General features: G+C 42.1%; 2 pseudogenes; both read right to left on the bottom strand.

Annotated features, from left to right (window-relative positions):
• Positions 1-30,683: 30,683 nt before the first annotated feature.
• On the bottom strand, positions 30,684-34,513 carry LOC105941512 (E3 ubiquitin-protein ligase RNF167-like; annotated as a pseudogene).
• Positions 34,514-36,363: 1,850 nt separating this feature from the next.
• LOC101531134 (5-hydroxytryptamine receptor 4-like) lies at positions 36,364-66,268 on the bottom strand (annotated as a pseudogene).
• Between the last annotated feature and the right edge of the window lie 5,821 nt (positions 66,269-72,089).

The following is a 72,089-nucleotide window of genomic DNA, read 5'->3' as shown; positions in this document are numbered from 1 at the left end:
CCCCAACTCTTATGCAAACCAATGGATGCTGTGGCGCAGCCCAAACCTGCTCACCACACATTCAGTACTTATGCACACCAGTGGGAATTGAAGTCTAGTTAGACTGACCCCTAAAAAACACCCACCAGACCTGCCCTCAACCACCGCCAGGGCTTGGTTCCTGGGCATTCTGGTATGAGCTGCAACAGACTTGTCTTGTCTGTCCCACATTCCATTCAATTTTGTACATATCAATGAGTACTATACCCAACCTCAGCCCAACTGTCCCTACTATCCAGCCAATACTTATGCTGGTAGATGTTACTGCCTGTCAGGCCAGGTCCACCACTAGCCCTGGTTCTCATATTCACTGGTGGGAGATGCAGCCCATCAGAGCTGTGCTCACAGTTTCCCTAACAGGCATACCCCCAGCCCTGGATCTTATACTTTTCAGGTGGTTCTGCAGTCTAGCTTGATAGGACTTGTCCCCATTCCTAGCACTTGCCAGCTGATGCTGCAGCAAAGCTCGAGCAGCCTGCACTCTTTTGGGCTTATGCATGCACCAGTGGATACAGTCAGTTCAGTTTAGCCAAGCCAGCTTTCCCCCTAAAACGCAGCTCACATGCAGGACAATGGGTATTTTAGCCCTGCCCAGCCTGGTCTGCTCCCAGTTACAGTTCTCACATTCACCAGAGGGAGCAGTGGTCAAGCAAGGGAGTCCTTGCACATTTCCCTCTCCCCCAATCCCACTGCCCACAGGATTGTCCCACCCTCTGCATCTTATGTATGCTAGTGAGTGCTGCAGTCGAGTCTGGCATGGCCTACCCCATCATGGTATTTGCTGGTAGGTGCTATAGCCTGGCCTGGCCTGGCCTGGACTACCCCTAGTTTCAGCTCTTGCTGCTGGGTACTGAGACCTAGCCCAGCCCTAGAAGCCCCTAGGCCCAGCCCTAAATGAAATGGCTGGTGTTGTGGCCAGCCTGGTCTCATCTGCACCCTTGTACTGGTTCTCAAGTCTGCCAGTGTGTGTTATGAACTGACCCCCAAACCTGATCTATACAAATGCTGGTGTAATCTGGCCTGGCATGGACTGCTCAGAGTCTCGATTCTTGTGCTCACCTGCAGGGACTGTGTCCTGACAGAGGAGATCCCCAGGGTCCTCCATCAGGTCACCTCTCAGTGGCAAGTCTCGTGCACATTGGTGGGTCCTTGTCTGAGCCTGTCCCACTTCATGTCTTGGCAGGAACATCTGCCTTGCCCAACTGGCCCACAGTCATATCGGCTCTCATTGTTGGGTGCTACAGCCCAGCCATGCCTGATCCACCAAGACCCAGCTCTTGTGTGGTTGAACAGGTGTCAAGTTTTAGCCCAGCCTGTCCTTCTCCTACCATGGCTCTTGCAAGCACTGGCAGGTGCTGGAGTCCAGCACAGTCCGGCATATGCCTGACTCAGTCCACACTCATTCTAAGGTATAACACAGTCATGTCCAGCCCAGTTTATCCATTCTCTCTCTTGCACTGACAAGTGGCAACCATAGTCCAGCTGGGGCATCCCCTTAGCTCCCTGACCAGACTTCTTCTCAGCCACGGACCTTGCATGAATCAGTAGTTGCTCTGACCCAGCCTGGCATAACTCAACCCCCTGTTTTGACCTATGCCCATTAGATGTTATAGGCTGATGTGTCCTGTCTGTGCCCCCAACCCCTGATCCTAACTCTCACTGGTGGGTTTTGCAGCTTTGCCCTGCCCAGTCTGCCTCTATCACTGGTTTTATGCAAATTGGTGAGCCCAGCATGGCCCTCACTCCATCCTGGCTCCAGTGCATACCAGTGTGCTAAGGCTTGGCCCCATCTGCCTGGTCCACCCCATCCTCCCCAAAACCAACTCACACATTTGCTAACAAGTAGAACAACCTTGCCCTGCCCGAGCAACAACAAGCCAACTCATGTGCTCACCAGTGGGAGTGATGGCCTGCCAGGGGAATTCCCCAAGTTTCTCCATCAGGCTTACTCCCAGACCCAGTCTCACATCTTCCAGTGGATGCTAGGTCTTTAACCAGCGTAGTTTGCTCTATCTGTCTTGGCCCTTGTTTGAAACTGTGGATGTTGTGGCCAGGCCTGCCCCACACCCTATTCTTGGGCACACCTACAAGTGTTGCAGCCTGGACCAACCTGGCCTGTTCACAACCCCAGTACCCATGAGTGTCTTAGGGTTCCATGCCTGGCTCAGCCTGTCACTAACCTCTGCAACATACTCTGTTAGTGGTCTTCCATCCTTCACACCTCTATACCCCTCTTCCCTGAGCAATTCACAGACTCTGTGCCCTGAGGCAGGTAGGGTGAGGTGGTGGGAAGGGTTCTTTAGCCCAGTCTGCCCAAGCCCAGTCTTCCAGTAGGGTGGTATACTGGTTCCCACCAGGAATCCATGCTCCTGGCACATGTGATGGCCTGGGATCATACTGCTCCACCCATCCAAGATTGCAGCATATTCACAGCAGTTCCCTAAGCCTGGTCCACCAGCAAACCATACCAGCATGCTAACCTAACAACCCCACCCCCACCCTGCCCCATCTCAGGATCAAATTCGTGTGGAAATCCCAAGGCTCACTCTGCCTGGGTGTGAGCCCCTAGGTCCCCACATGCCCCCACTGGCGTCATCTCCCAGGCTCCCATGAGCCTTCCAGCACCAGCAGAAAGCCATTGCCTCTTGAATAATGGCATGTAGCCCCAGGCACCCTGGTGAGTGCCTGTTGGCACTGCCCTGCTTGTCACCCTGGTGGTACTCGCCACAGGCTTGAGGACAACTGCCTTCTACTGAAGGGTGTGGCTGGAATCCAGGCTGGGGAAAATACCAGGCCAGGTCAGTCTGGGCAGAACACCAGGCCAGGACAGTCTGGGCTGCTGCTTGCTGTGATAGATCCAGGCAGAAATCCTGACCCCTGCTGTGCGGATGTGATCTCCAGTCTCCCAGAGTGAAGAACATACTCCTATGGAATTGAGTAGAAGAAATTCCATTTGGGGAGGTCCCTCTAACTGGATGCAAATGCAGTCTTCAAAATCTCTTTGGCATTTGACCTTGGGAATTTCAGTCTTTCTGAATTTCACTTTCCTTGTCTTATTACTGCCTTCTTCAGAGACATGTGAAAGTTAAATGGGACAACACCGAGAAGCATTTAGCATACAACATCGCTTAGGGACTATTCAAAAAAATTGGCAGGTAAAATTATTATTAGAACTGGGATTAGCAGAAGTTGGCCTATTAGAGAAAAACTTTGTTTTATTATTCATTCATCCATCCATCACCTATATTACTCTTTTATTCTCTCATTTCTCAACAGATACTTTCCGAAGACCTAATGTGCACTGTGTTATGTTCAGGATAAACAATGACAAATGAAGTTCTAATTCTGTTTCTAGTTGCTCACAATTAAGTGGAGGAGACAGTCATGCAAAATAAATTAAATCAAACAAACAGCCCCTCTGCAAAGTAGTGCGACACCTACTGCGTTAGGGGTGGACATCTACAAGGTGTTTTAAACTCTGAAGGAGGTTTGGTTCATTAAGCAAGATTTATTAAGTCCTAATTATGTGTTAAACATTGTGATATGCATTCATCAACCTACTTATTAGGTAATCTCATCCTCAGGAAAAGTAGCATCTTGGAAAGGCATTTTGTACTTATCCAAAGTCCCAGAGAACTTTCCGGAATCTGAGCTTTCACTGAAAATTAAATCAAACATTGTTCAGGTGAACTGCAGATTACTGGAGACCATTTAAAGTGGTATGGGTTGTTGGTCATGAAGGTCCAGAAAATGAGCCACAAAGATCCTACAAGGCATCCAGGGATCTTCTGTGAATGCTGTCATCATCAGGCTCTCTTACCTTTGAGGCTCCAGCCTAGAGCTTACCAAAGTATAACATGAAATGGCCAACATCCTCACTGAATGTATATGTACATATTTGCTGTAAAACTGGGGATTCTTTTCTCAATTTTGATTTAAATTTATTTATGATTGGTGATTTCAGTAAGTACATCCACTAGGAATTCTCAAGGAATGAGAAAACTTTAAATAACTTTTTCCCCCAAAGATTTATTTATTTTTATTGGAAAGCAGATTTATGAGAGAAGGAGAAGATCTTCCATTCACTGGCTCACACCCCTAATGGCTGCAATGGCTGGAACTGAGGAGATCCAAAGCCAGCAGCTTCTTTCTGACACACGTTTGCGGGGTCCCAAGGTGTTGGGCTGTTCTCTACTGCTTTCCCAGGCTGTAAGCAGGGAGCTGGACGGGAAGTAGAGCAGCTGGGGTATTAACAGGACCCATATGTGATGCCAGTGCCTGTTGGTAGGGGGTTAGCAATTGAGCTATCATGCTGGCACTACTTAAACAATTTTCTAAAATATACATTTTTTGTAAATACTGAATTGAGTAATTAATGAAGTTGATACAATGTTACATCTTGAAGACATTCAATTAAATATGCAATCATTTCAATTTTGTACTTTGTTTTCATATGAAAAACAAATTTTAATTTTGTTTATTTTTCATAGCTAGGACATTATTTTATTTATTGTTATGTATTTGAAAGATACAGGAAAAGAAAGAAAATAAGAGATCTTCCATTTGTTGGTTTACTCCCCACATGCCTACAATAGTTGGAGTTGGACCAGGCTAAAATCAGGAGCCAAATATTTCATCCAGGTTCCCACATGGATGTCAGAGACCCAAATATTTGAGCCATCATCTGCTGTCTCCCAATATGCACAATAGTAGAAAGCTTGGACCCTGGCATCCAGACGTGCCCCAAGCCTTAGCTTGACCGCTGTGCCAACTGTCTATAGCTAATTAGTGTTTTTTTTGAAGATTTATCAGTTTAAAAGGCAGAGAGAGACGAGAAAGAGAGAGAGAGAGAGAGTGAGTCACTACTTTCCACCTGTTGGGTTGTTTCCAAAATGGTTGCAACTGATGAAGATAGGCTGAGCTGAAGCCAGGAGCCTGGAACTCCAGCCAGATGTCTCATATGAGTGCAGGGGGCCAGGTACTGTTTTTGCAAACGGTAGCTTAACCTGGTGAGTCACAATAGCATCCACTCCCCAATTTGTTTCTATAAGCCTTGAAGATCCTTAGATTCCTTCGAATGGGTGATCTGTGACACAACAGCAAGCTTTTACGTCTCATCTCTTGCTTACCCTATGGAACCCAGAGGAGACTTGATGAGGTAGACCAGGTGGTCCCTTGAGGATCATCAGTAAGGTGCCCATCAGAGAAGATACAGGGGTCAGCGGAGTAACTTGTGAGACAGTTGTTGAGGAGCGCTTTTCCCAGATCTCCAATGAAGCTTGATTCTCTCTTCTTTTGTCCCGTGCCCCTTTCTGTTCATCCTCTTGGTGTCCTACTGATTTTCATTTGCTCTGCTTTATTTTCTTTCATACCTATGATTTCATCATCAGTGGTATCTCAGAGAGGATTCTGGCTCCTCCAGACTTGACTCCTGTTTCTGGGACCACTGGTCTTAGTGGAAGCATTATGAAAGAAGGGTGGCCACAAGTCCAGCACTGGCAAGCACAAAGACAATTCTATAGACTCTGATGAAAAATGGAAACACAAAGCACTCACCATGTGCTTCTTTAAAAACCAATGTCCAAATATCTTTTTAGAGTTGCCAAGGTGAAATGAGCTGCTGAACTTTCATCCTTGGTGAAGCTGTACTGAGCAGTGAGACCGCCAGGATTTTCTTGTTAGACTCCTCTCTCCTGTTGTTGCCTCTGCACCCAGTGCCCCTTCCTGTCTGCCTGGTGGCCACAGCCTTTACAGCTCAGCTGGAAGTCACCCCCTGGGAGTTCCTCTTTGACCTTCCTGGGACAAGCTGAGTGCTCAGACCTTTGTGCCCCACTGACTTTGATAGTTCACATATCCATTAAAGCAATAATCACTCATACTTGCATTGGCTCTTTTTAACAGACATATATCTGTTTCTCCTGTTAGATCTTTGTGGAAAAACTCCTTCCCCACCTCTGTCTCCACGTCTGCAGCTCTGAACACAGTATCTGGCATTAGTAGGGCAGACGCGAATGATATAACCTGTTGGAAACCAAAAACCGTTTCTCACATGCTGACTTTGGGTCCTTCCCATCTATGTCCTACCAAGCCAGGAAAGATACACTCAAATCTATTTCCAAGAAGTCATAGTAAGCATTGGTGACTCACCCTGTGGCATCCACTCCCTCCAAATGTCATCAATTCCAAGATTTACCACTAACGGAAATATTTTAAACACTGAACCGAAGAAGCAAGAGTGCAAATAAGAATAAACGCCTCTGGCGATAAAAATGAAACAAATCAATATTACTTCTCAGTGACCAGAGATGCTTAATGGGCAGAGATCACTGCCAGATTGTAAAAAAAAATCTATTTAGTAGGCAGTGAGGGCAAATTTGAGCTGTAGGAATGAGTAGCCCAACTGTGTTTCTCATCTTAGAATGAAATGATGGCCTTGTCACTTTATGCAAAGTGGAGGGCATGTCCACAGGATTGGATTCGGAACGGCAGTGATGATTCCGCCTTCTGGACTTAGAGAAGACGAGCTGTTTCAGGTTACTGAGCTTGGAGGTGCCTATTCAGTCTCCTCCATCGGCCTGGGAGGCCCTGGGCACCAGAGTCGGCCAAGCTCCTTTTGGCAGTCCTGCCTACCTTTCGAACTCCTTTCTGGGCCATCGCCTCCCAATCTGCTCGGGCTTCACTAGACTGCTTGGAGCTCTTTCTTGGTAGGTTTTGTGTGTTTCTGCCTGTATCCATTCTTTCTTGTGCTCGCCCTCTCTCTCTCTCTCTCTCTCTCTCTCTCTGTATCTGCCAGTTTGCACATGTGGCTTTTTCTTCAAGTTCCAATTTAAAAGTCACTTGAATCCTCACCTTCCTGGAGGAATTGATTTATCCTTAATCTTCTGTCCTAGCTGACCTTGAATGTTCCTTAATTATGCCTTCTTGCTGTGTTCTGTCAGAGTTTGTTTCTACAATCATAATAATTAATCCGTCAGCGACTTCTGTCAGTACTACATTCAAATTGTATCTCAACTTTAACCCTTCCCATCACTTTCACCGAGGCCACTCCAGTGCCAGTCTCTTGTCATTCACCATCATGAGGACTGAGATCCTCGCTGACCCTGTCCCTCTGCCTCCACAATGCACAAGAATGGACTGATTGTTATACAATGGACACTCTGTCCCTGCTCTGCTCAGCACCCTCAGTGTCCCTGTACCTGCATGGGTCAAGCATCTCTGGAGAAGCAGAACCAATAAGTTGTAGAAGATGGATAATAACTGAGGAATCAGTACAGGCCAGCAGCCTGGAGCCCCAGAAGAACTGATGGTGCAGAGGTAGTCCTGTGGCACCTGCCTCTGGCTTGGGAAAACTGGTCTTTTTGTTCAGTATCAGATGAAGCCCACTCACATTTCTCCTAGGCGAGGAGGCCAATTCCTTGGATGGAACTTTAGGGACTCGCTCTTGGTTTGAAGCTTACAGAGATGAAGTGACTTACTCAAGTCACTCTGTAAGGGAGTGAAAGAGCCAGGATTTTAACCTTGACCATCTGGTGCCATTGCACAGCCTGTACGGCTGTCTGTTCCCTGACTCTTCTTTGCCTGTGGTTGCTGGCTTACAATTGGCATTAATTTTCTGCGTAGAATGCATTCCAGCCCTTTAAGAGTGGTTTCCAAGCTGTATCATGGTGACTGCCCCCTAGGGGAGAAGTCAGAGATCTGAACTGAATTCTGAGCTGATGAAATATGTGATTTATATACTGTATTCTAGAAAGGTCACCTGGGCTGGTTTGTGGGATGTTGCCTGTAGGAGCGTAAAGAGAGGGCAGGAAGACCAGCTAGGAAGCTAGAAATCAGTTCAATGAAAGGATGTGGTGACTTGGCAGAGGTAGAGGGGATGAGAATAGTTTATTTTGAAAAAAGGCAAATACTACAGGACTTTAAGGTGAATTTGAAGTGTTTGAAGTCGTCCACAGGATAAAAAGAGAAGGATTTTTTTCCCTCTAGAACAATTGATTGAATGATCCAATTCAATAAAACTGAGAGGATTTGGAGAGAGTAGCCATGGAAATAAATCAAATATTGATACATTTAATTTAGATATCCCAGGGAAATATTGAATAGGAAGTTGAACAGAGAAGCATAAAGTTCAGAGAGGGCAGAATTCAGCTATACAAGAAAAATTTTTTGAAGCACTAGCAATAAGTGGCATGGAAAGCCATGGTAGCGGACCCCAGTCTTGGAGCACCCCAACATGCAGAGGTTATGAAGAGGAGCCAGCAAAGTGGATATTGGAAGAAAACAGAGTGTGGTGTCTCTGAAGTGAGTTCAAGGTTCATTTTAAGGAGGGAGTGTGTGAGTGAAGTGTCTCCCAGAGGCCAGGTAAGGTGAGTATGAAGAATCAACTACTGGTTACACAAAGGAATGCAAGAAAATAGAAAATGCAAAACAGATGCAGAGAAAATATGCAATCAATTTTAATATGTTTGAATACGGAATTTTATTCATTGGGAAAGATGAGTGAGCTCTAGTGAGGTGAAGAAATCCCACAAACATGTAAACGTGGCAATAGCATACCATTTACAAAGTGTGAGAACACACAAAATAAACCTATACTCACTAGGGGAACCAACAGAGCTAAAAAAAAAAAAAACATAAAAAGATGAACTAAAAGCTTTAAATTTAGAAATAATGGGCTCTACAAGTGTACAGGGAAAGGAAACAATTTGGGAGGGACACAGGAGGCACATTTGACAGTATTGGGAATTTCTGTTTCTGTAAGCTTAGTGGTGGGTACACAGATAATCCCTGAGCTATTTGTACATTTCATAGGGTCTAAATATATCCTAAGAAACTTTAAATCAAAAGAAATACAATAACTGAACCATTGAGTTTGTCAATGTGAAAGTCATTTTTTACTCTGATAAAAGCAGTTTCAGTTAAATATTGACTGGCAAAAGGAAAGTGAAGTGGGTTTGGGGGGAAAATAGAGGGAGAATATGAACAGCATGAATAAAGAAAATTTACTGGAGAAATTCTGGTATAAAGGGGGCAGAATGGAGTGCTACCCGGATGGGGATTGTGGGACAAGAGAAGAGCAACTCCCTCAGCCAGTGGGAAACGCTATATGAAAAAAAAATACATTTTGTGGGGGTAAAGGTTTGGCCTAGAGGTTGGGATTCACTTCCTGCCTCTGGCGTCTTGTCACAGCTTCTGTTAATGCAGACTACCGGAGGCACCAGGTGATGGCTAGGCACTTGGGTTCTGGCCACTCATGTGGGGAGAGCTAAGACCCTGGCTCCTGGCTTCAGACACCTACAGTTGTGGGCAATAAGGGGAGACAATCAACACCAGGAGTGTGTGCTCTCTCTCTCTTTTCCTCTTTCCCTCCCAGCCTTTAGAATAAATAAAGGTAAAATTAGAAAATATAGTTTATGTTTAACTAGCTTATTTTGAAATTTTTATTTCTTCAGGAGCTTATTCCGGGTCTTCCACGTGGATGCAGGATCCCAAGGCTTTGGGCCATCTTGGACTGCTTTCCCAGGCCACAAGCAAGGAACTTGATGGGAAGTGTGGTCGCTGGGACACGAACTGATGCCCACATGGGATCCCAGTGTGTGCAAGGGGAGAATGTTAGCCAGACGCATTAACTAGCTTTTATTAGATAATCCACCTCCATCATCCTAGTTTCCATTTGATGGCTGGTATTTGACCATTGGTGTTTTTAGCGTTTTCACCTAGAAAGAAATAATTCAAATCTATTCCATTGGATTTAGGTAAAAATAATTTAGCAAAAAAGCCTCAGGTAGCAGGGTGCAGATTGGAAACAAATCATGTAAATGAGGCTTGGATTACTTCCGGATACATGGAGAACAGCACTCAATGAAAAAAGCACATGGAACATGTATATCAGTTCAGGCACTTTGGAGTATGCAGTTTCTGTAATTAAGGAGGGTGTTGAAAAGAGTGTGCAAAACCTACTGATATTCGTCACTTTCAAGAAAATTTGTGGAAGGAGGTGGATTTGGGGAGGCTTTTCATGTAACTGCCATTCTGCGTGTCAAGATCCATTACAATCCTGAATAGCTGCTGTGGATTTATAAAGATGCTTTCACCCCATTTTCTGTTGCACATTTAAACCAAGGACACTCTTTAATCAGACAATAATTATGCCAATGTATATAAATAAACTCAATAAATTTCTCGGAGAATCTCTTGTGTCGTACACACGTTCTAGGTGTAATTCCAGCAAAACAGACTTGGCTTGTTTTGTGTTGTTTGTCGTCACCGCACATGGGAGAAAGTGAGTAGAGGTAGCATTATGGGAAATAGAACAATAATCAGAAATTTTGAAGCTCTGCAATGAGCTGGGAATAAAACTCTGCACATCTTGTGGTCTTTTACTTTCTAGAACATTCTGTGTTTCTAAAACATCCACTGTGACTGTTGTTTTATATTATTTAAATGAGCAAGTGTCCTAGTTTCAGGAGGAAGAGCTCTTTTTTTTAAATCAAATTTACTGCACATCTGTTTAAAGACTGTGGCAGCAGCACGCATAAATCTACAATCAAAATATAATAAAACAAGCCAATTTTATGATATTAAAAATGTATGGCCAGACACAATGTGCTGAAAATAAGAAATTGCCACGTGGTACCCTTCTTATTATGATTATATTGGACTGTTTAGCCCTAGATTAAATCTTGTACAAACATATCCCAGACCAAAAGGGATTTAAACTTGGGTCTGGACAACTAAACAAACGTTATACAAGGATGTGTATGTAATAGCCAGCATTGCAAATACATTTCTATAGCAATAGAAATTTTGTGGTATCTTAAGTGGGCTTTGAAGCATTCAAATTATCCATACTATTATATGTAATGATGGTTTGTAAGTATTGGACAATGTCCTAGTAAAGAGGAATTTGCAAACTCCTTCAGCAGAACATCTTCAAATGTTGTATAAGCAACAAAGATGGCTTGGAGGATTTCTGGTGCTAACTCAGACTTTATTTCCTTTGGGAAGGATCAGCACATCATCGGGAATCCAGCTGGGCTTTTATATTAGCAGGCGGGTACTTCAGATTTCAAAATGAGACATTATTATCGCCCTTCATGGGTTCTCACTACTGTCAACACCGTGGCGCCAATATTGAGATTTACGATCTCTTTCCCATATCTTGTTGAATTCCCAAAGTGGCAGGAGGAGATGATGCTTATTAGCCCCATTTATAGATTGAGAATTCTGCCCCTGGTCACACGACTAAGCTGCTGGGCATTGAGAAGCTCGCCTGTGTGTGGTGCTTGGGTCTGGATGGATCTCACGGCAGTTCAGATATGGATGAATCAGATGCGCAGCTGGTACTGTCAGGTCACCAGGGATGGAGTGAGGCTTTGGACCAATGGCAGGTGTTTTCTTCCAAACTGCACCAAAAGTTCCATTGTGAAGTGCCTGACATGGAACTTCAAAGTGGGATATGGATGGTGGAAATTGGGAGTGGGGGAATTGAAAGCAATTCAGGGAGAAATATTTTATTTTTCTTAGACATTTTTCTCAGTCAGCCACTGGCCATGGCTCCCATTTCATCCCAGGTAGGGAGAGATGAGAAATTGATGCTTAAAACATGTTCTTCAAACCACCATGAGGTTTTTGTGTGTTGGGAACCCAACTCTTTCAGGGTTATAAAACTGAATACTGGTCCCAGGGGGCAACTTGAGTTCACGGCTCTTGCTCAGAATGGGATTGGTGGAAGGAGACTTGGAATATGGCTATGCACGTTGGCACAGGGAGATGCTAGCACATGATGGGCATGTTGTGACCAACATGACTGACAGGACTGCATCAGAAGAGGAAACAAAGTACTAGCTGCAACATGGGGATGGAAGGTTATGGATTCTTCCAGAAGTAGCCAGAAAGACTTTGGGAAAGTTTGTCATTGGGCTAGAAAAAATGGATGTCACCATTAGGATAATTGAAGGACAAACTTGTAATGTTTTACTAAAGAGAAGCCAAATAGATACATGTCCGTATGATCAGTAGAGTGGAGATTGAGAAGGGTGCAAGAGACAAAGGGAGACAGGGAAGATAGGAATGTGGGCTGTTGCAGACACAGCTGGGTAGTGAAATCAAATGACTAGCAAATAAAAATGAACAGAGTAAGGTAAGACCAGGGCGCCTCTGCGATGTGTAGCATGTTGAGGGAGTTGCTTAGGTTGTCACTGGGCATCACTTGAAGATTGGAGCTCAGGTCCAATGGGTGACTGAGCAGCAGGGGATGGCTGCGTGTGTCGTGGGGAAGGGGCCCTGGTTTGCTCATGGCAGGGGGAGAAGTCATGGTCTAAGAGTTGGTACAGTAGTGTCCTATGCCCTGAGCCTGACTTCTGCTTCTGAATGACGTGTTATGTGCCCACCCACTTGTTCCAGTGCACATAAGTTCTGAGGAGACAATCTCATTGAGATAAGGGACACTTGGCAAAGACATTCAGTTTGAGAGATTTGTTAATCAAGGACTGGGGACTCCAGAATGTCTAGGGCAAGGATTTAGTAGAAATACAAAAAGGTAGAAACTAGAGCAGGGGAGGACAAATGCCAAGCTATTTGGGAAGAAGGAAAAAGATAACAAACCAGTGATGGAATCTCAGTGCAGGAATGCAGTCTTGTGGTTGCCTGCATGCCAGAGTACAGGATTGCCATAGTCTTCTGGGGGTGAGCTGCTGCTTGGTCCCTCAGGAGTGTCAGTGACTTGAAAAGGAGGCAGCTTCTCTTCGTGGCAGCCGTGTGGGGAGGCCGGGACGTGCTGGTGCTCTCTGTGTTTTGGGTGAGCCACGTGCTCTGGACTCTGGAGGCTGCGCAAAGCCTTAGGCAGTGTGGGGTTGGGCTAGGACAGGTCTGTCCCCTCCATACACAAAGCCCTAGACATGAGTCCATTTTCGCTTGATCTTGAAGTGAAAGTGTGTAATCATAGTTTACAAGATGCTCCGACATTGGCCCCTGCCTCACTCTGCTGACTTCTGCCTGGCCACCTGTTTCACAGACCATGTTCCAATAACTCTGAGATGCTTGCAATGTCCTTCACGTTCCCCACAGCTTCTTATAGGGATTCTTCGTTTTTTAACCTGCACATCTTCCTCTCCCCTCTAAACAGCCTTGACTTTGAAGATGGAGCTTAGGAATCTCCTCTGCCTGGAGGCCTCACCTAACCACCATCTGTTGCAACAGAGGGCTCATCTTTCGTGGAACCTCTGTGATTATCAATAACCTTTTCTACCGATGCCCTCTTATTACAACTTTCATTAACCTTGTCACATACTGAACTCTTGAATAGAAAACTCTACTAACAGCGGCACTCAGTCGCTAGAAACTTTTGAGGAAGACTCATATTTTAGTCACCATTGCATTCTCAGCATCTTTACTGCTACCTGGCACCAAGGGGGCCTGGATAAATATTCAGAGAATGATGTGGGTATCAGGAACTGAATGAGGTCAGCTTTCAGGGAAAAGGGGCAATGGAGCAAAGGAATGGATTCCAGGGGCATTGTAATGGCAAGGAATTGACCAGTGCTAGCAAATTTATTGCTGTATGCACACGGGACATGGTTTTTTTGAGTTTAGTAAGAAAAGAAGGGCTTAATACCTTTGTTAAATTTAGGCTGCAGGCGAGATGGTGTTACTATTATTAGAAAACAGCACAAATGACAATCCACCCTGTAAGTAAAATTGGTGAGTTTAGGAATGAGGCTCAGGCAAGACATGGCGATGGTAATGAGGCAGGCTTTCAGCATGGGTGGGAGGTAAGGAGTTCCAAGGAATGACAATCAAGGGAGGAGAAATTAATGAGAGGGAGCCATTGGCCAGGCTGTAGCAGAAGAACTGTCTGGGGGTTTTCCTTTGCCATCACATGCATTTAGTTGAGAATTGTCCTTGCTATTAGAATTGACATGAAACCTGTAGATTTGTTAAGGATTTTTTTTATATGTATAGGGCATAGTGATCCACATCACCTTCTTTCTGTTTTCCATGCTTCTGTAGAGCTAGTTAACTCTACTCCTATTTCACTGAAGGAGAGTGAGGCACAGGGTGTTTCTGCTCTGAAAGCAGCAGAACAGACATCAGAGCAGCTCTTTGGTCTTCCACCTGCTGGTCTTAACCTCAACCTGCATCCCCCTGGAGAGTGAGGGTCACCATCTCAGTATGAATTTAGGCTTCTTAGGTGTGTAAGAGGCTTCCACTCCATTGTGGCTTTTAATGATATACTGAGGTTTGCAAGTTTAAGTGCCCATAAGCTCTCGTCATGGAGAGCAGTCACACTGGCACTCTGCCACTCTGGTGGCATGCAGCCATTTGTAACTGCAAGGTTACGAGTTTGCCGAGAGCTTCACAATTTCATCCTCGAGTTCCTTCAGACCCTTGGGTGGATGCCATCTAGTCCTTATGATTTATTTGTTTCTAAATTTGTCAATTAGGTCTAAACATCTAGTGCGGGTTTCTTCTTCTGCTTTTATTTTTGAAAACCACATTTCTCCCCTAATTCCTATGTTCCTAAAAGTAACTGGAGGCTAAGAAATTCATTTAACATATTTCAGAATAAGCACTTTGTAACGATAGTTGGGGGTTTATGTAGGACCCAAGTACATTAATGTGGGTTAAAGACTGAGAATACTTGCTGCAATTTATGTCTAGATGGTTAGTGGGATGAAATATTCCTGTGCTCAGATCAAGGGCTGTGGTTGAGGTTGGAGACTGAGTAGAAATAATAGCAATCTCTTACTCTTCTGTATTTATTAATCCTGGAAAAAAATGACTGTTATATTCACATTTTTCACTGAAACTCTTGTGAAAAAGTTGACAAATGGCTTTCTGAGTATAAATCTAGATTCTGGCATCTCTCTTGCTCTTCTGCACTTTTCTGTGGCATCTGTCCCATCTTCAGGCCCAAATCCTAGGATTCATTATTGATTTTTTTTTCTTTCTTTCTAGGTTTTTAATGTTGGCAATAAAATAGTTTTTATTTTTTGGACCCAGCGCAGTGGCCTAGCGGCTAAAGTCCTCGCCTTGAATGTGCCAGGATCCCATACGGGCGCTGGTTCTAAACTCAGTGGCCCCACTTCCCATCCAGCTCCCTGTTTGTGGCCTGGGAAAGCAGTTGAGGACGGCCCAAAGCCTTGGGATTCTGCACCCATGTGGGAGACCCAGAGGAGGCTCCTGGCTCCTGGCTTTGGATCAGCACAGCACCAGTCGTTGTGGTTACTTAGGGAGTGAATCAGCAGATGGAAGGTTTTCCTCTCTGTCTCTCCTCCTCTCTGTCTATCTGCCTTTCCAATAAAAATAAATAAATCTTTTAAAAAGTTTTTACTTTTTAGTTTATATGGTAAAGTACATAGTTTGATTTTTTTAAAATCATAAATGGATGCTGCATTGCAGGCACAAATTCTGCTGGATCATGAAGTATTGTCATTTCTAGAGTGTGTTGATTTGTTAATATATTGTTCAGAAATGTGGCCACTGAGTTAATGATGGTTACTGATCTACAGTTTCATTTTGTCTTTGTATTTGATCAAAGGATTGGCTTGAAAGTGTGACTCAGCAGCCTTGTGGTACAGCAGGTTAAGCTAATGGTTGGAAAGGAGGGCCAGTTTGAGTCCTTGCTGGTCTGTATTTCTTATCCAGTTTTCTCTTAACACATCTGGAAAGGCAGAGGATTGTAGTTCACTGGGTCCTTGCCACCTACCTGGGAGGCTAGGAGAGTGCTCCTGCCTCCGGCTTTCAGCTGGTTTAGCCTGTCTAAGGTGTATATATACATTTATATAAGAGAATCAGTGGATGGAAGAGCCCACCCAGAACCCTGTCATTCCACCTTTCAAATAAATAAGTACAGAAAGCTGACAAAGGGCTACCCTGGAAAGTATTTCTCTTCTGTAGCTCTTTGGTGGAATTTATTTAGAATTGGTTTCTTTTTTTTTTTTTAATGAATGCTAGCATTTACCATTGAAGCTATCTGGATCCAGAGTTTTCTTGGTAGCTAGTTTTTAGTTATAAATTTAATTTTAATTTTAATTTTAAAAGATCCATTCAGGTTACACGCTTATTCTTCAGTGATGTTTACAGTTTACTTCTTTAAAGAGATTGATTAATTTTATATAAATTATCTAGCTTTTAGGCAAAAAGTTGTTCATTATATTCCCTTATTCTATTTTAATATCTGTATGATCTATATTGTTGTTGCATCTCGTTCCCACTAAGGGTAATTTATATTTTCTCTTTCCCTCTCCTGATCGGTGTTATTAGAGATCTGTTAATTTTATGGATCTTTTTGAAGCAGCAGTTTTTGGTTCCATGTCATGCATCCACATTTTGATATTCATGATTTTCTTTACTCTGCTTGCTTTGGGCTTCATTGACTGTTTGTAGTTCTTTAAGTTTGGCCCTGAGGTGATGGGTTGGGGTAGAAGTCTGCTGTTACATGCATACTCTTAGTACTGTTTTAGGAGCATCCTACCAGGCCTGCATGCGAGTGTTCATTTTCATTCAGTTTAAGATTCTCCTCTTTATTTCTGATGTGACCTTTGAGCTGTATAGAGCTGTGTTATTTAGTTCCCGTATGCTTGTGGATATTTTCCATGTATCTTTCTATTATTGATTTGTTACTTCATTCCACTGTGGTCGGAGAACATACATGTATTCTGTATGATTTAAGCAGCTGAAAATTAAATGAGATTTTTTGGGGGGCCCAAATCCATAATTACACTCAAGGAGATTCAATTTCTGAGGATTTCCGTCGTTTTGGCCAGGTCGCATGGTCTCTGGCAGGTCCCTGCTCTCCAAAGGTGGTACCCCCCTGAGTCTTATTTTTCATTTGTCCTGTTTGAATGAGGGACGGGGCGGATGGGGAGAGAGTGGACTTAGGCTGAATAAAGTCAAAACATGGAGGGAAAGGAAGTAACCCAAAGAAGGATGAGCTGTGGCTATAAAGAGACACTTTATTTTGCGGCTCATAAACTGACTTTGAAGGCAATTTATAAAATGTTTCAAGAAATGTAAGCATTATTGGATGAAGAGTGTAGCCCTGCAGATTATTTTGAATGGCAACACTCATTTGGCTGTGTGAGTTCCAGCATATCTCAGACAAATTAATCATTATTTTTAGTTGGCTATGTAACTATTCTTGTGAACATTCTAAATTCAGTTCAATGCAAGTGTAAAACAATTTTTCTTTGTCTGATCACTGCATTTGGCAGCCTTTGTTCATCTCTAACTTTCCTGTCTTATTACCATATCACGGATATTTTTATCATAGCCCTTTGGTCACCTTCAGTTATTTGAAGTCCAATACAGTCTTATTTAATTTCCAGTCCCATTTCTGGGATTGACTATGGTGAGGAAAAGATAGGATGTTTAACCACGCCCTCTTCATTTGTATTCCTTTTATCATCTAAGATGTTAGACCAAGGAACAGAGATAATCATCCGAGGGATAATTGTTTCAGATGCAACTCTTGCTAATCTTCCTTCTAAGCTAAATGAAGTCTCTCTCTCTCTCTCTCTCTCTCTCTCTCTCTCTCTCGTGTGTGTGTGTGGTCAGGAAAGGGGGCAATTAATCATTTGTAGAAAGTATGAGAGGCTGCATAAAGGGAACGCAGGTGTTGTCTTTCCCAGGCGACATTCACTTATTCAGTGGTGTGGATGGTTGGCTCCTGGGTAGGATTAGCCAGCAGAACCTTCAAGGTTCTTCTTTTTGACTCTCAAGACTCTCACAATCTCGATGGACCTGAGTGTTCAATCAATTGGATGGCTGTACCTCACTTGGCCTTGCTGTCTGCCTCCCATTCATTTCTCACTTGCCCAAATAGGCGTTGCATCTGTTATCTGAGCAAATATGAACAGAGTATGAGAAAACATTTCCACTTTTGAGTCATAAAAATAATTCTTTTTGAGCCCCCACATCTGCTGTGAAGGATGACAGGGCTCTAAGTTGGAGAGAGGGAAAAAAAGCATTGTATTCCCATGTTTAACAGTAAGTGGAAAGCCTTGTTAGACTAACAAAATCCCTTACATTTGAAGAATTTAAAACAAAAAAAAGGGAAAAAATCTTACTTGCCCGTTACTGATCAGTAGAAAAGTTTTGCACAGTGCTAGTTTGTGACATAGAGAAGGGAAAGCTGTAGAAGTTCTCACATAGCTAAAATGCCATTCTGGCCTAGAGGTAATACTTATTGGCCAACAAGAAGTCACACGATTATAACTTAATAGAAGAATTTGGATACACAACCCTACTGTGTGACCAAAATGGAAAAGAACCAGAAATGCCTGCTGGCCAACACAAAAGATTACTATGCCCAGTGTTCATCCACATGTTACCAGGCTCAGTCTTCTTCTCATATTTCCCCAGGCTCTTTATCTGCACAAATAGTGGGAAGTTGGCAACGGCAGAGAGGCAGGCAGTCAAGGCAATGGCTGATGGCAGCAGAATCTCACTTCACATAGTATTCCATATACATTCATGCCTCATGTGAATGACATCTCTTCACGCAAAGCTGGGCCGGTTGCAGAGGTGAAAAGCTTGGGTTTGTGTATTCTGCAATCCAACCCAACACTGGATGTACTTGCACATAGTCTCTACTATACATTGTAGTGACTAGATTTAAAAAAAATGATTTTATTTTTATCCAAAAAGCAGAATCACAGTGACAAAGAGAGACAGAGAAAATGAGAATTCTTTCATCTACTGGTTCACTCTCCAGGTGATTGGAGTAGGTGGAGCTGAGCTGTTACGAAGCCAGGAGCCAGGAGCCTACTCCGTGTCTCCTCTATGGGAACAAGGGCCCAAGGACTTGAGCCATCTTCACTGCCTTCCCAGTTACTAAGGAGGGAGCAATTTGGAAGTGGAACCACCAGGACGTGATTAGTCACCCATAGGAGATGCGGACAGCTTGCTATGCCATGGCGCTGGCCCCTGAGGATTATTTTATTTTAATCATCATTTTTTTTAGCTAAAATCCTTATGGTAGAGAATAAAGATAACGGTATGTAGAGATTTGGTTTATTTACGCCCTGCCAGGTCTGCTGTACACAGGATAAGGGTCAGTGCTAATCTAAGAGCCGAGGCAAAGCTCGGCAAGTTGATGGGATGACAGGGCTAGTAAGTCTGAATGGCAGATATCATGAGTGTAATGCCTACTCGTGACAGGGAAATTGCTGCTGAGAAAAGTGGATAAAACCAAAATAGAGCAAGTAGCTGCTGAGAAGTGCTCAACCTTTAAAATCCCACCACCGACCAACTCTGCTTTTTCACCTTGTAATTTGTTGTAGTTAAAGCCCTTCACTCCTGGATGGCATCTTGTCTTCCTTGGATGTCTCTGCTCTCAGGCTGCTCCTGCTTCCAGACCACTGGCTGTCTTCAGAGACATTTCTTCCCTTTTTGAACTGCTGTGTTAGGAAGCCATTACCATGGGATTCTTCCTCTAGGAGTCTCCCTGGCTGGGCTGGATGGTGATCTGGCAACAGGGACCTGATGCTGTCTGCAACTCAACAGCACCCAGATCTTGTTGATATTAGAATAAATGGAGGGGAGGAGGGGTCTACTGGGAGCATTTGGGAGAAACAGGGTTGTATGAGGGAACCTTTTTTGGTTCTTCACAACAGCCATTGTTTACATATGAGATGTTTCAGTAATACTTCAGATTTTGGTGGGAGGAATGGAGTGGTAGACTGACTTTGGCCCTGGGTTTCAGATGTAGAATTAAGCTCCTGAGCGATAGAAATACAGCTGATATCTGGGGGAGGAGAGAATGAACAGGCTTAATCCCTTATAATTCCTACATTACAGTGTTTAAGCAAATATTTTGCAAAAGGATTTTCTGGATGAACTTCAAGCTGCAAGAGGTTCAGTCTGGGGGAGGGAAGGACTGTACAAATGATTTTTTTTATAAAGAAAATTGCTTCAGCTGACGTTAAAACCTGGATTCTCTTTCACTAGCCTGTCACACTGCTTTGTATGTTTTGATCAGACACACTTCCCTGGAGAAGAGGAAGATACAGGATTGTAAGACTGTACTGTGGAGTCCTAGAATTTGTCATTTTTTTTCTCTTTTTCTGCTTTCATAAAAATTCTATTAAAGGATTCAGAATCCTGACCAACTCCAGCCTCTCTCAAGGGTTTCATAGATGCCATGGAAGCATCAATTAAAAACTCTCGTGCAGTTTAACTAAAAATGATCCTGCCTAGATGGCGCACCAAACTGAGCCTCTGTCTGCAGCACCAGCATTCCATCTGGGCATTGCTTTGAGTTCTAACTGCTTTACTTCCAACCCAGTTCCCTACAAAGTTTTCTAACTCTCTCCTTAGTTGGCGTCTGGGACACAGTTTACTCAAGGACCCTGAGAGACAGTTTTGAGTCTTGATTCTACTCCACTTTCTTTTAGTGATTCTAAAATCCACTTATTTTTTTGGTCATGTGGTTGTGTTTTGGGCACTACAGATGCATTCTTCAAACTGAAATCTGCTTTGATATCTTTCTTTGGTGGAAACTTTGCAGTGTAAATTGGTGGTCAGTGAACTACATCAATAGCCTGTTATTTGCTAGGACAGTCAGTCTGTTCTGTCTGTAGTTGCTTGTCCATTGTTTTTGTCCAGCTACAACAACAAAGAAGAGGATATTTGATTGTATAAAGAAAAAGGTGGCTATAGTCTGGTCTCAGTGACTGACTTAGCAGTATGGAAGAACACTTCAAATGGCAACTTTTTTTTTTAAGATTTTATTTTTATTACAAAGTCAGATATACAGAGAGGAGGAGAGACAGAGAGGAAGATCTTCCGTCAGATGATTCACTCCCCAAGTGAGCCGCAACAGGCCGGTGCGCGCTGATCCGATGCTGGGAACCAGGAACCTCTTCCAGGTCTCCCACGCGGGTGCAGTGTCCCAATGCATTGGGCCGTCCTCGACTGCTTTCCCAGGCCACAAGCAGGGAGCTGGATGGGAAGTGGAGCTGCTGGGATTAGAACCGGCGCCCATATGGGATCCTGGGGCGTTCAAGGCGAGGACTTTAGCCGCTAGGCCACGCCGCCGGGCCTCAAAAACCTGCTTCTTTCCTTCTGGGTCCTCACCACCCCTGTTCTCTCTGTCCTTCTTCGTCCATCTCTGTCTGTCTTGGTTGGAAATCGTCTTAGTTTGGTTTGTTGCTATGATGAAATACCCGAGGCTGAGTGATTTACAAAGAAAGGAGTTTCATGTTGGCTCACGTTGCTGAAATCCAAGAGCATGGTACAGGCATACGCAGGGCATCGCGGGGAGAGCCACATGCTGAAGCTTAGGAAGGTGGAGAAAGGGAAAGAGGAAGCAGATGCGCTGTGTGCGGAAGGAGAACGCTCGCGCTTCCAATAGAGAAGGTATCAGGCTTGTCAGAGGGGGACCCCCAATCTACGTTGATGACAATCAATCCACTCACGATTCGAGCGTGTCTTAAAGGCTCTGGCCACTTCTCAACATTACCACATTGGAATCAAGCCTCCGCCTAAGTTTTGGCGGCATCAACTATGTTCAGTCACGCCAAGAATCTTCAGAAGATTGAACTAATCATATACGTTTTATTACTGTGAGTTTGAAGAGGGCCCTCTTGTTTGTTTAGTTGTTATTTCCAAATTCTGATTCCACTTTACTGTATGAAATCGTTTATTTAAAATGTTTATCATTTTATTTATATATTTTCTTATGAAATTTATATGCTTGTGTGCATGTAGCTTTAGTTTAAAAAATATTTTTATGTATCTCATTGTATTCTGATCTTTTGTTGAAAGATACACTTTAAGACCTGTCAATGTTTGTGTATATATATCTCCCTTGCTTGAATCTACTGCTACATGATACAATATGGAATGCTTCCTCTATATTTCACTTATTCATTTCCAGTGGTGGAAAGCTAAATTCAGGCCTCATAGGTTTATACCTGTGTAAGTCCAGGAGTTTCCATTAGCATAGATTGTAAATAACCCTTATGGTGATCAACTTGGACCTATTCTGTTTTGTGTGAAAATTTTTTCTGGTATATATATTCTAGGAAGACACTTGCCAGGTCATTGGGTATGCACATTTAGTTTGGATAAGCAGTGCAAGACTCTTCCCCTTGCACAAGACGTTGGTCTATGTTTTCATCCATAATGCACAGTGTACTCTGGAGTACCCACGGTCTGCCACAGCATTTGGCACTATTCAGCTTTCCAGTTCTTGCTACTATGTTTCAATGTGTGCTTTTCTTCCTGTTGATGAGTTTTGAGCGTCTCTTGATATGCTTCTCAGGTTTTGGATTTTCTCTTCTTAGGAATTGCCTGTGCATATTCATTACCCATTTTTTCTAACGGAGTCCTGTCTTCTTCATGCTGATTTTTAGTTCTTCCACATTCTAGATACTAATTTCTTGTAATGCTGAATATGGAAGTATTGGTTTCTAATTAACTTTTCCATAAAATCACACACACACACACATCATTGTTGATTTTGCTGTCCTCTGTTTTGCCTAGAATCTTCACACCTTGTCTCCCATCAACTGTCTGGCTAGTTTGACAATAAGGAAGTCATTGAATTTCTCTTCTCTGTTGGATATGCACTGATTTCCTGATTTAAACAACGAGGGACTGAGTGAAGTACAATCATCCTCTTGGAACTATGCCTGTGGAATGCACAAACTCTGTTTTTCTTATATTAGTAAAAAACTCAAGAGAATAAAATTTTCAGTTTGAGATAAATGTTTTGTTCATTTTATATTTTGAAATATATCCACTTGACAACTGTTTCTTCTCTGTGTCCTGCCTTCATGGGTTGGAAATGCGATTCTTCTTGACTAGTCCTCCCAGAAGTCTTTGTACTGTCTTTGTATTAGGAATGTACAGCATGCCTTTAGAATTAATCTTCAGTTGCTGTTGTGCGTCCTCCACTTCTTTCTTTTCTGCCCTTCCTGTTATTTTCTTACTTATCATTTGTTTTTATTTCCTTAAAGCTCCTCCCCACTTCAATTTATTGAGTTGCATGTTTAGCTAATTTAATTTCTAAGTTTTCTTATTTCCTGATCATGTATTTGGAGCTATGATGTTTTCGATAGGCATGTCATTGCTAAACTGTATGGATTTTCACAGGTGGAGTTTTATTTATCACGTGTTTCTGTATACAATGTCTTCTATTATATCATGTTTGGCTTAAGAACCAATGTGCTTTCATTTCCAACTACATTATTTAAGTTATCTTTTTGTCATGATAGTTTACAGTTGCACTTGATTCTTATGGAGGAACATAGTCTGTTTGAAATTGTTCATTAGAAATTGATTGAAATTACAACTATCCAATATGTGATCTATTTTTGTAACAGGATAGAATTAAAATTGTCTATTTGGGCAGTGGAGTTCTCATGTATATTCTTTATGTTCTTGCTGGAGTGCCCTTTGTGTTATTTAGGTTTTAGTTATTTCCATCATTTTCTTCTATTTGATATATTGGTTTCCAATAAATCTATCCTAGCTACCAGAGCATAGGAAACGGGAAGCATAGAGATCACACTTGGTACACATGCGTGCATGCTGAATGTCCAGCCTTTCTCTGCCCTTTATGAATAGTTGATGCTATTCTTCCTTTTCAAAATTGTAGCTTTAAATTGTCTCAATTCAGAGCATTAGGATGACTGCCGAGCTTTCTTTTGGTTCCTGCTTTACACCATGTCAATGTATTATATCGTTTCTAGACTTTTAATCTCATTTTTCCTGTGCATTTTTGAGTGTGGAGCTTGTAGCCAAGATTGGAATGAACAAATTCAGGTTTTTAAAATTTTTAATAAATTTGGTTAGTTGCTGATTTTCTAATTCTGTTAGAGATTTGTTGCTATTCTACTTCTTTTCCATTTACTGGATTTCCCTTCTCTTCCCATTCGTATTTCAGCTTTTCCTTGATAGTTATTTAATTCTAATTTTGATTTTGTGATAGCTGCCCTTAAAATCCAAACTTGTAACTGTTCACCCCGAGATTTTTAAAATGCTTCTGCTTGTTGTCCCTCCTTCCTTCCTTCCTGTTTTCTTTTCTCTTTCTCCCTCTCCTCTTTCTCTGTCTCTACTCCCTCCTCATTAAGATGTGAGCTCCGCTTAGTTTTTCCCGTTGATTCCGTGGGTTCTTTGGATTACATTAGGCTAATAAATAATTCTGCAAAACTTCTATATTTTTCACATATTTTGTACTTGCTCTTGTCTTATACCACCTTTCATGGCTTCTGTCATCTGTTACCTTTCCCGCAGCATTTTCAGTAAGATTTTTTGGGTTATTTTCTTACATTGTGTCCTTTCTATTATTTACCTTCTCTTTAGAAATAGCACATTAAAATGTCATTTCTAACACTTTCCTGTTTCATTAACAATTTCTTCTTGCCCCTTTCTTTCAGAAACGGCATCTTTATCCTCAGATGTATATTGGTCACACATATCTTCAGTTATTGGCCCATTTGTTCCATGCTAGTGCTTTGTATGTTTCTTGTCAAGCAGTATATTTTTTTTTTTGGAGGTAGATGATTTACTCTTCACATTTCTAGTTATTTCGACTGTGAACTTAGGTTTTTCTGGAGTGTTCACTGTTCAATTTGGTACCATGAATTCATGGGGAGACAAGGTCAGACCCTGGGTTGTTGGTCCTAGCTTGTGCACAAAGGGGAACAGGATAGCTCTCAAGAGAGACAACCTGTGATACCACAGTGTCACGTCAAATACCGTTTGCTGTCTTCATCCCCACCACTGCCAACAGCGTTTTTCAAGTCTTGTTTTGTGTGTGTTCTTATGTGTTATTTCATTAATTCTCCTGTGCCTCTGTGTTCTGAGCTGACATGTGGTGAGGAATCCAGCAGTCTGTACTTGCAGACTTCTGTTGTAACTTACATTGTTACCATGTTCCAGCTAGCAAGCACCTTGGTTTGAACATCACATGTGCGGATTATAAAGATAGATCATGCCTTTTGGTAATGTAAAGGTTATAATATTTTAATTTAAAAGTATAGTTGAAGCATGAAACATAGCTATTTGCAAGAAAAGAGTGTAGCTTGCTTTCCTTCTTGACTCTGGTTTGAGGTAGTAGTGTAGTCTGCTTTGGACTTTGGAAAAACCCCCAAGAGAAATACAAGAATAGTGCATTTGCATGTTAAAAAGAATGATGTATTTATTTTCACTTAATTGCAATTAAGCATTCATATATACTTATATACAACATTAACTATCAAGTAAAATCTACATAATACCTGATTTCCAAGCATTATGTAAGTTTCCAGGTAAATTTGAGTTTCAGATGAGCAACAGTTGTGGTTTTTAGCACCATCATGTGCCAGGCAGTGTTTTTGCTTTCTTGCAGGGCACATAGATCTCCCTTAGTTTTTCCCTGCATGGCATCAATGTCCGTCTGCATCTCCCTTGCGCGATCCCAGTGATTATTCTGAACCTCAGTCTCCTGCTCTGTGAAATGGTAACAATTGTCTGCCTTGTAGGATGTTGTTAGGATCAGCAGCAAGAAAGTGTGTCAAGTCGCTAACACAGTGCAGGACCCGAAAATCGGCACCTGACAACAGTGTTTCTATTTCGTATTTCAAAGGGAAATTTACTATCACCCTGAAAACTAAGGTCAACTGAACGCTTTAATTAAGGCATTTATTGGAGTTCTAGAAAAAACAGCAAGTGGCAAATGACATCAGAATATACTTACTTTGTGCTAGGAGATCTTGTGGATGACATTTTTGGGTAGTACGGATGCTGTGATACATTTAAAGCCTATTTTTGGAGCCATGGAAAGCAAGGAGCTTTTGTTTGTGCTTGCCTTGGCTTTTGGGTCTCACTTTATTCACTCAACAATGCAGAATGATGACCTCTTCATTGAAAATCCCTCATAATGGCATCTAATGATAGTTGAGATTTAAAGTCAAATGACCAAGCTCCTTCATCTAAGTTTGAATAAATTCATAGTCTATGAAAGTTAAGTGTAACAAGTTTCTTAAAACTGCAACCACCATGTAATTGACCGAGGCTTTTTATTTTTTGTACCAGAAATTGATTTTAATAGGACAAACTCATTGGGGTTTTACCACGCAGGTTAGAAATCTTACCTAGCACTCATTACAATAACTCATTGGAGCTTCTTCAGCAAAAAGGTGCTAGTTTAGTAATAGCCATGGCCATTTTTGAATATTCATCCTGTTACAGATATTTCATGAGCATAAATCATTTGATCCTTAACAGCCCTGAAAAGCACACACAAAATACGATCACTCAAATGGAGAAAATGAAGAGCAGGGAGGTTAAGTTGCTCATCTGAAGTCGAGGATACAAGAGGGCTAGGATTTGAAACTGTCTAAGCCGACTTTGGAATGTTCCTGCTTTTCAGTATATCTCAACTGCTCCACGCACCCATCCCCCTGAAAAAACACAAATGAACAGAAAGCCCTGAACATCTTCACAAAGTCTCTTTTAAAATTTCAATACAATTACAAATGCTCTTTTCTATAGGACTTATCAGGCACACATGTATGCTTTAAAAAAATCAGCATTCACTTAACTCATTTCATTTGTGGTCCAAAATAGTGGCGCTCTGATTTCCTGAGAGACGTAAAACTGTCTTGGTTTCTTAGTTAAAAGGAATTAATTTTGCCCATAGCCCCCCAACTGTTTCTCCTGCCCTAGTGCTGAGCTGATGGACTGGGAAGGGACTCAGGAAATGAACTCTCATGCTTGGCAGGTGCAGCTTTGGTCTCCTGTATTGGCTGTGGACAAAGTTAGTTACCCAGGAGAGCGAACTCCCTTGCTGAACTTGCTACCAGATCTGCTACCAGACCTGTCCCCTGAATGGACAGGATGATGTCTGTATCATCCCTTGCATGTGGCTGTAGGATGTTGGAGCAATGATAGCAAAAGCCCCCCTCTCTCTAGAACCAACAGTTTCACAGGGTAAATGTAGGAAAGGGAGATTGTGATGGGGAATACCAGACAAAATGGCCCGGAGGTCACACAGAAAATGCTTTCTGTTTCTACCTTCTGCTTCGGAACAAATGCTCTGTGAGGCTCAGAATCTCCCACGAACTCAGGGGCAGAGTAACATACATTCCTGAAAGCCACAGAGACAGGTGGGAGTGCAGTCAGACACCCACATCCTTCATTGCTCATCTCGAGTGCTGGGATGCTGCTGCGCAAGACTTCTGGGAGTCAGCATGGACCAGCCACCTCCTCAGCAGCTGTGGCTTCCTCCGGGGAGCTCTGACCTTGAAGCTGAGTGCTGGAGCGTTCCAGCACAGTGGATCAATGTCACCAGGAGACTGACCTAGCATTTTACTTTGTCCTGCCTGCACACAGAAAGTTCAACTGTTCAAACATAGGTCTAACTTCCTCTGCTTTATGCAATATGTAATTGAGATTCAGGTAATTAAGTAGATTCCCTAAGAGCCAACCAGTGGTTGGTAGGAGTGGGATGTGAAGTCATGTCGGACTCTTTGTCCTCCTCTGCACCGCTCACCCCAGTGCGGAGGACAGGATCTCCCCGCCCTTTAGAAACATGAACAATTATGAATGTGTGATTAGGGCGATGATCATCTCAGGAAGAATGAATAAACCTTCCACTGGCAGTTCTTGGATTCAGTTTGAATTTCATCTTGTATGATGTGCAGAAATTAATGAGGTACAAGATCTGGACCTGGTATGCCTTGATAAAAAAGGACATATTTTTAGTGACTTAGCATTTGAAAATGACCTGCTATAATAATTTTATGCTAAATAACATCCAATATAGGGCTGTGTTTGTCACGTATAATTGGAAACAGCAAAAAAAGGGGGAAGCAGTTATTTTCAAACAATGGCCTGGACATGTCTTGGAAGAAACTTGAAGATAGGGAAGCTCCCTAAGAAAACTCACACTAAGGCATTTAATTATTCTCCCCGGAGAACATTTCCTACAGGTTGAGGTCTCTGAGGACATAAAAACCCACACCACCAGGCTGGAGGTGGTTGGCTGAAAGTGGGGTGTTGGAATCTAGGAACAAGTGAGGCTGAAATGATGGCTCACCTGGCCAATCCTCTACCCACAAGCACTCGCATCCCTTATGGGTGCTAGTTTGTGTCCTGACTGCTCCACTTCCTATCCAGCTCCCTGCTTGTGGCCAGGGACAGCAATGGAGGATGGCCCAAAGCCTTGGGAGCCTGCAGCCATATGGGAGACCTGGAAGAGGCTCCTGACTCTTGGATTTGTATTAGTTCAGCTCTGGCTGTTGGGGCTAGTTGGGGAGTGAATCAGAGGAAGGAAGATCTTTCTGTCTCCCCTTCTCTCTGTAAATCTGCATTTATATTAAACATTTAAAAAATCTTAAAAAATAAAAAGGGTTGAGGAACAGGATGGCCCCAGTTCAAAATGACAGTTGTGTCCCCAACAACCTGCCCGGGTTGCCTGAGGACCAGGGAGAATGCCGAGAACTGGGTTTCCCTCCTATCCCAGACTCTCTTAAATGATGATTTGTTGAGTTGTTCCTTTACCTCTAATAGCCTAGGATATCCCTTTAAACCACAGCATCCACGGCCATGGGAAAATGCTAGAACCGCTCTCTTGTTGTCTTCCCAGGAGCACGTCTCTGCCGCTCCTGTCCCATGGCCGTCCTCCTCTTCACACGCACGGGATAGGCACCCAGGCCCACTCCTTCCTGCTCCGTCTCCCTCGGTGAAATTTTGCTCTTTGAGCATTTGCATTTCTGCTGACTGCAAGGATCCGTTTAATTTCATGGGTGTCATTTCCTTCAAGAAATCTCTGTCTGAGCAGCAGCCCATCGAATCCCCGATAAAACATGTTTTCCTACGGTAATGATTTTATGGGCCCATAAGTCATGAATTTATTATGATCTCAGCCCCTGCTGCTGATTGCTGTAAAATGCAAAGTAATTAACAGCGAGCGGTAGCAGTTATTCCCACCTGGTAACGTGTTCCTTCGTTCACTGATGGGTTTGATTAAAGTAATGACTGAAGAGTGAAGTCTGGCTGTAAAATATTAGCATGATTAATGCTGTATCCTAAATAAGAAACAAACGTAACTGACACGGTGTGTGAAATTAAAAAAAGTACACAATGCTTCCTCACCCCCCACTCCCACCTCCCTCAAGCAATTGTTCCGGCTCATTTAGGGCATGTCTTCCTTTCCATTAAATAATGTATGGGTTCCAAGGCCGGGGGCTGGCTAGCAGAGCAGGGCACACATAACCACGAAAGGCTGGTGCTCTTTTTCCCTCCCCCGTTTTCTTGATTTGCAGAATGCAGCTTGCGTGGAGGAATCCATGGAGCCACAGCCTGTACAGCTGCAATGTTTCTATCAGCTCTGTGCCAGGCAGGTCTTCATGGCGTCACCTGCTAAAGGTGAAGATGGGCAAGGGGCAGAGATGCTCTAGCAACTTTGTTGCTCCTTGCAGAACTGGAGTTGCTGGGAGGAAACTGGGGTTAAGGGCTAGCACAGATATCCCCCAAATGAAAAACACAATAATGTTACTGACTCTCTGTGCTCCCTTCTCAGGATTAAGAATAATTTGTCCAGTTTGTAGCTCTCGGAGCAGGGGTCTACATAAAAAGTCATTTAATGCCTACTGTGGTGTCGGCTTAATTATGTTTTATCCTAAAGATACAGAGAATTGCCAGAGCTTCATACAGCTTCCCCTTTCCTGGAAGATTAGACAGATGGTACCTGAGTGTGGGCTCCCTGGCAGGTCTACACATGAAATGTCAGTGTGTTGCCCTCTAACTCTGAGAGTCAGACAGGGTAGAGATCCCTCAGACTGCAGACTGGTGCAGCTTTCCCCGAGAAGCTGTGATTAGGCTGAGAGGGACTGGAGTGGGGAGCCTGTTGAGAAGTTAGGGAAAGCACCCATGTGGCGGACCCAAAAGAAGCTCCAGGCTTCAGCTCGGCTCAGCTCTGGCTGTTGCAGCAATGTGGGGAGTGAACCAGCAGATGGAAGCTCTTGCTCTCTGTCTCTCCTTCTCCTTTAAATTTAACTTTCTAATTAAAATACATAAATATTAAAAAAAAACCATGAGTGACTCCTTGAGCATTTGACTATATGTAGGTAGAGGTAGGCTTTTCTGTTTCATTTTTATTCTATTTATTTAATGTGAGCAAATTTCGTGTATTCCATATAAACGGTTTTAGGAACATGACTTTCCACCCTAGCTTTCCTCCTGCCCATGTCCCACATTGTCCGTTTCTTTCATTCACTTTCTTTCTTCTTGTTCTTCTTCTAATTTGTACAATTCCATCCTTTCACTATATTTTATAATCACAGGCTTAACCTTCTACGAGGTATGTAATTCAACAAACAGTTAAGCAAAAAAAAAAAAAAAAAAAAAAAAAAAAGAAAAAAAGGAAAAAAACCCACTGTTTTTAAGAGTATAACTGCAGCCTGTTAAGTGTCGATTTTACTCATATAGATTACATTTTTAGCAACTCACCTGCAAATCAAGGAAAACATATTTGTCATTTTGGGATTGGCTTATTTTACTAAATATAATGGTTTCCAGTTATATGCATTTTTGTTGTAAAATATAGAATTCATTTTTTATGGTTGAGCAGTATTCCATTGTGTGTGTGTATATATATACATATATTTTGATTTTTCCTTCCTTATTAAGTGACTCTTCCAGCTGTCAAGTCATGGCGGAAGGTGACAAGTTAGAGCGGACAGGTGTGTGGAAGGCATAGAGTACTTGCAGGCTGAGGCAGGATGATCCTGTGGCTCTATTACTCATCACCCTCTCTTGTCCCGAGTTTCTTCCTCTTGCTCCTCATTGCCAGGGTCCCAATGGACAGGCTGCTTGCCTGTGGCAGGTGAGCCATGTCTTCTGGGTGTAGGTGAGCCATGGCTGCACACAGAGGCTGTGATAGGCGTGAGCAAAGGGCAGGACCCGCAGCTTGTCGCTGTCCTCATATTCCTCCAGACAGGTGACGCAGACCTCATACTGTTTCCCCTTCTGATGATCATACGTAGCAATCTGCTTCAGTAGCTCTTTTGGTAAGTCACTTTTACTGGAGTCATTTCCAGTGCTCAATACAATGAATTCTCATCACTGCTCTCATGGCCAGAACCAGCAGCCCCACAATCCTGGCTTAAGGAACAAGGTAACAGCCCAAAAGGAAATTGTTGTCTGGGACTAGAAGCATCTAGGGCATGCAGGTACTTGGAGCTCCTCTCTCTGATAAATACCTGTGGGGGCCAATGTGTTGCTGGATTTCCTCACTGTTCCACACCAGGCTTCAAAGTTCATTGGAATACATGTTATGCACCACACAGAAGGTTCGGCTGTGCCTTTGACCTCAAGGTCCTGAATGCTCAAAAGACCAGGCATACAGGGATGTTTTAATATAAGCAAAGTGGTATACCACATCGATTGAAGAATAAAACTTTATGATCATCTCAACAGATGCAGAGAAGACATTTGACAAAATCCAACATCACTTCATGCTAAAAACCCTAAGCAAGACAGGCATACAAGGAACATTCTACAACACAATGTAATATTCAAAAGATCCAATGCCAGCAGTGTACTGCAAGGGGAAAGATTGTGAGCTTTCCTACCAAGATCTGGAACAAGACAAGGATGTCTACTGTCACCACTACCATTCAGCATAGTACTGGAAATCCTCACTAGTACTATTAGACAAGAAAAATAAATTAAAGGAATTCAAATTGGGAGAGACGAAGTCGAATTATTTCACAACGACATGATCCTAAACATAGGAGAACCAAAATACTCAATAAGGAGACTATAAGAACTTATGTGAGGGTGCGGCCAAGTGCAGGGTACAAAATAAATGAATATAAATTGATGGGCCTACTATACACAACACCAGGGCTGCAAAAGTACTAGTCCAAACAGTCCCTTCTAAAGCAGCAGAGGAAAACTTTAAATACTGTAGAATAAAGCTAGCCAAAGACACGGATGACTTCTATGAGGAAACATATAAAACATTAAAAAAATAAATAAATAGGAGAGGACTTTAAAAGATTAACAAATTTAACATGTTCCTGGACTGGTAGAATCAACATTATCAAAATGTCCATATTACCAAAAGAAATACACAGATCCAACGTGATTCCAATCAAAATCCCAAATATAATCTTCATGTAAAAATTCATCTAGAAAACCAAGAGACCCTGAATAGCCAAAGCTACCTTGAAGAATAAAAACAAAGGTGAAGGAATCATAATTCCAGATCTCAAGACATATTACAGAAAAGTGGTAATCAAAAACAGCCTGGTATTGGCGCAGAAACAGAGAAGATAAATGGAACAGAATAGAAACCCCAAAGGAAGAGCTGTTAGAAGCTCCTGATTTCTGCTTTTGGGTTGGCTCAGATCTGGTTGTTGCAGCCACTTGGGTTGTGAATCAGTGGATAGAAGATCTTTCTGTCTCTTCTTCTTTCCGTTAAATCTGATATGCCTTCCCAATAAAATTACATCTTTTTTTTTAAATGGCTCCCACCTTATAAACAATGAACTTTAAATTGATCAAGGATCCAATTCTGCACCCAGAAACCAACAAATTATTAGAAAAAGAAAACATAGGAAGCACTCTACAAGATATAGGCATAGGTGAAGATCTCCTATAAAAGTCACCAAAAGCATGGGCAGTCAAAACCAAAATAAACAAATACATCTAACCAAGAAGCTTCTGTACAGCAAAGGAAATGATCAACAAAGAGGCAACTGAAAGAATGAGAGAAATCATTTGAACACTACACAACAAATAGGGTGCAAATATCCAGGATATACATAAGTCCCAGAAACTCAACAGCAAAACAAACCAAGAAATTGGCAAAGGAAATGAGCAAATAGTTTTCAAAGGAAGAAAAATCAAATAGCTATTAGATATAAGAAAAAATGCTCAGGCTCCATACCAATAAGGAAAGCACAAATTAAAAGCACATTGAGATTCCAGTTAACTGCAGTGAGAACTGCCTTCATACAGAAATCTACTAATTAACACCTGTTGACGAGGCTGTAGGGATAAGGTGCCCTACTCCACTGCTGCTGAGACTGTATACTTGTACAGCCACTATGGAACTCAGTTTTCAGACAACTGAAAAATTCATCTGCCATTTGACCCAGCAATCCCACTCCTAGGGAAATATCCAAAAGAAGTGACACCTACATATGAGAAAGCAAATGTTTATAACATCCTTATATCCATGGTAGCACTACCTGTAATAGCAAAGACATGGAAACAACCTGGATATCCACTGAAAAGGGGTCACATAAAAGACGGTGGTAAATCTGTATGGAATACTACTCTGCCATTAAAAAGAATGAAATTCTACCATGGGCAACAAAGTGGTCCCAACTGGATATCATTACACTCAGTGAAATAAGCCAAGCTCAACAGGACAAATATCATATTTTCTCTCTATTATAAGACAAGTTTCACCCAAAATACTAAATGAAAAGATATAAAGACAAACAGGTATACACGTGTAATTCCACAAATGAATGATGTAATGGAGACCAGAGTGCCAGGAATCAAAGAGCGAGCCGCACATAGTGCGTCTCTACTCTTTATTAGTGTAGGCCCCAATAAAATTGCTAAATATACCTAGACAACAAAATACTAGACTCATAACTACAACGTCATGACACAGGAAAAGCACAGAACACTGGTGTTGAGACTACGCTGAAGGAATACATCATTTTATTGAAAGATTTTATGTATTTTGTTTACATATATATTTGATTTTATATATATTTGTTTATAGTCACAAGCACGTATATAGACACACACAAGGATATTCATCGTAACATTGTTCACATCAGCAAAAAATACAAGCACGTGGGAGACCCATCAGTGGACATCTGTGTGGTGGAATAGTGATAAAGAACTGTTATGTCCTGACATAGAATGTTGCTTGACATATTTTATTATGTGAAAAAAAGCAAGTTGCAACCAGTATGTAAAATATGTTCCTTTATCTAAATGTATACTAAAGCATATTTAGGTAAAAATGGTGAAATATACACAGACTCTTGACAGTAAGAATTTCTGAGGAGTAGAATCATAGGACACATTAAAATGGGCCTTTGTGTGTGTGTTGCACTTGATTGCTTTTTTTTTTTTTGAGTGTTTTAATGTTATGGTACAATTCTATAGAGTCTGGGATTCACCCCCCACAGCTTTCCCTGTGGGCTCTGCTCAGTGCAATTTGCTAGAAACAAGCCCACTCTGGGCCATCCCTTGAAATCCACTCTCTCTGCCCTGCTACACAAGATGGCGTCTGGCAGGGCACTGCTGAAGAATTGGGGCTGATCAACACTGCTCAGCGAGATTGGCAGGTCTCAGACTGCATTCACCTTCTGAGCTCCCCACACGAACCCAAGCTCCCACCTGGTGCCGCAAGAGCTGAACAGAGGCTGCTGCTGGAGCCCAGATCACTGGAGTCTGGGTTGCTGCTTGCTGGTGGGTTTCTGTTCACTGCACACTGCTCTGCCATCACTGCTGCTTCCCTGTGTCCAGGGGGATCTCCACACACCCCCGTGCCACTGCCTGACCCCTATTTTTTTCTGTAATCTGCTTCTTGTGCTTCACCCTGTCTAAAGATTCTCCATTATCCGAAATGTGTCTGCACCCTATGCCACCATCTTGCCTTGTATCAGGACTATATTATTTTATTTTTTAAAATATATATATTTTTAATTAATTACATTGCATTATGTGACACAGTTTCATAGGCTCTGGGAATCCCCCAACCTCTCCCCGTACCCTCCCCCATGGTAGATTCCTCCACCTTGTTGCTGTATTACATGTCAAATTCAGTCAAGATTCTTTCATTGCAAGAGTATACCAAGCAGAGTCCAGCATCTTATTGTCCAGGTAAATTCAACAGTTTCTTGGGGAGACCATCTCTGGTCTGAAGGCAGAGCTGGCAGAATATCATCCCGATCAATTTAAAGCCACAACATAACATCAACGACAATTTACAACATTATGGAATTAATTGGCACGGTATTGAGTCACAAATATGTTAAAAAATGCAAGTTCTTAACCACATCCTGTGACTACTTCATTATTATTTTAAAGTACAGAGGGCCAAGGGGAGGGCGAAGAGGGAAGCAATAAATGGAAAAAAATGAGGGAAGTCCTACACCTACAAAACTGTGTAATTGAAAATAAGAACTTGAAAAAATCATTGCATAGTTCTTAATATTGAAATATCAGGTGTGTTCATGCATGAACAGAGAGCATCTTTGTGTAAATAGTCATAGATGGAAGACCCAGGGGTCACTCTGGTGGGCAGGGGTTCCAGTTCCTGCCCACACTAGGTCCTATCCCCTCACAGCTCAGCTCTTCTGGACAAGGCTTGGCTGCGGGCAGACCGTAGTTTCCAGGTGTATGAATATTTATGTTCACACACATATTTATATTTATAAATTTTTCCTTCCAGTGCCCAAGCAGGTAACATTCACTGTCTCCCTACTCCTACAGCAGGCACCTGTAAGATAGCTGCTCAGACTAGGTCAGTAGTGGAGCTCCGATCAGAGACAAAAACCAACAACAGGTATTCTTGGTCCCTTCAGACCAGGAGCTACACAAACGGTTCCCTCCCTGCACAGGCCATTGTCAATACACACCCACACCAGCTCCTGACCCCCTTGCAGAGACCACTGCAGCCCAGCTCCACTCCCCCCTCTTTTTGGAGCAAGAATCTAGGGTGTTTATCGTCAGGACTTCAGTGCCTGTAGCCAATATCTTAATACTGATGTCAATCTAACTTCATTAAAAGAACCAAGGCTTTTCACCCATCAAAGCATGTCCAGAATTAAAAGGCCTTAATGGACAGAATCGGTGATGTTTTGGTTAGAGAGAAGAATAAAAGGTGGTGATGAGTGGTAGATCATTGTTTTCCAACATCTAAGTGTTCTCAGGAAGAACTGGTTATACAGGCCCAGACGGAAACAGGAGCAGGACAGATTTTTTTTTTTGTGTGTGTATCCTGATAAAGGAATTTCATTATAAATTAACTTTTTCTGAAATGCAGGAGGCTACATTAGGAGGCAATAAAGTCTCATTGCTATAAGCGGTTGACTAAGTTTCAGGGATTGTTGGAAGAAGCCATCCTTGCCTTGGCAGGGGAGGCTGAATTCCAAGTGTCTGCAATCTGTTCATAACATGGAGATTCTCAGTGCTCGGATGTCAGGCTCTTCAATAAATGTCCTTGACCCATGGTCCCCACAGCATCCTGTCTCACTGTGATGTAGTAACGAGGAACATCAGGAGTGTACCAGTGTGTCCTATTCATGGACGCACAAATGGCAATGAATGGCTAAGCGGTCAGCCACATCTTCAATCAGAAGCAGATTCCAGGGATTCTGGGCCATTGTACATAGGCAATTTCCCAAGTTCCTGGCGATGTCTACTGTGATGAACTTTGTATCTTAGTACATGTGTTGATCCATGAATGAATGTGGTTGAATAGGGAACTGTCTAGCCAAGAATGGAAGCTCTTCAATAGTGCTCATCGTCACAGCAAAGTATAACGAGGAAGGCATATCTAAAACATGTATTCAAGAAGACATGGAGAAAGGTGTTCAACCCAGAATTGATATAGCCAAGCCAGAGGAAGGCAGTCTATACCTTCTGTGGGACAGTGTAGTCTATGAAAAGATCTTCAGTGCTGGTAACAGACTGGAGCCTGGCAGAGGCAGAAACAAATGATGATGCACGGAGTCTTGGCTGTTTCGGTCTCTCTCATGTGAGGAGTGCTATGCTGGTCTGCTGGCGAGGGCCTGCTCTCTGAGGATGCTCCTGCTTATTCTAACAGCTGGATCTGGTAGGTATGCTCCTTAGCTGTGACACAGATATGATAACAAGCCAGCACCAGGAGCAGAAATGGGGTGTAGAAGGCCATGACGGAACAGGTACCAGCACAGGATTTGTTGACCATGAAGTCACAGTAAGGAGAGGTGGAGTTCTGGTTGAATTTCCTTTTTTCTTTCCTATCAAATCAATTATGCCAATGCTATGTCAGACTTGTATATTAGGGGAAAAAAGAGATAGACAAAGGGGTGACCCAGTAGCCTCCCAACATTAACATGAATCACAGAGGGGGTCATCTTTATTCTTTTGTCAGTTCATGTATATCCAGGTTGACTGCACATCTTAGCAATTGTGACTTGAGCTGCAATAAACATGGGGGTGCAGATAACTCACGTACAGATTTCATTTTGTTGGGATAAATTCCCAGGAGTTTAGGTGGTTGGGTTATAAGGTAAATATATCTTGAGATTTCTGAAGGATTTCCATACTGGTGGAAATTCACCGGTCTGCATTCATATGGACACTGTTTTAGGGCAGCCTTTTCCCCACATCCTCACCAGCGTTTGTTTCCTGATTTCTACGTAATAGGCATGCCAGGAAAGGTGAGGTGAAACCAATCTGCCCAGCAGGTTTCATTTGCATTTCCCTTGTAACTAGTGATCCTCGGCACTTTTTTTTTTAATTGTGTCAATTGGCCGTTTGATTTTTGTCTTTTGAAAAGTGCCTGTTCATCTTTGCTGCTTTCTTAACAGGATTGTTTGTTATGTTGTTTGTCAAGTTTCTTGAGCTCTGTATAGTTTCTGGATATTAATCCTTTATCAGTTGCACCGTTCGCACGTATTTTCTCCTGTTATGTCAGTTGCCTCTCAACTTTGTTGAGAATTTCCTTTGCAGTACAGAGCTCCTTAGCTTGATGAAACCCCATTTGCTTGCTTTTGTTTTTATTGTCTGTGCTTCTGGGTCTGTTCTGAGTCTTCACTTGTGTAAATGTCTTACAGAGTTTCCCCCAAAGTTTTATATTTACATTCTAGCTTTTTTTCCCTATATCCGAGAGGAATATCATTTTTTTAAAAAAAATTAGGATCACAATGAATTTGGGTAGCATGAGCATTTTAATTGTATCAATTAGTCTAATCCACAAACATGGAAGACATTCCTTTTTGTGTTGTTTATTTCTTTCTTCAATTTTTATAATTTTAATTGTAGAGATATTTCACCTCTTTAAGTTTCTTTTAGTGTATTCACATATTTTGTAGTTATTATGAATGGCACCTATGTTAGAAATTCTTTCTCAGCTATAGTGTTTTCTGTGTATACAAAGGCTATTTAGTTTTTTGCGCATTGAATTTATATTCAACAACTTTACCAAACTCTCTTAGGAGGCAGAGTAATCTTTTAGTGGAGTCTTTTGGTTGCCCTATATATAGGATCATGGTACATGCAAAAAGGGATAATTTGCTTCCTCCTTTAGAAAAAGACTTTTTAGTGAGAAGTTTACTTAGTCAAGCACTCGAAGATTGAGACACCTAGAATACAGAGTCTGTCTCATTAATTCACTATTTGAAACCCATATATAGTCTCTGACATCAAGGCTCTAAGTTCAAAACTTTATCTAAGGTCAAGATGAGAAAGAAAATATCATTGACAAAAGACAGGACTGAAAGGAGAAATGGCCACTTGGGAGGGACTGAGCGCCACCAAGGCCTTGGGGAGGAACATGGATGAAGAGTTAGAGAGGATGCTATAGCACACGCATGACAGGCAGGGGTGGCTCTTCTGCGCACCATGTGAATTTGGAGAGGGAAGGGCCAGCTCGTCTGGACAAAGGAGCATCCTGTTTTTGGGCTCATGGCCATGGAGAAAAGGAGGAGGGGTGTTGTTAGTTTATGTTTCTTTTGTTTCGGTAGAGTTCACAGCATTCCAAATACATAAGAGCTCTATGATTGAAGAGTGCCAGGCATACATGTTCATTGTGAAGATCTGAGGACTCAGTTGTGGGGATGATAATGTTTAGCTCGATGAAAGGATTAGTACGAGGCAGTAGAGAGGTCAGAGCTGTGTCTGCTCCATTCACCAGACAGTGTTCATTTTCTTAACAGGTTGGCTTCACATGACAAGTTTTTGGAAGCTGTACTCTCACACCGACAGGCCATGCAGCTGTTTGTACAACCCACAAACAGTGTCAATGACCATGGCTTTGCTGTCAGTCCCAGGGATGGCTCATGTGCCGCACTAGGAAAGCACCCAGTGTCAAGGTGTTGGCTAGGCTTCCCCCTACTGCAGTGAGATTGTAGCTTCGTAAGTGGCAGGTGTTCCTGCAACTATTCTAATCGAGGTAGGTCAAGGCCAAGTGGGAGGAAATAGAAATTCATCAAAATGCATGTTATTTTCCTTTTCCTCTTCTTTCTTATCCGCTTAAAATATCCCTTGTTGCATGATGTTTCAGAAAAAATACAACGGACATGTGCCTCTTTGCCTTTTTTCTTCTGTCCCTTGCTCCTCACAGTGGCAGAGGAAGGGAACGTTACTGGGATCAAGGTACTGGCTCTGGGAAGATAAATGCAGAGCCCTCCCTTTCTCACCGCAGAGCAGGTCAAAAAATGATTGCATTGGACATGAAGGATTTATGTGCGCCGTGAGTCAGTCAGAGTGTCGGGGTAAATCAAGGCTGACATTTTTAGCATCTGGGAAAAAAAAGCAATTGCATTTTATGTCTACATTTTGCTCGGCTAATCAAGGTGCGGAAGAGACAGTCTGCCTGGGAAACTTTTCCACTTTTTATTATTTAGGTAGGGTTTGGTTTTCCCTATAGATATATGAAGGAAGTCCATAAAGGGTCCCGTTTAGATCAAGGAGCAAAGAAGACAGCCCTTCCTGTCGGATGCAATTTGGACTGAGAAGTCGTCAGCACAATGACCCAGTCAAAGTACTAGAGCTTGGATCATCAGGATGGCTCTGCAACGGCCGGGGAGGCGCTCTCTATCAACAACTTCCTTGCAGAGGCCTCTGTAGGACACGTTGATAACAGAACTATGGTGGAAAAGCAGTGTGATTTTTTTTTGTTTTTGACTGAATTGCCCAGCTAGTAATTGTCAGAGAATCAGTCCTTTAACACCAGCAGCCAGTGAAATAACCAGGTCAGACAGTTAAAACTGTTGAACTAGTAGATACATATTGACATAGTTTAGGATCAAGCCACAGTTAATGTGTACAAGGGGAAAAGACAAATGAACAAATTAACTAACCATCTTTCTTTTTAGTTTTCCTTTTCCAGTGCTAATTATTGGCTTCTCTAAGTACAGTGCCTTAGTAAATGAGAATGTGTTCAGATTTCAAAAGTCTTCTTTTTTTACACAAGGGACTACATTCAGCAAATAATACTGTTATGTGTTAATGGATGGCAATCATGGTAGCCATTCTTTTTTGGAGTGGGGAGGAGATTTACCATGCCAAGCACTCAGACATTTTATATACATCCTCTCAATAAATCCCCAGTGCCCCAGAGGCTGGGTACGATTCCTTTTACTGACATTTATTGAGGATCACTAATAAACCTGGGATTTTATGTACATCTTTCTGGCTGGTAGGAGCTAGAGGAGCTCTTTGAACCAATGACGTCTGTCTCCTGAAATGTGACCCCTTTCTTCTTTACTTACAGCCTCAGTTTGAAGCAGAGATGCAGTTTTTGTAATAACCATGGGAATAAGAGATTCAACAAACAGAGTTGACACAAGCTTCTAGATTTTCCATTTCCTGGCTGTCCAAATAGTCAGGAACCAGCAGTGATTCCTGGGAGCATGCACTTACGATGCTGCGAGTAGTCATACTGATAATGAGCCCAGTTACAATGTGTGGCTGGTCCTGTGCCAGGCAATGTGAGAGGCTCTCTGTAAGGACTCAGGGAAGGCTCCCTGAGCCTCAAAGAGCTTCTGCTTTAACCTGACATTTCAGAAGAAGAAACTGAGTTTAGAAACTTTCCCATGTGTTTGGCAAAGACGTGATGGCATCAGGAGCCAAGCAAGCTGACGTCTGAGTCATTATACTTATATACTTTGCTACTTTGCCACATTGCAAAGCAGTAGTGGATTTTTTAGGTCTGGAAAATGTGTTTGGTAATACAACAATAGTAATGGCTTTCGTGTGTGTGTGTGTGTGTGTGTGTGTGTACCCTTAAATGATTGCTTTGTGATATGTGAAAGTTCCAAGTTTTCTTTTTAAGATTTTTAGATATTCTTTATTAGCATATGTTTAGTTTAAAAAGAATGAAGAAAAAGCATTCTCTCCAAGGTTTTAGGATCCCTAAAAATCCTGAAGGAGGTAGTGGAGACCTTAAAGTTATGCTCCATCTATCTAAAAACTGAACTAAAATTGATTTACGGATAATAAAGCATCAGAGAGTAACTCAAACAGCAAGTTCATAGAATTATATTAGCTCAATGAAGACACGTGCATTATTGCAAGTTGATGGTTCTTTGAGGAACACAGATGTGGAAATGGAACATTCCTTAATAAAAGTTATAAATTAGAGAAAAATACAATAAAAATGAGAATTCTTATAGGGAAAAGAAAGAAAAACAGGAGTCCTGATTGACAAAGCCCTGGGAATCTTTGATATAAAGGGTTTCTGTTTTTGTTCCTCCGGAAACATTAACAAATATTTTTTAAGACCCATTGCTATAATTACTATGTAAAGCAGTATGCAAAATCCTAGTCCTTACTGTTAATATCAGCAGTAATAGCTGTGGTAATGATCTTGGGGTAGAGCATGGGGTTTCAGGCAGCAACTCTATCAAGAACATCAATAATTTTTAAAAAGATTCAGCTATTACTTGAAAGAGGAGAGAGAGAGAGAGAGCGAGAGAGAGAGAAAGAGAGAGAGAGAAAGGGGGTGAGAGTCTTCCTTTACTGGTATACTCCCCTTATGGCCGCAGTAGCTAGGGCTTGCCCAAGCTGACGCCAGCATCCTGGAACTCCATCCAGAACTCCCACGTGGGTTCAGGGGCCCTAGGACTCAGACATCGCCCACTCCTTTTGGTGGCACGTTGCATGGTTGTGGAGCTGGATAAGAAGTCAAGCAGCCGGCAGACAAACCAGTGCCCGTATGGGAAACAGGCAGGACTTAACCGGCTGTACCATGGGCCTCAAGAACCTTCATTTGAATCCTTCATTTTTTGGGATTAGTTTTGTCCTCCCATTTGCCTCATTAGTAGGGAGGTGCCTGTGTGTTCTATGCACGTCCAGGTACCAGTGGATTGTGTGTATCTCACGTGTGTGTCGCATGCCTGTACATTATGTTTTTTTTTTTTTTTGTGGGTGCCACATTGCTCTCGCCTTCTCTGCCAAGTGCAGCTGCACATTACAAAACTGTTCAGAGAACGGATTTGGAAGGGTGATAAAGCATTCGGGTTGAGGTGTGGATTTTTACTCCCACATCATTTTGCCATTAATTAGAAAAGCCTCATCACCAAATCCTTTCCTGTCTCTGAGGAGAGTGGAAGTCTTTCAGGAAGTGACATGAGAGAATCCGGCTGTCAGTGTGCTGGGTCTGTGCCTGCACGAACAAGGTGGTTTGAATGTCACAAAGAGATTGTGACACCCAGCATTCCCAGGTATGTCGCCAGCAAATTCACTGAATAGGAAATCCAGATTTGACCTGGTTCTCAATTATTAGCCAATTGTTTTGGTGTTGTTTGAAGACAGCCCAAGTAACACTATTAATTGGGCAGAGATTAGCACATAATCAAATCACATCTGCTTTCAAAATCAGAGCCTGCTTTATCAAAATAACATAAGGTGTAAAATAATCCACAACAACACAACTTTCTACTCCTGGTTTTAAAAAAATAGGACTGAGTGGAACCATGTTGGTACCTGCTCTGATCTTGGACTGTTATCAGTCTCTTCTTAGTGTGCCTCCACATTTCTTGCTGTTGTTTCAGAGACACCCCCTCCTCTGGTTCCTGAGCCTCCCAGGCTCTCCACAGCTTGCTTTGCTCCTGTCGGCACTTGCTCCAGTTCTGATTCTCAGCCAGCACTTGTCAAAAGCAAGGTAGGAATCCTCCGTGGGACCCTGATTTACCCTCAGGGACGTTTCTTACTCTAGACCTGTCCTCCCCTCCTCCTTTTTCACAGAGCTCTTTCTTGTCTTGCGATGCCTTGGCTGCTGCTGGTCTCACACCAGCCTCTGAAGACGCAGGACAACCCTCCCCACTGTCTACACTCAGGCAGGTTGTGTCCCAACACACTAGGTCTCCATTCTACTGACCAGTGCTTTATTTCTGAAGCACATTACGTAAGACTGGCTTTTACAAAGCCTCGTCTACCACATTAGGCTTCACCACCTGCTCCTGAATTTGCCCATGCCTTAAGTTTCCTCTTCTGTCTCTTCTTTCTTTGACTTCAGTTGAGCAATGGATCACAACTGCAGTACGCAGTGCTTTTTTCAGATAGTAGAAGCGCAATCATATTGCTCCTGGGTGTCATAGCAGTCGTTTACTGGGTTATCCTTGAGTTAGTGGGTAAGATGGACATTTTTCTTAAGGCAGTCTCTGAATACCGGGAAACCTGGAACAAAAGCGTGCATGGACTAAAATGGTAGCCAGAAGGGTGTCCAAAGAGACTCCTGCTGGCCTATTTCAAAACTTAGAGAGTCCAAACAGGGGCTCCCTGATTTGTTAGCTGTTCAACTTCTGAGTCCTGTTTCCTAAAACACAGAATGGAAATCATATTACCTACTGAGCTAGCCCAGTTTTCCTTATGATAATAAACTAGTTGATGCAGGTTACCTTATAGAGAAAAGAGGTCATTTTGGTTCCTGGTTCTGCAGGTGCAAGGTGTAAGGACCTCAGCTGATGACAGGTTTCCTACAGGCAAAAACATGCAGTGCTGTAGAGCAGAGGTGTACGTCTGTGTCTCTCTCACTTTGCCTGTAAGCCACCAAGACCTAATCACAGGAGCACTGGCCACCAGGACTTAATCACTTAATCACAGGAGCTCTACCTTAAATACCATAATCAAATTAAGGTTGCACCCTCTTAATACCTTTATCATACAAATTCAGGGATTAATCTGTCTGAACTCAGAGGGATTGGCAAAACCAAAACCAACCATCACAATTTCTTACAAGGTATCGTGATGAATAAATGTGATGATGTGTTTTAGACTTCCAACAGATCACATGGTAGGTTCATGGGTATTACATGCTGCAGTAGAGCAAGAGAAGCTGACCTCCTTAGGCGATGCAAAACTTAAAATTGTTAGCATAGTCATGTCTCAGAGGAATTCTGAACATTGATGAACACAGATGAGCATAAACTGCCATAAATGAAGTTTCTGAGAAAGCTGAGTCTTATGGTAAGCTGAGTCTTACACTGACTGTGGGCAGTGGGTGCTCAGGGGATTTTACCCATTGGGTGGTGGTGAAGGAGGAGGGACAATTAGCTTGTTATCCCTCCGGCAGTGCCTCTGGTGGAGAACAGACATGACCCAAATCTTCAGAAACTATGAGAGGAAGGGAAGCTAAGTCTCTGGAAAGAGCTGACAATTGGAAAGAGACTTAGCAGGAAACGGGAAGGCAACTTCATGAAACAATGAAGCACAGAGGTCTGAAGATTGAAACATGGGGAAAAGGAAACATGCAAACTTCAGGCTAGAAGCAAGACTCCGTGTCTGCGTGTCTGAGCTTTGGTTAAAACCAGACGCTAATAGGAATACAAGGAAAGTCATTTGTGATATCAGCTACAGAGCTATAGAGGTGTGTGTGTGTGTGTGTGTGTGTGTGTGTGTGTGTGTGAGTGTGAGTGTGGGTGTGCATGTGTGCTCATGGGGCAAATTGTTGCAGTGACCTCTCGTCTTCACAAAGGCTACTACCTGTAAATCTGCCTGGATCTTGTCCTTTCTAAGCACCCCAAGGCCTTTGAGTTTTGCTTCCCTTCAGTGTTTATCCTGTCCTCATTGCATCCTTCCCAACAATGGAGTGCATGTTGAAGTGTTTTCCAAGTTAAAATCAAATCAAAACCGAACCTTCTGTGTACCAGGTGTCTCCCTTCAGTCGGTGCCTCCATTCCGTGTTAGCCATCAACATAAAAGCTCTACAACTGTCAATGGCACTGCTTTTATTTTCTCATCTCTTTGACTGCCCCTCCTTTGCCCTGCAGGTGGCTCCTGGCCACTGAAAATTTCACTGCATCATCTACGGGCAGTCTGCACCCAGGGTCCACTCCCTAAGAATGGCTGTTGTTCTCAGCCTGCTTATCGGCTTCTGCAGTCCTAGGTTGGTGGTGGCTGTCTTTGCTGCTGGCTGTTCCCTTCAGTCTCTGTGGCTGCTTCCTTCCCTTACTGGTGCCCAGGGCTTGGTTCTACATCTTTGATTCTTGCTCTGCACTTACCTTTCAGCTCATCTCCTCTATCGCTGTGGCTTCCAGAACCTTCAATATGTCTCTTGTCTAGAAATCTCATTTGAGAATCAAACTCATATATCCAACAGGTTATTTGATGTCTCTCCCTGGCTATCTCGTAAGTGTCCCAAAAGAAACACATAAAAATAGTGTGTTTAATTTTCTTTCTAAACCTATCTATAGCCATAAATGACATCACCATGGATGTGGTTGTCCAAGCTCAAGGCTCTCAACTGACTCACAAATTCTGTTGTAACTATCACTTTCATTCATTCATTTGTTCCATTAGTAGCTGCAGTCAATTCTCAGTTATTGTGGTAAATATGTTTGGTAAAATTCATGGAACGCTGACTTAGTGAATACTGAACCCTTGATTTTAGAGAAAATGCAAGGTTAGGTTCCTGTTAACCTCTGGCCAGAACATTTACAATTACTAATCAATGTGTTTTGTATTTCATTTTTTAGGGTTTATTTATTTCTGCTTGAAAGGCCAGGAGCCAGGAGCTTCTCTGGGTCTTCCACAAGCTTGCAGGAGCCCAAGGACTAGGTCAGCTTCTGCTACTCTTCCAGTGCATAAGCAGAGAGCTGGATTGGAAGCCGAGCAGCGGAACACGAGCCAGTGCCGCTATGGTGGAGAATTAGTCTGTGTGCCACCACATTGCCCCATTTGTGTTTATCTCTGTTTAGAAGACCTGATTTATTACATAATTGTTAACATTGAACTCACAGACAGTAACATTGTAGCTCCCACTTGAACAAAGCTTACTAAATGTATGTGTTTTTTCCCCATGAAGCACATCACAGTCTGTGCTCTCGGCAACACTAGTCAGCCATTCAATACTCTGCCCAGGGGGCATTCTAAGCAGTGACAGCACCAGGAAACCAAAATCGGAGAAAGGTGGCACTAATGGATCATGCAAAGGCTGTGTGTTCCCGTCATGACACTTGAAACCAGAAGGCAGAAGACGGTGCCGTTTGATCTCAACTAGGATTGCCCATGACTCCACCTTTCCACCTGTTTGTGCATGTATGTGAGTGCAGCAGTTCTGGGCACACAGCACACTTCAGTGAGTAAGTAAATGATCAGATGTGGAGTCTATGAATAACAAGGATCAACCTTGTCAAGAGTTACACACTAGGTGCTGTGCTAGAGACGGAGGTGATAAAAAAACCCACACAGACCTTTTTATTTTGTCAGAGCTTATTCAGCCCACGTGCAGCCATTGCCTGTCTCGTATTCTTCCCCGTACTGCTCTGGTTCCATCCCTAGAGGTGGCGGCGCCACTGGCAGGTGCAGAGGGCGCTGCAGCAGCGGTGATCTCTGAAGCTTGAGGATCCTGATCGAGGCAGTCTCACAGGTGGTAATGTGCCATCTGACTTGCAGCTGGTGGTCTCACCATCATTTATTCAACGCCCATTCAGCAGAGGTTTATTGAACGCTTTCCATGTGTCAGTTCTTGTAGTTGAATTGGAAACTAGGATTCATTTCATGCATACATTTTCCTAAGCTATAGTACGTGGTTGTTTCATGAGATGCTAACTCTGACATTCCTGTGAAGGAATTTTGTAGATAGCTCTACTTTAACTAGAACTTTAAAGCACACTTTAGGGAAAGGAAAGAAGATTCAACAACGTGAGTGGATCCCACTTGATCAGTTAAAGACTTAAGTGCAAAAAGTAGTTTTCTAAGAGGAAATTTTGCTTCCAAACTACAGAATTAACTCCTGCATGAGTTTTTGGCTTCTCATTTATCCTATCATTTTCTGATTTGCCTGTTCTTGCCATTGCATAGCTATTTTCTTAAAATAACTTGTTTACACACACACACACATATGTGAGAGATCTCAAAAAATTTTATGGAACCTGCATATTATGAAAAACTTGTGCATGGTTTTCAACATTTTTTGGTTCCACAATTAACCTGTCTTTATTATTATTAATTTTCCGTTATATGAGTTTTTGGGTATAAGGATTTCCTCCTCCACTTCTTCTTCCCTCCCCATTCTCCACCTCCCCTACGACTCTCCCCCATATTATTACAATAGTACAGTCCATCAGCAAGTTACAAGTCCAACATTCTGGCATTGACGATGTTGCCATGTATTTTCTGAAGTATCTGTGTGTGCCTGTATATGTGTATGTGTTTTGGACAACACTAACCAAGCTGGTGAGGCATCGGAGCAGTAAACAAAGCCATGTGATCTCAATTTCACAGATGGGAACGCTTTTTTGGTCCTTCTGAACTCATTGAAACTTCGATCTTGATGAATGTACCCTGCATCCTTGAAAACAATTTGTAAGTTGGTCGAACGTGGTATTTGAATGATTTCCATATTTATTGACATTTTTGCCTAAGATGTCTTTTAATTGTTGAGATATGAATAGAAATAAGTTCTGATCGTACACTTGTCAGTTTCTCTTGGACTTCTGTAAAAATTTCTTTGTGTTTTGTAACTTTATGTGTGTTGTAGCATTAGGTGCATGTCATATTGAACATTGTCACATCTTCTTTTTAAAAGACTTTATTTAAAAGGAAAAGAGAGAAAGAGAGAGCAAGAGAGAATACTCCTATCCACTCTTAACTGAGCAGAAGCCCACATCAGCTGGAGCTGAATAGGGTGGGAACTCAATCCATGTTTCCTGTGTGAGTAGTGGGGACCCATGTGTTAGGACTACCATCTGCTGTTTCTCAGGGTGTATATGGATAAGTAGTGATAGCTGGGGAGTACAGCTAGAAGTCCAGCCCAGGCAGTCCAGTAGAGGCCATTATGAAAGACAGATCTCAATCAGTGAATTAACTACGGATGAATGCTAACCTGTTGTATCTTCTCCATGCATCGTTTTGAAGTATTCTTTGTCTTTGATGTTACATTTCTTCCACAGGTCTATTTGATCTCATGTTAGAATTGCCATGCTAGCTACTGTATTATTATTATTTTCCTGGGATATGCTTTTTGTAACCTAGCATATTTATATTTATTATTTACCTAGCTTATGTAATTCTGTTCATTTACTTTTAATCAGTTCATATTTCAAATAAATATCTCACAGGTAGCATGCGGTCTTGCTTTTTAATCCACTTGAATAATCTCTGACCTTTATTAGTGCATTATTGTATTAATATTTACTTTAGTCATTGATTTATTCGGATTTCGTTCATTTTGTTATTGTGTTCTCTTTTCACACTTATTTTTTGTTATTTGTTCTTCTTTCCTGCCTTATTTTAGGCCTGATAATTAAAAAAACTTTTACTGTTATCTATTAAATTACATTCTTTTGCATTTTCAGTAATTATCTTAAGGACTACAATGTACATCCTTAACTTTCTATCATCAACTGGAGTTGATATTGTACAACTTCATGTAAAACATAGAAACTTTGGGGTTGATATGGTGACATGGCAGGTTAATTCTTTGCTCTATGTTACTGGTACCCCATAAGAGAGCCAGTTCATGCCCTGGTTATTCCATTTCCAATCCAACTGCCTGGGAAAGCAGGGAAAGCAGTGGAGGATGGCCCAAGGCCTGAGATGTTGCACCCACATGGAAAGCCAGGAAGAAACTCAGGGCTCTCAGCTTCAGACTGGCTCAGCTCTAGCCATTGCACCCATTTGGAGAACCATTAAATGGAAGGCCTTCTCTTTGTAGAATCTGCCTTTCAAATAAAATAAGATAGAACTTTTGTATGTGTATAGTCCAATTTAAGTTTCCCAACCTCCAGGTGGCCCTTTTGAGTTATGGCTCTCATATGTATGGCGTAAGTCCTACACAGGCATGTTATTTTTTCCTTAAGCAGTTGCACAGACTTTGTAGAAGTTAAAAAGAATAATATTACTTAATGCTAACTCATATTTTTGCTATTTCCAGTGTTCTTCATGCCTTCCCTAGATCTGAGTCCTGATCTGGTATCTTTTTTTTTTCTTTCAGTCTGATCTGAGGAGCTTTTATTGTGTATATATATATTAGTGATGACTTTTTAAAAATCTGAAAATGTCTTAATTTTGTCATTTTCTTACAGGTTAATTTTGCTAGGTATAGGATTTTGAGTTAACAAATTTTCTTCTCTTATTTTAAGGATTATTTTATCTTTTGGCTCACAAGATGATCATTCTCCTTTGTGTCTAATGTTTTTCTGTTTCTGCTTACACGATTTTGTCTCGTTATTTGTCAGTTTTGTTATGATCTGCCTAGGCATGGCTGTGCTTGTCATTACCTCACCTGGTTTCTGTGTGATTCTTCAATCTGTGAAGTATATAGGTTGAAGAATCTATATATTTATCAGACTTCAAGAAATTTTGATCGTTGAGTCTTCAAATATTTTTGCTGCTCTGCTTCTTATTCTGAAATTTTATATGTGTGCTAGAGGTGTTAATTTTATACTCCACTCCTAAGGTTTTAATGTTAACCCCAGCTCTAAGGTCTTTTCCCTTTTTAAATCCTGTTTTTCTTCCAATACTAAGATTGGATAGCTTTTCTGGAGCTACCTTCAACTCTCTGACCTTCATCATCTCTGGTCTACTGTTAAGCCCACCTTGTGAATTTTGCATTTCAGGTATTTTATTTTTCAGTTCTAGAATTCACAGTTTAAAAAAATAATTTTTCTTCTGAGACTTCCTATCTTTTATTCATTGTGAGCACATTTCACAGAACATCAAAGAGCATAGTTGCAATAGTTGCTTTGAAATTCCTCTTTGCCAGTTCCAACATCTGTGTCGACATGTTGTTACCCTCTGCTGAGTGTATTTTCTCATGGTTCTTCACATTCTCATGTCTCTTTGATTGTCACATAATTCTGCCTTTACCCTCCACATCGTGGCTGTTTTGTTGTGGTGACTCCAGATCCCATTTTAGAATTCTGAAGCATGCCGACTTCTTGTTTTGCCAGAGGATTGATTTGATTGGCTTTAACTTCAAATCCTGTCTTTTGGCCAATAACTCAAATTTTGATGTAGTCCTTTAATCCTTAACTGTTTTGAGCCTCCATAGAGAAATGGATTTCCAAGAAATAAGAATAGGGTAAAATTGCAGAGCAGCATAGATGTTCAAAGTGAAAATGGGTTAGAATTTGCACATGGAATTTAGGCCTCTGTCTAGTACGCTCTCTCTTTTTTCTGTCTGGGATTCTTGCCTTTCATGTGGTTGTATCAGAGTCTGTCCTCTTGTTTAGACCAAAAATGGCAATTGTTACTTTCCCATCAGTTTGAGTTAAAGTGTCCTATACACTTATGACTCATTTCTAACATTGTAAAAATGGCAATCTTAGAGCCAGTATTGTGACCTAGAGTGTGAGGCCATAGCCTGTGATGTCTGCTGGCATTTCATGTGAGTGCCAATTTGAGCCCCAAGGGCTGCATTTCTGATCCAACTCTCTGCTAATGTGCCTGGGAAAGCAGTGGAAGATGGCCCAAGTATTTGGGGCCCTGAATCTACATAGGAGGTCCAGATGGAGTTTTGGGCTCCTGGTTTCAACCTGTCCAGGCCTGCTGTTATAAGCCTCCAGATCCCACATCACATCCTCAGAGACCCCTGGAATTTTTTGTTTGTTTGTTTCATATTTTTGGTTTTCCCCTAGAGTTTATAGTTGTTCTCTGAGGAACATTGGTATTGGAGCAACATTCCATTTACAGGGCCATGTTACAAGTGACACTCTGAATATCTCCTTTCATGTTGGACAAACCGGGTTTCAGGCTCCCGTGACACTTGTACCTCTTCAAGAAGGGACACAGCCAGGAATCAGGGTTTTGTGAGGCTGAAGGACAGAAGGTATTTCATGGTAACATGTTGTTGACTTTCATGTTAGTAATTTCACAGAAGTTAGTGAGAGAGAAGGGGCTCTGATTGTTATGTGTGGTGATGGTTGAGTTAGGGGAAAGAATGCTTTGGCTTGAAAGTCAGCTACAGTTTATGTCTGGGTTACAGAAATTGTTTCAAGCAAGCTAGCGTTACCATAATCTCCTCGGTGGAAAACTTAATGTAATGGTAGCTACTGCTCATAATGACTATGCAGATTCAGTAAGATAAAAAGCTTAAAGCCCCTGGTATCTAAGGTGTTCCACTGATTTCTCCTCTCTCTGTATTTTCAAACAGCCCATTTTGCTTTGCAGTGGCTTTGAGTTGGGAGAAATAAAGTGAAACTGGAGAAACCAGTTCTTCAACAGGCTATCAGAATTACACTGAGTAAATCTTGATCAACTGATGTTTATTCTTTAACAACTTTCTTGTTTATTGTACTTGTATGAAAAGTACCCACGTATACACAAACCTGCTATCTGCTATGCTCCCATGCAAGTGCCCACCACAGTTAGGTCTGGGCTAGATGAGAGGGCTCATGTGTGATGTGGCTATCCTAAGCATCATCTTCACCACCATGAGGAATACCTGCCACTAGCTTTTTTTTTTTTGGAATGAATGGGTCCCTATGGTATGTTACCTGAACATGGACGTCAGAGAGGCCTGAATTTCGATCGTGGCTTTTCCAATGACATGCAGTGCAGCTTGGGCCAGTTATTTTCTTGAGGCTTCAGTTTACTATCCACAAAATAGAAACAATAAGTCTGACTTATTAGGATTCTGTGATGTTTTGATAGGAACTTGCCTGATACCAGTGCCTAGGCACAGCAGGCATTCAGTCCGCATTACCTGTGGTCAGTGTCATTGGTACTTCTTTAACACACATGGGAACTAACATAAAACCATGATATTCAAAACTCAGAAACAAATATTCACTAGGAAAAAAGTGGAGTCAAGTGAAGTTCTTTTAAAAGATTTTTGTTTATTATTTTTGTTGGAAAGGCAGATTTACAGCAAGAAGGGAAGACAGAGAGAAGGATCTTCTGTCCACTGGTTCAGAAGTGGCTGCTCCCACGAGAGGTGAGCTAGTCCAAAGCCAAGAGCCAGCAGCTTCTTCCTGGGCTGCTACACTGCTACAGAGCCTCAAGGTTTTGGGCCGTCCTCTACTGATAATTCAGCCAATGAGCAGGGAGCTAGAAGGGATGTGAAGCAGCTGGGACAGGAGTCGGGATCCTGGTGCTTGCAAGCTGAGGATTTAGCCACTAGGCCATTGAGCCAGGACCCAGTCTGCTTTCCTAGATAGTAATGCAGCCATTACAGTGTGTTGGTGAAGCTGAACTATCAATAGGAGAGAATTGGTGTGGGAAGTTTTCCAATGGACCAAGTCAGGCACATATCAGGCCTAAACTTCAAGGATTAAAGATGGAATTAAATATTAATTCCATTAACAATTATATCTTTTGGGATCTTATGGAATGTTCTACTGACATGGTCTTTTTTTCTGTTTATGTTCTAGCTTCATGCACAAAAAGCAATGATTCTCTTCTGACGTGCTTGTGTGACACTGAAGTTTCTTTTTCTTTTAAAATTTTTTCCTTTAAATTTTTAAAATTTAATTTTTTTTAATTTGAAAGGCAGATCTACAGAGAGAAAGAGAGAGAGAGAGAGAGAAAGGAAGATATCTTCTATTCACTAGATCACTCCCCTAGATGTCTGCAACAGCCAGAGCTTGACTGATCTGAAGCTAAGAGCCAGGGGCTTCTCCCATGTGGGTGCAAGCTCCCAAGGTTTTGAGCCATCCTCTGCTACTTTTCCAGTTAAGAAGCAGGAAGCTGGATTGGAAGTGGAGCAGCCAAGACAAGAATCAACGCCCGTACGGGATGCCGGTGCTGGCAGACAGAATATTAGCCTGTTGAGCCACTGCACCAGACCAACACAGGAGTTTCTTGACAAAATTAGACTCCTGATAGCAACACCTGTGTGCTCAGACGACAGAAGATGCTTGCATGGGCCTGCCTGCCCTTCTCTAGTAGGACTGGCAGCTTGGAGCAGGCATAGCAACTGCCAGACTGTTGAAGAGCCAGAATGCCACTAATCTGCACGGCACACAGGTGTCAAGAGAGGAGTTGGAAGGGAAGAATCACTTGTAGAGGACAAACTTGCAGTGGTAACAGGAGGATAGCCTGGATGCTGCCATCTTCAGCCTGCGGAGGCTGAGGACAGAAGGACATGGCAGATGGACTCCAGGTAGCCCCAGGGCCTTGAGGGCTCTGCTTGCAGTGGGAACAGGAGGAAGGACTCAAAGACCTGGAAGCTCTCATCTTCAGCCTGCAGAGACTGAGGACAAGAGGGACGTGGCAGATGGACCCCAGGCAAACCCAGAACCCTTAGAAGCAAGGGAACTCATTGGCACATAGCAAGCATCGGTAGCCCCTGGACTTCCACATGCTTGATTGATCTGTTTGACTTCTTTTAAATATGCTTCGGGCTCATGGGCCTCTGGACTTACGCCAAGCGACTACCTGGCATTTAATGAAAATTCAGATACCCTTATTTCTTGAGCTTCTCACAATTCTGAATGTTACTCCTTTATCAGATGCATAACTTGCAAATATTTTCTCCCATTCTGTTTGTTATTTCTTCACTTTGTTTGTTGCTTCCTTTGCTGCAAAGAAACTTTTCAATTTCATATAATTCCAATTTTACTAATTGTATTGCCTGTGTTTTCAAGGTCTTATCCAAAAAGTCATTGTTTATGCCAATGGCTTGGTCTGTTGCCTGTGAGTTTTGCTTCTAAAGTTTAATTATTTCAAGTCTTAAATTGTGATTCTTTGCCCATTTTGAATAGAATTCTATGTAGCATACAAGTAGGGGTTTTGTTACAAACTTGCACAGGTGCAAATATGATTTTTCCAACGTCATTCATTGAAGAGGCTGTTCTTTCCAGAGGATTTTTAAATCATATTTGTCAAAGATAAGTGATTTATTTCCAAACTTTATACTCTGTGCCATTAGTGTACATGAAGTTTCAATCACACTAGCCTCATCTTGTGATGCTCCTGGCTTTGTTTTCAGCTTTGTTCAGTACTGTTTTGGACTTTGAGGGTCTTTTGTGTTTCTCTGTGGATTATAGGATTATTTTTCTTAGTTAAGTGAAGAATGTCATTAGTGTTTTTCAGATTGAACTGAATGTATAGATTGCTCTGGATAGTATGGGCATTTTCATGCTGTTTCCAATCCATGAAGAGGGGAGAGATCGCGATTTTTGTGTCCTCTTGTATTTCTTTCACTAGTGCTTTTTTTTTTTTACTGTCATTGTGTGTAGAGGTCTTGCACATTCTTGGTTGAATTTATCCCAGGGTTTTTTTTTTTTTAATTTACATTGTGAGTAGGATTGTTCTCAGATCAGTAATAAAATCCTACTGATTGACTTTGCATCTTAAAACTTTTCTGAATTCTCTCTTCTAATCGTCTTTTTATATAGTCTTTCGGTTGTCTTATGTTAAAACCAAGTTATTTGCAAAGAGGGATAATTTAACTTCCTTCTTCCCAATGTTTATACTCTACTTCTTTCTCCTAATAAATGGTTATAGCTGAAACTTCTAGAACTATATTGAATAACAGTAATGAGAATGAACCTCCTTTTCTGGTTATAGATCTTACTGGAAATATTTTCATCTTGAAATGGACAAAGAATATGAAAAGACATTTTATTTTTCACAAGAATAAATACAAATGACTAAAAAATACTTGACAAAATATTCAAGATCTGCAGCCACCAGGGAAACACAAATGAAAAACATGATGAAAGATCTTCTCACTCTAGTTAGGATAGCTACTCTTGAGTAAAGAAAGAGAACCAAGAACAAATGCTGGCAAAGATGTGGAGATTCCCTAAAAAACTAAAAATGAATTTACTCTGTGACCTACGTATCCCACTTATGGGAATATATACCAAGGAGGTGAGATCAGCAAGATTGTCGCAGCCCAATTCACAATGACAAAGATATTGGATCAACCTAAATGTCTACCAGCTGATGAAGACAACGCAGTGTGCAAGCAAGATGGAATGTTATTCATCATCATAAAGATGATGAAATCTTGACATTTGGGACAAAATGGATGCAACTGGTGGTCGTCACATTAAGTGATACATGTGGAGCTTAATGTATGTTGAGAGGGTGTTTAAAAGAGAGTCCCTCAGAGAGGATCAATAGATCAGCAATTGAGAACACAGTCATTAGGTTCATGTGTGTTATTTTTTTTTAAGTTGGAAAGGAGAGACAGAGAGAAAGATCTTTTGTCCGCTGGTTCACTCACCAAATGGCCACAATGGCCAGAGTTTAGCTGATCCGAAGCCAGGAGCCTGGAACCTCCCCTGGGTCTTCCATATGGGTGCAGGGTCCCAAGGCTTTGGCCCATCCTCACTTTTGCAAGTGCCTTTTCTTGTCTGAATTCTCATCCAGCATGTGCCCCATGAAGGATGGGCAGGGTCTGTCTTTGTCACTTCACATATATACCTCTTAGCTCTGTGCTTGGCACCATTCAGGGACCTGACACATGTTTGTTAAATATAAAGTATTACTCATATATAATCTTGTTTCATTTATTTTTTTGAATGGAAGGCATTTATCAATTTAAAAGTAGTAACAGGTAATGTTGTTTTAGTACCAGAAGGTCATTGAAATTTCTCCAACACCTGTACAGATTTCCGGGTACAGAACAGAGAGCCAGGGCAGTAGGCAGCATCTCATGTGTGTGTCCTAGTTAGAGTCCTGGCTGCTCCATTTCCAATGCAGCTTCCTGCTTGGGAAAGCAGTGGAGGATGACCCAACCCACGTGGGAGAAATGAGATGGAATCCTGGCTGCTGGCTTCAGATCTACTCAGCTCTGTCTGCTGTAGCCACTAGAAGAGTGAATGAGCAGATGGAAGATCTCTCTCTCTCTGCCTCTTTCTCTCTGTGTGTAAATCTGCATTTAAAATAAATAAATAAATAAATAAATAAATAAATAAATAAATAAATGCATAAAAAAATCAGAAGATGTTGTAAGTGTTTGGGCCTCTGTTATGCATGTGGGAGACCCAGATGAAGCTTCTGGCTCCTAACTTGGACCAAGCACAGCCCTGTGCGTTATGGCCATTTGGGAAGTAAATCAGTGGATGGGAGTGTGGGAGAAATGGGTCACTGTGAGTCTTCTGTGTCTGTTGGCAGTGGATTCAGAAAGCGTCTGACTGCTTCCCCTGACGATACGACACACAGGAGCAGGTGCGGAGCCCCACAACAAGCCGGCGGCACGGTGCCCTGCCTTCCTGGATGCTGAGCTGGGCCCTCGGCTCCTGACGGGCTGCCAGCACTGGCACTATTATCAGGGTCTGAAAGCTGCCCTGCTGCTGGGAGACAGCATGGAGGAGCGGCCCACTGGGATTGGGGTTGATAACTTTTTATTCTGCCACTGATATAGAATCAAGGGGGCACAGTGAAATCACAGGAATAGAAGAAGGGAACTATCTCTGGCCCTATAGAGATGTCTAACGAGGGTGACAAAATTATAGATTTTTACATTACCTCTCTTCCCCAGGACACTGAGATATTTACTGCACATTAACAGGAGGGTCTCAGTGATCTCTGACGTAAGGAGATACAGGTGAGAGTCTGGGGAGGACCTTGTGTCTGGAGTGCAAAGGGCAGTGTGCTCTGAAGAGAGATGTGCACAGAGAACTCGGGAGACCTCTGGAGTGCCCTGTAAGTCTTCACCTGAGTCATGACCTGCACAGAACCCCCTGGGGCTGGGCAAAGACCTGCTGGAAGAATTAGAGAGAACAATCTCCAAAACTCACAAGAAACTAGGAATAATTGCTCTTTCTCCTGGAGTGTAAGACTTTGTAATTGATGAGCCATCAGGAGGATTATTTAGAGGGACTCTGCCTTAGTTGGTTGAAATTAGCCCTACACTAAGCATGACTCTGTTTCTGCCTAATAAAGCTTAAATTCATGACCAGAAAGGAACACAGCATTTCCTGTTATGCTATTGGTGAAGCAGGAAGGATCTTAACAATATTAATAACAAGATAAAACTATTCAGAATCCAATAAGATAAAATCACAGTATCTGGCAGCCAATAATTAATAATAAAAAAACTAGCAAGCAAGTAAGAAAGTGTACAATCCATGCAGAGGATAAAAACCAATAGCAATCTAGAAATGAAGTAGACAACAAAATTATTAGACAAGAACATGGTATATATTTAGAGATCAAGAAAAAGTATTGAACTTATTAGAGATCATACTATGGGAACTAAGGAAAACAGAATGCTTAGAGATGAAGTCTGCAATTTCTAAGAGAGAAATATACTGGATGAAATTAATGGCAGAGTAGATAACCAGTAGGACATGTGATGAGTTTAAAAACACAGTAGAAAGTATTCAAAATGAAACAAAGGAGAAAGAGGCTGGATAGGAGAGTGATCGGCACAGCCTCAGTCAACTGTGGCACACATGTGATTTCCAAAAACGTGCCAAGTATTGGTGAAAAAGCATTTCAAGGCATGAATTGAACTTTGATGGTTGAACTTCGATGGATGCCATAAATCTACAATTCCAAGTCTTAACAAATGCCACAGAGAAATGAATACAACCAAAGCAAGGCACATCGTAATTAGATTGCTTAATGTCCAATGATAGGGGAAAGTTAGAAGAAGCCCAAGCAAGATGGTTCATTGAGTGTAAAATAACAAACAACATCAATGTATTTGTCATTGGAACAAGAGAACAAAGCAACATTTGAAGTATTGATGGAAACTTATTGTCCACTTAGAATTCTGTATCCAGAAAAGATACATTCCAAAAACTAAGACTAAACAATTCGTGATACACAGAAGTTGAAAATCTTGTCACCAGCAGCCTGGTTGTGTAAGAAAAGACATCCTCTGGACAGAAGGATACTGGAGTCTGTATAAGCGATGAGCAACGGTGGCCACAGTCACTCTGTGGATCAACATTACATACAAGAACCAATCATTTTTGCCTGTTAAAAAATAACCACTTAAAGTCAAAAGAAAACAATGTATTTGGGGTTTATAAGGTATCTAGAAACAAACTACAAAGGCCAAGTCAGAGAAATGAAAGAATTATATGCCTGTTAGTTTCCTGTAATATTTATGTAATATCAATTTAAGGTGGTTTGTGATAAGTTAAAGGCGCATTGAAAGAAACCTTAAAACCACCAGTAAGTTAATACTATGAAGATTTCTAGGGCCCGGTGGTGCTGTGGCCTAGTGGCTGAAGTCCTCACCTTGAACGTGCCAGGATCTCATATGGGTGCCGGTTCTAATCCCGGCAGCTCCACTTGCCACTCAGCTCCCTGCTTGTGGCCTGGGAAAGCAGTCAAGCACGGCCCAAGGCTTTGGGACCCTGTACCCATGTGGGAGACCAATATGGGGTGTGAGCATCTCCTATGGCTACATACTCGTTGTGACAAATGCCAATCATCCAAAATATTTTAAAACAGTAAAGTATTTCCTAATTTACATTAATGTGCCAGAATTACATCTCCACAATTTTGGAGAAGTTAGTCATAGAAACATGGTATTTATAAGAGCTAGGAGGTATCATATTAATGTCACCATGCTTCTCCATTTCATTTATATGGAAATGAACATCCAGGTAAATTTAATTTAAGTTACTCATACTTATTATCAGTCAGTGGAGAGTAAACAACAATAACAAAATAAATCACCCCCCTCTTTTTTTTTCTGTGAAATTTGCCTGGTGTGGATATCTGAGGTTTATAGGCAAATCAGGTCCATCATAGACTGTCCCAGGGAAGGAAAGAACAGTGTTCAAGAAAGCTGAGAGATCAAACTAAAGACTGAAACACTATGGAACCTCTAGGAAAAGCAGCATCTGAATGGTACAGTTAATTCCAGGGCAGCTGTCTGGTCCCAGTGAACATGATCTTGAATTCTCTAAGTAAGGACTGGCTTCAAAGACCTAAGGTATTAAACTTCAAAAAAGCACATTTGTGGAATTAATCAATCTAATAAATATGGTGCAGTGGGAAGAAGTATTAAAATCTATAACTAGATGGAAATTTAAACATCTGAATAGACACTGTAATTACAGCATAGTGGATTACAATTGCTCTGGAAAAGAAGATTGGAGATTGCTTGCTCTTTGCGGAGTGGATTTACAAAGGGTGGCCTAAAAACCTGTGGGCAAAAAAATGTCTGGCTTAGAAAAAAAAAAAAAAGGAACAGGAGAAAATCAAATAAGAATATACAGCTCAAGTTAGGGCAGCCAAAGAGCAGGGTGAGTTAGTGAGAGCCAATGAGAGTGGGGCAGGGTTCTGTGAACAGACCGAGAGCAAACGGGGGCAAGGAGAAAAGAAGGTCAGCCTATGAATGAAGAGGATGAGAAGATTGAAGATGCCTTTGAAGTTTGCTGGGGTATCACAGCATCCCCGCTTACCCCGCCAATTATATTTGAATAAGAGAAATGAAGCAAATAAACTCAGACAATGAAAAGGAGTTAGGATTCATCCACAGCAGCATTTGATATAGCACAGGGAAGAAACAACCCTGCTACTCAAAGCTGGAAGATGGTACGGCATGGCGCACGCCTTAGGAGGGTTTTGTAGAACTCAGGGAAATAGATAAAATGTTAACCATTGCAAACGGTAGAAACATTTTAATAATAAACATCTGCCCAAATGGATGTCAGTGTTTAACAGAATAGTGGAATTGATTTGGACAGAGAAAAAATGTGTAGCATATGAAGAATAAAACATTACTGTTGTTGTTAAATAGCCTGGGAGTTCAGGCATTTATACTGAGCTATTCAGCTCATGCTTTAACACTTGTGAGCAAAACTTTCTTAAAGGAACTATATGATATTAGAAGGAGAAGTAAATTGATCTTTAATAACTTCTTTTTTTATAATAGAGATGTGAAAATAGATCCTGCTGTCATCAGCTTTTGGATATTAAGAAGTATAATACAAAGATGGACTCCCAATGAAGCTGTTGGAAATGTGTAGACAATGGGATGTTGGACTGCCCGACATTGTCTGTACCAGCAATGTCAGGGCACACTTAAATAACAAACTGACTGAATCCCGGCTCCTTATGAAGGACTAAACTATTGTAACAACATGGGAAAAATCAATTGGGGGTGGTATTTTCAGGGGGTGGGAATCCCAGTCGCTACGAAATTGTGCCATAAAATTCAAAATAAAAATTTAACCAAAAAATAGAATAAAGAAAATTACTTGTACTGTCAGAATTGCAAAGAGAGAGGGAGAGACAGAGAAATCTGATAGTTCACTGCCCAAATGGCTGTCATGGCTAGAGCTGGGCTGCTCAGAAGCCGAGAGCCAGGAACATCTCCCACATGGATGCAGGGCCCCAAGAACTTGGCCCTTACTCAGCTGCGCTCCCAGGCCATGAACAGGGAGCTGGATTGGAAGTGGAGTGACCTGATGTCAGTGAAGATTTTGTGCTGGCCAGATAATTAGGAGTTTTGAAGCTAATTCCAAGACGACCTGTATATATTAGAGCAACTAGCATCTGCCTGCTTCACGTCACATTGGGACTGTGAATCTTAGCTTCCCCAAAACCATATTTATCTAAATATGGTTTTCTGTTGTGTGGAAATATACCCTTAGTTTAGATGTAATTATATTACCTGGAAGGATAAAATAAGTTGTCCTTTAATAACATTTAATGGAGGGGTTGATTTGGATTGATTTTCTTAAAAAATGAGGTGTAAAGGTTTAAGGAAATAAAAAGTAAAATTAACATAAGATTCCCTTATTAGTCCTCTGTACCATCCTCTGAAAGCAGGTTCTGTTATAATTCCATTTTGCTGATTAGAAAACAGAACCTCAATGAAGTGTAAGTCGTTGCTTATGATCAATTAGCTAGTGAAGAGTAAAACTGATATTTAGAAGGGAACAGGCATTTTGGAGAGGAGATTGGGCCTGTGAAGCAGCAGGGGACTCCAACGACAATGCAAAGAAGTAAGGAGCAGTCCCTGCCCCACCCAAGCCTCCTCTTCAATGAAGCCTCGTCTGTTCTTTTTCCGCAGTAGGGTAGAGAGCTTTAATGGAAAGATTATATAAGCCTACAATTCTGTGATCTGCAATTCCATTGGAAAGTCAGGGCTGGGTAAGTGAATTGGAAGACTGGCATATTTTGATAAGAGGTAGGGAGGGCGTTGAGAAAATGTCAGAATCTGGAGTGGCACAATCTGGTAGCGGCACAAGGGCTCCTCTTGGTATCCTTCCAACATATGTCTCACCAGAATCATAAGAAACTCTGCTATTAACATACACATTTACCTGAAACACAGCCCTGAGTCAGAGTGAACACTCTAAGGTTTTATTCATTTCTTGATTCTTCTGTCTAGCTGTGGCCCAGAGAAGAACCAGCCCACTGATATTCAGGTAATAGCTTAAAATAGGCTTGTGTTGCCAAGGCGGGGGATGGTGGTTTGAGATGCGGTTGTTGGGGGAGCCAGGTGTGCAGAGCGGCTTTGAAGAGAGATACCTCGGCAGAGCTTTGAACCGTATGTGGCCCTACGTACTTCTGGGAGAACTGCAACGTGCCAGCTCAGCTCTCTGAGCTTGCTGGATGTTCAGTCTTTGTGGTTCTAAAGCTCTTGTCACGTAGTGTCTCTTTGCTATAAATATTAACGACATTATGGAGCAGGCTCTTTCTGCTGGAGACCATTCCTGGTGTAATATGTTGTGCTCAAACTGACCCTGGGATGGCAAAATGTTGGGAACTAGTGTATTCTATGGTTCTGTCCATGGATTTCTTCCCATGAAAGCAAATGATCACTGAGTAACCAGATGTCAGAATCAATTCTAGAAAATAGACTCCAGAAACTTGGGCTAAAGCACATAGTCAACAAGACCTTGAAAACAGAGGTAAGCCAGCAGGGATACCTCCACAACCAGTGGGGAATGAGAGAACACTACAGCAGTCAGTACTCAGGTGCAGTGGATGCGAAGTGACCTGTCCAGATGACCCAGCCTTCGCAAGGCCACGTTGACACAGGCAAGCCTGGATTCTCTTTATGTGAATTCACAGAGTGTAGAGCCGAGATTGGAAAAGCACACATCTGTACAAGCAACCAGAGCTAGGCAAATTCAGAATCAGTCAGACCAAAACTTTCTAGGAAGGCCATGGGAGGTTGGTCCTGAAGGGCAGGCTGGGTAGGACCTATACAACCTAGGCAGGACTCACGTATGTTGTGGAAGGATGTGGGTAGAGAGAGTAGGAATATGGTATTATTTGGAGCCAGCCAATGAAAGATGGAAAATTCAGTGGGCTGGTGTGATGGCTCAGTGGCTAAACCCTCGCCTCGTATGCTTTAGAACCCCATACGAGTGCTAGCTCATGTCCCGGCAGCTCCACCTCCCATTCAGCTCCCTGCTAGTGGCCTGGGAAAGCAGTAGAGGATGGCCCAAAGCCTTGGGACCCTACAACTGCATGGGAAACCTGGAAGAGGTTCTTGGCTTCAAATCTGCTCAGCTTAAGTTGTTGCGATCTTTTGGGAGGATCTTTCTGTCTTAGTTTTTCTTTGTGAATCTAATCTGCTTTTCCCACCAAAAAAAATTTTAAAAAATCATAAAAATAATAAAAAAGAGAAATTCAGCAATTTTCCAAGCTAGGAGCTAATATTCAAGCCATGCCAATCATTAGGAAAACCCAGTTAGAAATACTCCCCTATGAAATGAGGCTGATTTTTTCCTGGAAACTCATAAAAACTTGGTTGTCTTTGATTTTGGATTTGGCTCAAGGTGCTAGTATTCTCGGATGATTGTGAAAGCTCTGTGTCTCTTAGGAAAGGGCCAGGGAGGCATTGTCTGCTTCCCCTGACATTCTCAACCAGCACTCTGAGGGATGGCCTGGGTTTTGAATATCAGAGTATGTTTTTCGGCCTTTTTGGGCTGCATGTGGTGCTACTCTAGTGACTTTTCCTCTTGGTTTGAGTCTTCCTCCATGATCTCTGGTTCCAGTTTTTCGACACAAGCAGTGATCCAGTCACATAGGCCCTGAGGAAAGTAATGATGTCGGTTTACTGATTTATGGATTTCTTACTCATTCATTCAATGAATGTTTATTAAAAGCTATTGGGATTGTTGCCCTGAATTTGACAGTAAACTACTGAGATGCAATGCTTGCTCTCCAAGCCCATGATAGGGAGGAAGGTGAGACAGAGAAGTTAAGAGCTGCTGTACCATATTGAGATTAAGAGACCATGACAGAGATACACATGGGTGTTGTGCGACCACAGGCTAGAGATGTCAAACCCTGACCTGGATGATCAGGGACGATCCTACGAGGTAGTTACAATTTACTACTACTTTCTTTTTGATTTTAAAAAAATATTTATTTTTATTTTAATGGCAGATTAATAGAGAGAACAGACTGGTTCATTCTCCAAGTGGCCACAATGGCTGGAGCTGAGCTGATCTGAAGCCAGGAGCTTCTTCCAGGTCTCCCATGTAGGGTCCCAAGGCTTTGGACTGTTCTCTATTGCTTTCCTAGGCCACACGTGGGGAGCTGGATGAGAAGTAAAATATCCAGGATACAAACCAGTGCCCATTTGGGGTCCTGGCATGTGCAAGATGAGGATTAAGCCACTGAGCCATCGCACCAGGCCCAGAATATGCTACTACTTTCTGAACAAACCCTCTCCAGTAAGCATGAGAATGGCTGCGATCGCCACACATTTACCTGGAACATGTCAAGGTATTATCTTCAAGGCTCAATGCATTTGCAAGCCTTTTATCTCTAATTGTGGATTGAAAGAGTATTTCCGGTGGAAAGAAATCTCAGGCTTCAGAAAATGGATAAATTGGGCATTGTTTCATGTTTATAAAATATTGTGAGCAAATGAATATGCTGCTTGAGAAGGATGGATATGGTGTGATTCTAAATGACTGAGTCCGAAGACCTATGCATTCTACTAAGCCGTCACAATGGAAAGCCATTGCCCAAACCAGCGGGATTATTGCAGCACCTACAATAGATGAAAGGATTCTCTTCTCTATGCATAAAGACCATTCAAAAATCATTAGGGAAAAAGATAAACAACCATGTAGATAAATGGGTAAAGTCCTTGAAAAGACAATGGTGTTCAGTTAATTTATAGTCTTTTTATACTTGCACAACATGTACAAGAAGAAAGTTCAGGATTGTTACAGAAAATTTACAAGAAAGCTAATCTGACACATTATAGTGATAGGCATATTATTATTGTGTTGCATGATAATTAGACCTCATTTGCATAAATCCTGCAATTAGTATTACTTTTAGCTAGCCAAAGTTTCTGTTCCTTTTCTCACTTTCAAAGTTTTCTTAGTAAGTATAATTATTGTCAAAGATGTCACTTTCCTCTCCACACATGCTCTCCGTACTTGTAAGCACACAGGCTGGCTCGTGCAGGGGTGTGGAAAACGCCCTTGATCAGCTCCCTACCCATCTGCCCTTCTGCCCCGACTGCATCTCTCCAGGGTGAGCTAGGCTCTCAGCTGGCAGTTGCTTCTTGGCTCTCACCAAGTGTCCCTTTGAGGAAGACTTCTAGGCACAAAGTCTGTTGCTTAGGGGGAGTGGCTAGTCTTTTGAGGGAGACAGGGCTTACTTCATGCAGCAGGTGCAGAGCAGAGAAACGAGCCTGTCAGAGATGGTGACTCAGCAGAAGGTGGTGGGAAGGGCAGAGGAACTGGACTGTGAGTGCCAGGGGTGAGGATGGATGGGAAGAGATCCCAGGAGGACCAGCTGGGTGGAGAGTCCGTACCTCTGGCTGCAGGCCCATGATCACAGTGCAAGGACTCAGTACTCCCAGTACATTCTCCCCTGCACCAACTATAGTAACCACTTTCGAAGGGAGCAGCCCAGACCCCTGAGAACAGTCATGTGACCTGGGGAACAGAACTATCACAGCCCTCTCCTCCGACCTCGACCTCTGACACTTTCACTCCTTAAGCAGCTTCACCATGTTAAAAGCAGTTTGGTTTTTAAGAGCTTTCCCACCTCTGCCCTACACATTGTTTAGTTGATGCATGAAATTCCTTCCATGGGAGATAACATCCTTAATTCCCCAATTAAAGATAAGAGGCTTAACATTGCTTGGGTGAATTAATGTATTATTGCGGAGGTGTGTTTTTAAATCAAATATAAAAGCCTTGCAATTATGAGATCCTCTGGTTTTGTTGGACTTCAGAAAAGCATTGAGAAGGCAGAGGGACCAAGGAATGAAAGCTGGGTACAGCACAGCAGAGTGTTAATGGATCTGGAAGGAGAGGGAAACACCCAGGTCCCAGGATCCCTGTGCCTCATATTGTGAAAATGTTGTGGCTGAGCCAGGCAGTTGGTGAACAAACGTGGGGATGGTGGGAGACAACCGTGTGCCAACGAAGCAGTTATCCCTTGGACCCCTCAGAATCCCTAGGATCTACATCCCTGTGCGAGATAGCAGGATCTGAGAATCTGATTCTGCTTTTTGGTTTTTCTTCTGTTTTCTTCCGATGACAGCTGGGCGGGAGTGAATGAGGAGGTCTTGGGGTGTGGAGCCAGCTGCTAGATTTAGCGACCAAGACCAGCTTTCTGTGACTAATGCTGTCATCTGTAAAGTCCTCTCTTTACTTTACGGCCCCCTCTTGGTCTTTTATCGTCCTGTAATGACATAGGGGCAGGTCCACTCTGTGGGAATGTATGAGAACACATTCTGTTATTTTAGTCTGTGCAGTTGTCTATACCAACATTATTAAATAACAGTGACTGGATCTCAGAAACAGGAACTGGAGGGTTGCAAAGGTTAATGAGAGCATCATTAGGAAGCTGGTGGACTGTTCGCAAACACTGCTTCACACTGAAGTTATTTAGGAATGTGAAGCTTACATGAGTCCCTGGAGGAAAAAGGAGGATATTACAAGCATAGATATTTTATTTATTGTTTTCTCTCCAAGCACTAAGTAATAAACAGATGAAATCACAAGGTTATAGAATTGTATTACCTTTCAGTTTTGGCCAAGTAGAGCTTTAATTTTCTAGCTGGAGAGAGCTGTGATTTGGGGCAGGAGAAGGACAGCCGTGAAATCTCCACATAAGGGGATTTGTTCTGGGCTTTAGAGATTCCTGGGGGAAGAACGCACAGGGGGCTGGATGATCTGGAGGGAACGCACTGGATTAAGGGTAAGCTCCGGCCCAGAGGCAGGCTGGTCAGATCTGCAGGCATGCCTGAACATGAATCGAGCTTTTTGAGGTCCAGTAATGAATCAGGGCTCACTTTCTCTACCAGTCCTTCATGCACTGCTCCTTACTCAGCATCAAAAGATAAGTGCCTGATTTCCTACTAGGTTGCATGTCCTGCAGGAGATCTGGGGTCAGCTGGGCCTGGCCACAGGGGACAGGACTATTGTGTGGTTCTAAGGTTGGACCTGATCATGCTGCCCGGGCAACTCAAAACCCCAGGAGGCTCAGAAACAAAAGTTGATTCCTTGCTCCTGCAGTGTCTACCATGGATCTGGCAATGATCTTGGAAGCCGCCTCCACGTAGCACCTAGTCAATCCAGAGTGCTTTGGTCTTGTGATCTGGTTGTGTCAACATATGGCCTCCAAACTCTTCCCCCAAAGGCAAAGAGGGCAGTGGGAGAACCTCAGGGAACTTTGTGGACTCAGCTTGAAAGAGGCAATTTCATCTCACGTGCTGCTGACTTGGAGGTGATGGGATATCATCATTGTTCTGCCATAGAGAAAACCAACCGTAACTCACTGCACTTGGAAAAGGACTGGTAAGGAGGAAACCAACTGTATCTCCATTGCACCTGGACGAGGACTGGGGTGGTCTTCCACAGCGTTTCTCCTAAGGAATGATAATTTTGAAAGCAATCTGGATGGGTGTTTATGTTATATTCCTAATTTGCAATGAAAGCTTTGAATTCAGAGAAGTTAAGGAACTTGCCAATGAGCCACTGCAGTTAACACTAAAAACAGATCTGTTTAACGCCCACATGTGGAGATGTTTGGTTCTCATGTTAATTGCAAAGGTCTGGGCTAATCTTGTACATTATCATCACCACAAACCAAGCCCATTAAAAAAAATCATTTACTCATTTTTCTCATTTATCTCTATTGCTCAGGCTCGGTCACCCTCCCCTTTCTCCTTAGGCAACTACTCAAATCTGGTTAATGTATGTATTGTTTGTGTTCTTGTAACATTTATGTCTGTTCAAATGGCCTATTCTCTCTCATCCATGACACATCATCTCCCATATTGCACTAATGATCTCTGGTAAAACCTTATAAGGATAGTGAAGAGGAGATAGAAATGATTAGGTACAAGTGATTACTTTATACAGTTCAATTACAAGCCTCCATTTGCCATGTTCCCTGCAGTGGACTGGTATGTGTGTGTGTGTTACCTCCTTTTAAAAATGTGTCCAGTCAATTGAAAGCTCCAACATACCATCAGCAAAAATTTACATCATTATGGAATTAATTGACATAGTAATGAGTAGCCAATATGTTAAAAGTAAATGCGAGTTCCCAGTCACCTTCTGTGACCACCTCACCTATACTTCAATTTTAGTTTATACACAACATATAACATTCAAAACATAACATGTTATACATAACTGGGATGATACTCTGCTGGCTCTGTCTTCAGACCAGAGAGGGTATACCTAAGAAGCCGTTGAACTTGACTGGACAATAAGATGCTGGACTCTATGTTTGGTATAGGCTTGCAATGGGGGAATCTCAACTGAACTTGAGCTGTGGTTATGCAACTAGGTGGAGGAATCCACCATGGTGGGAGGGTTTGGGGAGGGGTGGGGAGAACCCAAGTATCTATGTAATTGTGTCACATAATACAATGTAATTACTGAAGTTAAATAATAAATAATTTAAAAAAAAAGAAGAAATCTTAAAAATGCAAATAAAATTGATTCTGAAACTGCAAAAAAAAAAAAAAAAGAAATTTAAAGGAGGGTATGAGTAACTAAGAGTTACTCATACACTTGCGATTCATTCTTCAATAATGAATGACAACACAAAAACAAACCAGTAATTGGAATAGAGTTGTATAGAAGTCTGGACAGCATAATGTGTATAAGGGTTCAAGTGAACAACTCTGGACAGCTGGCAGAAACAACTGCAGAGGACTTTCTTTCCAGAGTTGACTCTCACAGACCTTTGGGGGATTCTCCTAAGAGATGAGACTGGCAGGGCAGGTGGAAAGGTTTCACTGAATACTTTCAGACACGTGTCAGCAGACATAGTTTAAGAAACTGGAGTGTGAAGGCCTTGCTTTGGATCAGGAAAATGGTAGGAGGTAGCAGACTGTTTACTTGAAGCAACTGTATGACCATTTTCCTGTAAAAAATAAAGCCCCCTTTTTTGTGTTTTTTTAAAAAAAAAAATGTGTCCAGTTTCTCAATCCTATTTTTTGCCTCTGCTCACCAGTTTACCTTCAGAAAGGACAGTTAATAAATACCTCAGTTTTAAAATCTGTGAAATGAAGCCAAGGAGAGCATCCTTATTCCAGTGAGTGTCTTGATGTTAATTACTTTAACACCAACCCGAAAAGATACCTACAATTTCTGCGGAGGCCAAGGCTTTTCAGACATAAACTCTTGTCATCACTGCTTTCTTTGTGACAGGTTTGCAGCCTGTGGTACTCACTTGATGCCTGTCTGTTAACTTCCCCTTAACGTCTTCCTACAGAGGTTAGCTGTCACTGCATCTTATGATCGAAAGAACGTACAGAATCAGGCTCATGGGGGCTGGCTCTGGTAGTGCTTCGTTTCCTTCTGGACATTGTAGGTGGTAGGCTGCCTTCTATAGACATAGGAGGCGTTTTAGGGGAGGCTGAGATCCGGTCCACTTGAGGTCATCTGGCGTCACTCAATTCACGTTATTTTATTAGTACCCATTGCATCCTCAATACAGCCACTCTGCACCACTGTTAGTATAAGCGATTGCTTTCCTTGGCATAGCGGGACTTGTGGTTCTTAGCTGCTGGTCTGATCTTTCTCTCTTAGCTTTTAGGTCCAGACTTTCTGGCAGAGCATCCTCTATCACTCATGTCCCACCTCCAACCTTTTCTGCCACCTCCTCACTACTTTTTTTTCATGAATTTTCTCTCATCCCATCCCATAGACAACTAGGGTGTGAACCTAATGACAGCAGGGATTCTGTTTAATTCACTGTTCATTTCCCAGGGCTTAGCACAGTGGCAGGAGCATGGTAGGACTCGCTGTTGCTGAATGACTGGCAGATATGCTTGAGCACTGCCCCGTAGCTATGTCAGAAGCATGAATGTCTCAGGCGGCATGCTGAAGAAGGCAATTCAAAAGTAACACCCATCGTCTTGCCTTTCAGGAGTGGCGTAGGCAGGGATTTAAGGCTAAGGCGTTTGATCTGAAACTTCGCGGCTCTCCCAAGAGACCTCAACTGCATCCATTGCATCATTCCTCCTAAAATCTCCCTGTGTGTTGTTTGTGTGCAGGCTGTCTGCTTTTATTCTCTTGCTTAAATTGAGGCTCTGCAGCAGCAGTTAACAGCTGTGGCATTTCACCTCTGGGTTGTCTGGCGCCTGGTAGTGTGGTGAAATGATCCCTCTTGTTTAGATTACCCATGTCCATTTGATACATTTGTCATCCAGATTGGCTCCTTCTCAGCCAGCTCCAACTATTCTTTAATCCTGTGAGTCATTTTAATCTGAGATGCTCTGCAGATGAAAGTTATATGGCACAAGTTATATAAGTTAATATGATGCGCCCAACAATCCATTTGTCTGGGGATTTGCAATGATTTACTTTTTATGGGTAAAGTTTTATTCAACTCTTAACACTGAAACATAAAACTGTTACAATGGTAATGAAAGCGATAAAAGCACAGAGGGTAGGCTAAACTAAAATGTCCTCATGGGGGATGATGATACCTTTGGGTGAAAAATGGAGAAAGCTCTAGTTGGTTTTTTAGAATTCCTCCTAACTTTTTTTTGTGGGGGGATGATACTGCACCGGGACCTTGGGCTAGTATTGCTTATATCTTTATTTGTGCTTTGCAATTAATATCAAAATTATGTGTGTTTACGGAGTACCTAACCAAGAGTTTATTTCTAATGTCTTGACCAAACAAGGGATAGAATGGGTGTATCACCAAGACTGACATAGCAAACAGATGGGAAAACCTGATAGGATCATTTGAGTTAATCTAGGGAAAAATCACTGTTTTCTACAGTATGGGTACATGACATGAGCATGCGATGGTGTAGAACCCTAGGGATGGCAAGAGCGAGGAGAACACGTGTTTTCTTGAGGTCTGGAACAAATAGCCGTGAAAAAAACTGTTGCTTCAGTTGAGCTCTGCAGAAACACAGGCTGGTGACACTCAGCCTTCAAAAGTGGAATTGAGGGATTCCTCCTCCTCGGTGGTCTCTACCCTGGCAATGCTCAGGTCCACTGAAAGCTCTCTCTCGGCCAAGCCAAGGGTTTTGCTCCATGCCTGTGTTTCTGAAGGAGTCAGGATGAGCAGAGAAGGACAATGAGAAAATAGAGCTCTAGGGGTGTTGAACCCCAAAGCTGATGGTAGACCCTTTTGATATTGCAATTGGTGTCATGAATTGATCATCAATCAATTGCTTAACTTTCTATTTCCTTTTGACTTTAGGATTCCAAAACTCTGTGTTGTTAACTTGGAGAAAGCTTTGTGGTCCTGGAAGGTGTTTATAATACAGTTCCTGGTGTGAGTTATCATTTGTTTGGGTCTGTCTTCATTGGCTTCTCCTAAAAATTTCCGAGAGCCTGAGGTATCTTCTCATGAGAAAAGTGAAAATAAGCAAGAGTGGGCATGGTTGTTGCCTATCCAAGTCTATAACCTTGATAAAAACAGAGATTTGAAGATCAAGCAACATGGTTTGTATGTGAGGCAAAAAGAGTTTTCAACATCTTTATCCATAAAATTATTTATTTGCTCTTAAAACCTTTTACTTTTTTTGAGTCAGAAGAATTGCATATGCTTCTGTGGCACTGCAAGGTGACTCAGTCCAAGTATGTAACATGTGCTGAGCACATCAGGTAATTAATCTTTTTGCCTCTGTCGGGACTTTGTCGTGAGAGTCTGAGAGTCCTGTTGTTTGCTCAAAAAAGCATACTAGGTTATCATACATGGCTATTGTCACCCCATTATGTTGTGTGACACTACGAACAATCTAAATCTGATTTAGTACAACTCAACTTCCCTCAGTCTTCCTTTATTCATGCTGAGCGTTTTTAGCCTCCACATGTGAGGGCATGTAGTATTTATGTGTCTGGCCTACTTCATTTACTCTAGTGGCTTCTAGTTCAATCTCTGCAACTGGCAACATTTCATTTCATGATCGTTGACTAATACTCCATTATGCATATGTACCACATTCTATTATCCATTTATCTGTTGGCTAACACTTGGCTGCTTCCATATGTTTTCTATCATGAACAGTGCTGCAATAAACGTGGTAGTATGGGAGTTTCTTTGTTATACCTGCCAGACTAACTGGCAGTTCCATTTCTAGTACTTTAAGGAATTTCCATATTGTTTTCACAGTGTTATAACTAATTTACATTCCACTACATCCTTGCCAATACTTACCGCGTTTTGTCATAATATCCATTCTTACTGGGGTGATGTAATATCTCATTTGGTTTTGATTTGCATTTCCCTAATGGCTCATGATGCTACACATTTTTCATATGAGTGCATGCATAAATACATGTCATTTGTTTCCTTCTTTTAAGAAATGTCTATTCAGGTCCCTTTCTTATTTCTTTGCAATGGAGGATAGTTGATTTTGCTTTGTATGTTTAACTGTCCTGCCTCATCTCTCCCGTTTAACTTTCTGAAGGCCGCCACATGGCACATGATGTATATGAAATTTGGATTAATTTTTCGTTTATCTATTTATTCATTTTTTTCTACCCCAGTCTCATCTCTGTCACTTGGTGTGGCCATTTTAATAAATAACGTGTACCATTGGTTTGAATGCATTATCTTAAGATGTAAATTATTTATTT

This window comes from Ochotona princeps, chromosome 2, assembly GCF_030435755.1.
Source record: "Ochotona princeps isolate mOchPri1 chromosome 2, mOchPri1.hap1, whole genome shotgun sequence".
Classification (NCBI taxonomy): Eukaryota; Metazoa; Chordata; class Mammalia; order Lagomorpha; family Ochotonidae; genus Ochotona; species Ochotona princeps.
Note: the sequence above shows the minus strand (reverse complement) of the source record. Positions and strands in the feature narration are given on the sequence as shown.